This window comes from Dromiciops gliroides, chromosome 4 (genome assembly GCF_019393635.1).
Source record: "Dromiciops gliroides isolate mDroGli1 chromosome 4, mDroGli1.pri, whole genome shotgun sequence".
NCBI classification, from domain to species: domain Eukaryota; kingdom Metazoa; phylum Chordata; class Mammalia; order Microbiotheria; family Microbiotheriidae; genus Dromiciops; species Dromiciops gliroides.
This window is the reverse complement of record NC_057864.1, coordinates 91,739,727-91,811,815: the sequence shown is the minus strand read 5'-3', so window position 1 is coordinate 91,811,815 and position 72,089 is coordinate 91,739,727.

Genomic DNA, 72,089 nt, shown 5'->3' with positions numbered 1-72,089 from the left:
AATCTACTCAGTTTTACCAGTTTTAAAGCCTCAGACTGTCTATCAAAGGAGGTCACCCCCACCCACATAGTGGGGATAAAGAGACTTCCATGTTATGCAAATGGAACTTACTCTAAAAGCTCCTCATGGTGCCTCCATATTAAGAGAGTTGGGCATGCCCAGATCAGCTCAGGTTACATTTGTATCCCTATATTTTAGCATAATATCTGGTAAACAATAAGTGCTTGGTAAAGGCTAACCCTCAAGGCACAGAAAGAAACAAATATTCTAAAATGAATTGTGTGTAAATTATTGTTACTTGACTACACTTATGTGCATTTAAAAAGTTTCTTTTTATTCTTCATTCCATTGATTGTTATTTGCCTTAGGAAGGGTTAGTAATAGTGTCACCCAGCAAAAATTTGTTGTTAGACACATTTTTTTTAATAATTCATATAAAGGAATTTTATGTTTTTAATTACCTTGCATGGAATTGAAATTCATTGTTTTGTATAAATCTATAATCCACTTTTTATATCCTACAAAGTATGTAGAAATATATATTTTTACACTTAAAAATAAAAATTTAAATTTAAAAAAAACCTCAATCTATATCAACAGAATTATTATGATCTACCAGATTACAAACCCTATTTTAAAAGGATTACATATTAATCTGACATGAACTGTTCTTTTGGGGCCATCTTTGTAATCATTATCACTTCCTTTTCTAGATAGTCACTAATTGATGACCCAATCTAGAATGTTCCCAGGAATCAACCTCCCTGGTATAAGGTTTTCAGAAACTATATTCATCCAACTACAACAAAAAAACAAAAAAGATTTGCGTGGGGAAATGAAATGTGTCCTACTTCTTTCCTGTGGGACCTCTGCAGTTCCCTACAATCTGTCACTTGTCACTGAAAGGGTTGACATAATCATATCCACTATTTTATTCACTACCTAAGGATTTACATTAACCTGACCCAAGATGACTTAAATTTTGTCAGGGGAAGGTAGGTGTTCTCTTATTATTTTCCTACTTGCCTTGTGTATCAAGTCCCTGTTAGCCACTTTTGAAGACTGTACTATCACAGAGATTAGTTCTTTATATTCTTTGATCAATCACTTTCCCTCAATTATGCTTGTTAATTACAAAAAAAAAGCCTTAGTTTTTCTTGCTAGATTAGTTATATTCTTATTTTTATCTCTCATTACATTATTCTTATAATACTATCTGACATTAAAAAAAAAATTATCTTCTGGTTCCTGTCATAGCTTCCATTTTCTGGACCTATTGTTAAAATCTAAGTTGAAATTTAAGTTTTCTGTTTTTCCACATCTGTCTCTTTTAAACATTTCTTCTTTCCCTTCAGATTTTGTCCCTTTCATCTATTGAGAATTTAATTCTTGACCATTTCCCCATATTTGTGCTATGTTCTCTGCAACAGAATTTTAACCTCTGTCTCTAATACAGAGTAGAGTTTCTCAGTTGTCCCTCATTGTACCCCAAGTATCTCATGATTTCCAATTGAGTAATTACTTTGTTTTTATTTATAAGATGTCAAGCAAATATATTCTTACCATCTCTTTGTTAGATACACTTCATTCCTGGTAGAGTCTGTAATTTTTTTTTCTGCTTTATTCTATTCTAAATCATTAGTGAAAATTCAAATGCCATTCTTAACTACAATCTCAGCCAATTTTCTATTTCTCACTAAATATAGGTAGGTACGTATTCATGTATGCATGTGTGCATATACATGGGTGCATTAAGAAAAATAATGTCATACTATTACATTAATAACAAATTATTAATTTGTTCCACCTTTTTCTTTTGCTTCTATTAAGGCTCAACTCCTGAAAAGGTCAGTCAGTATCTAAACAGCATGGCTAAGTGATGAGATTACTCCTAGCCCCCCAGGCAATCAATGCTCCTTAACTAGACTGGGAAATTTAATTTCTGTTCAGAGTATAAACAGAATCTAGTCTGGGCAAGACTTTGCTTAAGGGAAGAATCCCCTGTCCTTGATCCCCTCCATTACAGTTTCAGGCAATCCAGTTTGTGAAGGAGTAAACTAGCTAGAAAGGTCCAGATGGAAATGTCTTCCTCTGACTAGATGCCTTCAGTCTGCTGAGTCTAATGACTACCTTAAAATTTCCTTCTGGATTTAAAATTCTATGTTTCACAGACAAATGGTAGCAGAGAGTACCAAAAAGAGTTTCTTAAAGATAGGCTTTAATTAATTTAAATTAACATAAAGATTATTTGTAATTTGCATGTTAATTCAAATGAAAACAGTGCATATAGTGTTACTAAATTTCCTCATAATGGTTTGTTGTCTTAGGTTAAGATTATTTTTATGGTTGATTACTTTAGCAAAATTTTCCCCCATTGATAGCAGAATCAATCAAATTATAGTGAATCCTAAACATAGGGAGTCTAAATTAATGAGATTTTAAACTATAGGCTTTTTTTCAATATTAATGTACATAATAAAATTCAGTTAAATAATTTAATGAGCATCTATTAAACAACAGCTCTGGGCAAGACATAATGTTAGACATTATGAATACAAAAATAAATGATTCTTCAAAGATCTTGAATTCTACTGCAAAAACATGTATTCTATATACTTTAGAGTTATTATGGCCTTTTTCAATCACATCATACAGATGCTTTATAAAAGTACCACAAGGGGGGCAGCTAGGTGGTATAGTGGATAAAACACCAGTCCTGGATTCAGGAAGACCTGAGTTCAAATCCAACCTCAGACACTTGACACTTACTAACTGTATGACCCTGGGCAAGTCACTTAACCTCCATTGCCCTGCAAAAAAACCCAAAAGTACCACAAAATAATGACTTAATGATATGACTACATGAGGCTGTTTGTATTTAGTATCAGAAGTGTAACAGATATGGGAATAGAGAAGAAATAGGGAACTACTTTTTAAAAGGAAAAGGCAAAAGAAAATTAAAAGAAAGTAAAAAGAATAATATAACAGGTGATAACTACAAATTTATTAAGAACTGACTGATTCCCCACCTACTCCCCCTTCCCAGACAAATGAATTGCCTGGGGTTAAGCAATCTTTGTCAATTCCAGACTACTGATCAATTTATGGACCTCCATAGTCCCCCAAGCAAACTATCCCTGGCAATGGTTCCACATCTTACTCCCTAGACTTTATGTTATTATGTAAAAGGATCTACCTACATTAAATAGTTTCTATTTAGAGTTAAGTAGCATCCATACTTAACTCAGGAGCTGTTCTAGGGTTTCTTTTGTTAAAGGTTCATTTACATTAAGTTCCCTTATGTTCTGTTACCCCATAAAAACCCTGTCTTCTGTTCCCATCTTTGGGTATTTCTCACTCCTTGCTTTGAGATACCATGAGCTATAGTGCCTCTGCCCTGATTGAAGACCTTATTTTTTCTACGTTGATTGTTTCCTTTATTTACAGGTTAACAAAGATCATAACCCTTCTTCTTCATGAACTGTCATATTTCATTGATTCATACAGAACCAGGACTGGAAGAGATCGTAGAGATCTCTAGCCTATTCTTCCCCCTACGTGTTATTTTAGACATAAGAAACCTGAGGCCCAAACTAATGATTAATTTAAGGTCTGAAATGCAAATGATGGCAAAGGCATTCTAAAATATTTCTCCAGAAAAGTAAATAAATAAAATGAAATACAATATCATATGAATGGAAGAAATGTTTTTCAACAGCAGAGTCATTGTGGGATCCCTAATGTCACTCCATTAGCTCAAACTTCTTATAGGGCTTAAGTCTTAACATTGCTACTTTATGGGTTGACTCACCTATTTCCCCATTCTTATAGCATTGCTCATTAATTTGCATCCATATAAGACAATGGGTGATCTGTATCTCTTATAGTAAAGCTGAATAATGTTGTAAATGATTGAGAGACATGGGAGACACTGGCAGAGGACAAACCAGCACCCCACCACAATAGTGTCTGCACTAGTGAAAACAATAACATGTGCTAGTCACAGATATACCAGTCTGGCAGACATAAAATCATTCAAAGAGATACTTGAAAAAGAAATCCCCCAATGCCATAAGGTTGAAATTCTTTAGAGTACAAAGCACAACTAACTATCCCACGTACAGAATCACATAGTTTCTGCCTTGCAAAAGGAGCTTTTCAGTCAAAAGTCAGACTGGGAATAGGGAGATCCAATCATATCACATTGGGTCTGCATACTGGTTGGAATTTTAGCTTAGAAATTTCCTTTGTTTTTATATCCAGTGAGAATTAATGATTATCAGATATATGTGTTTATTTCTTGCCTATCTGTGTTAACTGCTCCACAGCTCACTAAGGAAATCTTGAAGTGCTAAGATATACAACTAGGTAGAATAAAACAATTTTTGAAAAACAAAAAAATGAAAAAAAAAACCCACCACAACATTTGATTTCTTTTCTACTAACCAAAATAATCAGTTATGTACAATGAATCTCATTATAAGCTATTCAGACAAAGGAGAGTTTACTAGATTTCTGACATGTCCTTGTTTTGTTTGTTTTGCAAGCAGTAGTGTCTTATAATTCATAAATAGCCTAAGAGTTACTGCTTCACACTTTTTGATATTTGAAAGGCTCATTATTTAAGTAAATTATTTTTCATTGTTATAATTGCTTTCAAGTGCTTCATGAAGGATTACATTATGCATACATTTGTTTAGTCATTTTATTATCCATGTTCTCACCCCCAGTTCCTGAAGTTATTTTAAGAAAGGCCCATCTTTGTTTGTAAACTATCAATTATGGGGCAGAGATGTCTCTTCATTGCATCTTTTATTTGAAAACTAAATTTTGTAAAGGGGAACACATATTTGTCCAACCAACAAACGGTCCACTAGCATTAGAATGAAAAGGAAAAGGAGGCTCATGAAATATTAACATTGCCCAGTTCTAATATTCCTTTCATATTAATTGCATATGGCTTGGCTTAGATGTTTGCTAGGAACTGAAACAATTGTCCAAAGATGGAATAGCAATGATGAAAATCTTCATATGAATTTAAGGGAGAATATTTCCTAAATCCCTAATCCAAGAGCATATGTTCTTTGTTTCACCATGAAATTTGAACAAGAAATAAAAATCATATTAGTGGTCTAACAGGTTAAGTCAGATACAGAAAACAGATACACACTCATTATTCTCTTTCCTATTTAAGGAAAAAAAAAGTTCTGACATTCAAGTGACTACTTTTTATGATGCCAATGATGCATCAGTTTTGGAAAATAGTGTTGACAAAATTCAGTTAAATTCTTAGGAGGGAAAATTACACCTATTAAGATGAAAGCTACACATTTTGAGCCAAGCACAGAAGCACTTGTTCATTGCATTACATTCATTTTCTTTTTGGTTTTGACTCCTGAGAACCAAACTAACTAGAAGACTACAATTAAATATAATGTGACCCTCTTTTCAATGAAGTCATATCTGGGAAATGGATATCAAAATACAATTTGGAAGCTGACTGGCTTCATGCCAAGATACACTCTATTTGGTCTACCAGGTTTTATCACAATCTCATGTTCAGGGTTTACCTTTTGATAGAATTTTTGTTCTAATTTTCATATAGCAGACTACTGTAAGGCACCCTTGATTTCAGGTATATTTTAAGTATTTAATAAATATAAAATGATTACAATAAAACATTTATTTAGTACCTACTATGTACCAGGTGTTTTACAAAAATCATCTTGTTTGATCTTCACAACAACCCTGAGAGGTAGATACTCTTATTATTTCAATTTTACAAAAAAGGAAACTGAGGCAAACAGGTATTAAATGATTTGTCTAGGATCTATGGGGCTAGAAGGTATCTGAGGTTGGATTTGAACTTGGGTCTTCCTGATTCTGGGACCAACATTGAACTACATGTGTTGTTGCTTGTCCTTTGTTCTTGAAGAGGACCAAGACATTGGGGTGATGCCAGCACTTGTAGTGAATTGGATTTTAAGTGAGGGAAGTCTGTGCAAGGTCATATATATATATATATATATATATATATATATATATATATATATATATATATATATATATATATATACACATATCAGGACAACTGGAGATGGCTCTGGATGTGTTTTGTTGTTTTGTTTTTTGCTTTGTTTTGTTTTGTTTTTAAGACAATTGGGGTTAAGTGACTTGCCCAGAGTCACAAAGCTAGTAAGTATCTGAGGTGAGATTTTATCTCACCTCCTGACTCCAGGGCTACTGCTCTATGGACTTCCCCACCTAGCTGTCCTTACTGAACTACTTAGCTGCCACTAAATATAAATATTGGTTACAGCCTTAGTAGCTCCCTTAGTGTGGAAAAGCTGTTCTTGGGTTGAACAAAAAAGGGAATTTGGTGCTGAATCTTTGGTGTGGAAATCTCAAAAGTTTTATTTCCATAATAAAAAGCATAGTGAGACCTCATAACAATGCATTCTGGCCTTGGAGTCAGGAAGACTTATGCACAGACCTAATCTGTGACTGGAAAAATCATATTACTTTATTTTTAAATGCCTAAGGCAAATCTTGAAATAATCCAGGTTGCTGTAAAAAGCTGATCAGCTTTGGTTTAAGAACTTCCTTTCAAAGATCTTACACCAATTAAATCACTGGGTATGTGTGAGGGGCGGGGGTGATAAAGACATAAAGACCAGAAACTTTTATTAGTGTCTCTCTCTCCCTCCCTCCCTCCCTCTCTCTCTCTCTCTCTCTCTCACACACACACACACACACACACACACATGTATGTGCACACGCACACACACAAAATTTTCCCTTTAAGTCTATAAATTTTGTGACGGCAAAGATAATGTCTAATTCTTTTTAGTACCCCTTCCATTCCCATAGATCCCATAAAGTATCTTCCGTAATGTAGGTCCTTTAGAGCTGTATAGGGTGTTACAAAAGTCTTAGTGCAGGTTTAATCTTTAATAGTTTAAGACTTTTATATCTATAATAGCTGAATACTGCACTATGATATTTGGGAAATTCTGGATGTTAAATGAAGGAATGAATGACTAGAAAGCAGATTCTTTAAGGGACTGACAAGAGTATAGAATGTAGCCAAATCAATTTAACTCAGATTGTGAAACTTGGAGCTTGGTCTAATATAAAAACCATTAAGGAGGTAGGGTGGCCTCTTGGGATAAGAAATGGAAGATGAATTAGTCAATGTGGAAAACAACATGAGATTAGGCCTAAATCATCACACATTTCATTCATTTATCCAATGAACATTTTTCAAATCTATCTGTCATCTCTCTATCTATCTATAATTGTCTTAATTTTATAATATATTCCTTGTTACTTCTCTACCCAGAAAATTATCTTTTATAACAGAATCTTAAAGAAGATGGGGAGGGAGAAAGTTCAGTACAATTAAATGACACATCTAATCACTGATAGTATATGAATATTTCAAATGATTAGTCACTTTTGCAAAGAAAAGTTTTTCATGTCTGTTTTCAATTACTGAAGTGTTAGGAAAATTTATTTTCATTTTTCTCATATGAGACATATGACTTTTTATATTTCTTAGCAGCAAAACTCAAGAGAAATTGATCTTCAATAGATTTTAGTCTCCCTGTCAAGTTTCTCAAGCAACCATAAGGCTAATACTACATGGTCAGTTGGGGCCCTTTCATTATACTACTGAAAGAGTTTCCCATTTGCTCCTAAAATTACTGCAGCCATAGAGTATGACACTTTTATCTGGAGAGCCATTTACTTAAGGCTCCTTTTTGTAAATACATATACATGCATATGTGTTTTCATGTGTATATGTGTGCACATGTATGTGCATGCATGTTAGTATGATTGTGAACCTAAATGTATCACAAGTGCATATGCAAATAAGAACTATGTATACATATGTATTACATAATGTAATTATATGTATAAATAAGTATGCATATACTTAGGCACACTTCCATATCCAAAAGTCTTAAGTCTTATTGAAATTTTAAACTTATTAAAGCTTAAAAAGCACACTAAGACTTTTGGAATATCTGTGTGTGCTTGTACACAAGCATAGGAGTATGTGTGTGTTTACATTTCCCAATAATTATACCTAATAAATAAATTTGCTATAGGCCCAACCTTAGGGTGAAGAAGTCCTTCATTCAAGTCTTTTCTCTGATGCACATTGGTTGCATGACTGGGTAATTCAACTAATCTTGGTGTGGTTCAGGTCAATCCTAGTACCATCTAATTCAAGACATTTCCTGATCTATAGTGAGTTTTCTCTGTAGAAATTTCCTACAATGATGAAGTCACATATAAGACACCACCCCCCCCGCAAAAAAATGTAATGTGCTCCTTCCAGAAGCAATGCCTTCTTCCTCACTTAAATTACTTAAGGAAAGGGTACTTAAGGAAAATCTATGATTTTCATATTGTCTGATCCTTCTCTGTACCAAGATATATACACCCAAATATATAATACAGACATAGGTACATACATACATACAGGTAAGTCTGTGTTTAATGCATAGTGTACTACAAGTACACTGTTCTTGGTATGAAGCCCTAGATGTGATTTATAAACCGCCTCAAATATAACATTTTATTCCAATGCTTCCAAGATTTTGCCTAAGCTGTCCCCAATGTCTGAAATGCAGTGCTAATTCACTTCCACTTCTTTTGATGCCTTTAAAGCATAGTTAAGGTATTACATTCAACATGAGGGTTTCCCTGATCCCTCCAGCAGTTAGTGCTCTTTAGTTATAGAAAATTACTTTGCATATACTTTGCATTTAGTTATCTGTGTACATGTTATATTCTTTTAATAAGATATGAGGTCTTTGACTGCAAGAACTTCTTCATCTTGGTCTATGGATCCTTTTACAAAATAAATTCTTTTTTTCTTTAACATTTTCTATATGCATTTTTATTTGAATTGCTCTTAAATTAGTCTACAATGTCCCATCTATCCCCCAAAGTACTGGCACTAATCTCAACAAATGCCTGAGGAAACTATAAAAATTTTCATTCATATCTATGTTGGGAGAAAGGAAATAGATAAGCATTACTGTTCTCATAATTTAAATAAAAAGCAATACATATTGAGGCAGAATTTTTTTTTTTTGGTTGGGAAGGATTTCATAATTTACATATAAGCTATTCCCCAACATGTAATTCACCTCCATATAATTTATATATGTTATTCTCCAAGATTCATTCTCCCTGTTCTCCTATCTCCCCACTTTCTCTTCCTTGTTTATATTTATATAATTACCTCCTCTTTCATAGTAGGACATCCTTATAGAGGCAAGAAGATCCCTATAGCAATGCATTATATAATAGTTGGTAGGACTGGAGTTGCACTGTAAAACTCTGTGCATGTTTTACCTCCAGCAAATTTAGACTGTATTTTTTATTTACCATAACAGTTTTTAAATCTTAGTCAAACAGAAAAAAAAATCAAGGCAATGGCAATCTCATTTCTTTCTGGGACAATTATATCAAACTCTTTGACCAAAAACAGTCATAATTCATTTATGGTGGAGAGTGGAAGGTTCAGATTTGTCATACTACTACTTGGTGATTAATAAGTAGATCTCTAGGTCAGGATTTCTAAAAATTTTTTCCACAAGTTACCCCTTTTCACCCAAGAAATTTTTATGTGGATATATAGGTATATAAAATAAGTATACATAGCCTTTTCAGTAATGCTTTTGTTTCTATTGTGCTTCAGGCTAGGGCTATAATCTCCTACATCCTGACAGCAATACCTGGGCACATAGTGGTACAACCAAAGGGTATGGTATTAGTATGCAAATCCTTATGAATATCAGCTTCACTCATTGATTATTACCAAGATATTACAGAGTTTCATATCTCACAATGGTGGTTGAAGATAGTAAAGCAAGGTAATTATCTGACTGTGCCATAGTAACTTTAAACTCTTAAAATATAAAGGAGATGGCAATGCATGGGATTGAGGTTCTAGTGAATGTTGGGTGGGGGAGATCACAGCTAACAAAATAGACTCTTAAAAGTCATTTGGGGGACAGCTAGGTGGAGCAGTGGATAAAACACTGGCCCTGTATTCAGGAGGACCTGAGTTCAACTCTGACCTCAGACACTTGACACTTACTAGCTGTGTGACCCTGGGCAAGTCACTTAACCCTCATTGTCACTCAAAAAATGGGGTTTAAAAAAGTCATTTGGACTGAGCTGAATACAAGCTGTGTTACCATAGGATAGTTATTGACTCTAAGCTTCAGCTTTCAAACCTAAAATTGAGGCTAATACTACCTAAAATACCTATATCACAAAAGTTTTTATGATTATTTATTTTTTTGTTTTTGTTTTTGTGGGAATTGGGGTTAAGTGACTTGCCCAGGGTCACACAGTTAGTAAGTGTTAAGTGTCGGAGGTCGGATTTGAACTCAGATCCTCCTGACTCCCGGGCCAGTGTCCATCCACTGTGCCACCTAGCTGCCTCTATTTTATTTTTTTAATGGAGAAAATGGTTTGTTAATGAAAGGACACCAAGTATGATCATAACAATGTTCTATTTTAACCTCAAATTTTGATAACTGGGAAACAAAAAAATAACAATTTATAATCAATTCTCATGTAAAAATTTTTTGTCAATAAAAGATTTAATGTTTCTCAAATGATTTTAAAGTATCTCATTTTAGCATTATAGAATTTCAATATACATTTGTAGCCATATGTCTCTTCTGATTTGAAAGTCAGATGGAATGGATGGAAGAAAATGCTTTGGCATTTAGATGGTTATCTGCATATAAATTAATTTGTTAATTACACTTTCATGAGTTGAATATAAAGGAGTTTACACAGAACACTTAATATTAGGTTTAAAGAGGGAATGAATTGTAACTTATTTTGAGAATTTCATGAGTTGGTAATTGAGAAATGGTTATTGACATAGTATTGTGAACTATGAAAAAACCTTTTATTATGTTACTGCCAAATCTCATACATTCTAAGAAGTAAAGATTTTTAACCAACTGAAATTGTGTTGTTCAATATAATGGGTTAGCCAAATAAAGATAGATGGACGTGGAAGATCTGTAATAGCTTCCATTCAAAGTGCTGAATCAAGATTTCTCCTTTATAACCCCTTAAAGATTTCAGTACAAGTAAAATAATCTAAGATTAATCTCCACAGGATCATAGCTTTGCCTTGGCATGACTGAAGGAATTTAGTGATTTTGACTAAATGGCTAAACATCATATTCAAAGTCTAGAGGAAATAAAGATGAAAAAGTGAATAAGGGGCCTTATGGATTTTTTTCCATTGAAAATCATTAACAAACTTTCAGTTTCCATTCTGTTATATGTGAGGGGAGAAACCATGCATAGTATCCAAGAGTGTTGGAGTAAATGTTTAACAACTGACTCTAAAAAAAATGTGCCCTGGAAATACTTTTAAAAGATTCAATTATTTTATTAATTATTTTATTAATTTTTATTAACATTTCTCCATCATTTTCTTATGTATCAACAATCAATAAAATGCTGATTTACAGTTTTCTAATTTCCAAGGTTTAAATGCTCACACTGAAAATTTGAAAGGGAACTTAAGAGCTGGTACAAGCTGGCTCCAGTTCCCCTGTGATCACACAGATTTTTATCCTCAATACTGACTACTATAATGTCTTGAACATCATATGGTAGAAAGAGTTTTAAACTGGAGTCAGAACAGATTTCAGTTTGAATCACAGTTTTGGTATTTAATGGCTATGTATCCATTGGCTAGTCATTTAATTTCTCTGAGTATTCATTTTCACATCTGTAAAGTGCAATCAATATTTTTTTTTTGTACTAAACTCAGGGGTTGCTGTAAAAATCTAATGAGACTGAGCATAGAAAAGAACAACACTTGGCAACCTTTATAATGATACATAAACATTAGTTATTACTATCATATTATATTAAGCACTTCAAAATACATATTCAATGAATAATAATATGATAATAATAATAACACGTATTGGCTGAACAATTGTAATAGAATTTGGAGTCTTCTGGGTCATCATATGCTTTTTTTACCTAGTTGGTGGTATTTATTACAAGTATTAAATATTAAATAAGTATTTTTGACCATCTATAGTAGAATAATCTACATCAGTACTCTACAAACTCATCACTTCTTATGATTTTGTATATTTTGTCTGATCATGTTTTTCCTCATGTTCTCAGTAACAGTTGAACTAAAAGTAAAGATTTTGGTTTCATGTGGATGAAATTTTTTTTTAACTATAGAACTGTTTGCATGAAATTCACTACTTTTTATGAGTCTGTAAATTGTGTGAAGAACAATTTTTTTTACTTTGATTTTAGTAACACATTATAGTTTACTTTTGGTAGAGAGTGAATTCTGACACATGTTTGGAAAACTAAAGTCCACTATCACTAATATACTATACCTAAGTTCTAGATTTGTGACTTTTCCCTCAACTCCTCATCCATTTCTTCTTACAATCCAAGTAATCTGTAATCAGAAGAAAAAAACACTTTTGTGAGTCCCACCACTGACCATCACTCAAAAACTCTCTACTCTCCCACCTCCTATTACTAATTTTTCCTTATGAGCAAGTCTTCTTGATGTACAATGATATAAAATAATTTCATCCCATTTTCATGAAATAATTAAGCATTTATTCCCTTCTGTTGGGCATAGTAAACCCAATGTACATATTTTATAGTTTAGAGCCTATAAATTAGGTAAAGGTGATTAAGCAAGAGGTTCCTTAATAGATCTTAAAATAAAAAACATTTTAAAGTTCGTATGTTGTTACTGCTTTACTAGTTTGTTGTACAGTTTATTATTGTCTGTCTTAGTATGGTTTGGATTATATGCACCCTCAGATCCCTTTAAGCTCTAAAATTCTATGATTCCAAGAGCATATTTTGGCTATGGATCTATCACTCCAACACTTTCGATTATATTTTTCTTTTTTTTTTTATACGCTTACATTTGAGGGGGGATGGGATTAATCTTAATAGTATTTTATTTTCCAGTTACAAGTAAAGATAATTTTCAAAATTTATTTTTAGAACATTTTGAGTTGCAAATTTTTATCCCTACTTCCCTTCTCTCCCACCTCCCCAAAACAGCAACCAATCTGATGTAAGTTATATATGTACAATCATGTTAAACATATTTCCACATTAGTCATGTTGTAAAAGAAGAATTAAGAACAAAAGGAGTAATCCTCAAGAAAAAAGTAACAAAAAAACCAAAAAAGTGAAAATAGTATGCTTTGATCTGCATTCAAATTCCACAGTTCTTTTTCTGTATGTGTAGAGTATTTTTCCATAATTAGTCTTTTAGAATTGTCTTGTATCATTGTATTGCTAATGAGCTAAGTCTATCACAGCTGATCATTGCACAATGTTGCTATTACTGTGTACAATGTTCTCCTGGTTCTGCTCACTTTACTCAGCATCAGTTCATGTAAGTCTTTCCAGGTTTTTCTGAAATCTACCTGACCATCACTTCTTATAGCACAATAGTATCCCATTACATTTATATACCACAATTTGTTCAGCCATTCCCCAATTGATGGACATCCTTTCAATTTCCAATTCTTTGCCATCATAAAAGGAACTGAAATAAATATTTTTGTACATGCGGGTCCTTTTTCCTTTTTATAATCTCTTTGGGATACAGACCTAGTAGAGGTATTTCATGGTCAAAGGGTATGCAATATTATAGCCATTTAGGCATAGTTCCAAAGTGCTAGTTGGATTAATTCACAAGTCCACCAATGATGCATTAATGTTCCATTTCAATTACATTTTTATCTGTTCATAGAGTTTACTGCTGTGGAATTTACTTACAGTCATATCTCAGCACTTATCAGCTTTGAAACTCACCAAATAAGGTATTTGACACATTTTGATGAGAAAAAACAAATGTTTCAGCACTTGCTTGCTCTCATGGAACTTTTTTAAACCTATACAAGTCAAAGCATCACCCCAGATCCCTCTCTTCAGATAAAACAAAGACCCACAAATTAGTCTCACAGTAGCTCACATTCAGTGCACAATCCCACATATTTTGCTTTGTACTTTCTTGTGCTTTTGTTTCTGGTTATTATAGGTCATCACAAGTTCGAAGAAAGTTAGTAATCCCACTCAGCAGAAAATAAAATTAGTGAGAACCATGATAGCACAGGAAAAAAAAGAGATAATAGCTAAATAGGAGCATGGTGATAGCCCCCCAGTACAAAAGGCCTAAAACAATGATTTCTACAACAGTGAAAAATAAGGAAGCTATTAAAAAGGAGCCAGTGTTACTAGAGGTGTGAAGGCTGTGACTAAGCAAAGGTCACAGATATTGGCAAAAGTTGAGAAAATTATTGGATATATGAATTAATGAAAAACAGCAAATGATAATATTTCCAAGGAATATTTTGCAAGAAAGAAAAACAATTGCATTCCAGTCTGTTAAAAAGATAAGCCTAGAACAAGTGGTGAGAGCAGTGAAGTGTTTAAAGCCAGTCATGGATGGTTTGATAAATTTAAAAAGAGAACTGGCATTCGTAGTGTGGTGAGGCATGGAGAGCCAGCCAGTGCTAACAGAGAAGTTGCCTAAAACTTTGTTAGTGAGTTTAGGTACTATGTAGAGGCTTTTATTCCCCAACAAATCTTCAATTGTGATAAGACTTGTAAAGTGAAGTTACATCTTATTTTATCTAATTATTATTTTTATTTATGTTTGTCTAGTTTTAAGGTTTTGTATTAAAAAAGAAAACATTTCTTCTGGGATTGGAGAAATGTTCCTTTGATCAGAGTTCAGACCTCTGCAGGGAGCGTTCACGGAAAGTTCAAGAGAAAGAATTAGATGTTAGATTTTGAGGGTGAGTAGCATTTATGCTTGCCTCTAGCTTTTGATAAGGTTCAGTCATTGCAGTTGTCCATACCCCAAATTCCAGAAATATCTTTTGCATCCTGGGGTAAATTCAGCACTGACTCTCTGCTGATTTGCTCCAATCATAACAAAATCTACATATTAAATTAAATTAAAAATATAAAATAATGAAAATGGTTTCTTCAGCATGGTTATAAACATTCCTACAATTCCAAGGATCTTTCATGGTTTAGATTGTCTCACTGTTGGGGTACTTCATGCTGCCATCAATGACTGACTACATTCACATAAAATTACAGGATTTTAGAAGCATTGTCATTTAAAACAAAAATAAAACCCAGACAATCAAAACCACACAGTTTGACTCACTTAAGGCTAAGAAGGGCTTCTTTCTTTTTGTTAGATTTCCAATGAAGCAATTAAATGGTAGTGACAATTAATAATGCCATCCCATACCAGCAAGGGCTAAGCAATGCTAGTTTTTCTAAGTTTATCCTTTTCTAATGAGAGGAAAAATCTTTATCTCCAAAAATAAAATTCCTCAGGTCAATTTTGAAGGTAAACAGACTTCCTTTATGTCCCAACTAAAATCCCACCTTCTATAGGAAGCCTTTCCCAACCCTTCTTACTTCCAGTGCCTTCCCTCTGTTAATTATTTCTTCTTTATCCCGTACATAGTTCATTTGTTCATGTCTGTTTTCTTGTTCTCTCTCCCTTTATATTTTGAGCTCTTTTAGGTCAGGGATTGTCTTTTGTCTCTTTTTGTATCCCCTATACTTAACATAGTGCCTAACATATAGTAGGAAACTAATAAAAGCTTATTGACTGACTAAATTGACTTTTTTTTTCTCTTCAGGCAATGGGGGTTAAGTGACTTGCCCAGGGTCACACAGCTAGTAAGTGTCAAGTGTCTGAGGCCAGATTTGAACTCAGGTACTCCTGAATCCAGGGCCGGTGCTTTAACCCCTGCGCCATCTAGTTGCCCCCTAAATTGACTTCTAAAGAGAACCACTAATAGAACTTGGAGAATTCATATCATCAGGCTGGTGTGAGATTAAAATTGGATATTAGATCATAAATCTACCCTACTTAACCTTTCCCTTAATTTATCTCCCAGACTAGTAAATGGAAGAAGTTTCTGGTTTTCTAGATAGAGCCTTTATTGTATGGTAGTCACAAGGTGATGTTGATTAGAAGGATAGGAAAGTAGAAATACAATACAAATTGTCTTAAGTCTAGGCTTAGTCTATATTCTGTATAAAACTCACCAAAAGCGGAAGGCCACCTTTGAGGCGAGAGACCGAGTCAAGCACGTGCTGTTAACCGAGAGCCGGGCGGAGTCAAACTCCAGTCTGCATCTGTCTGTGCAGCACAGCCAGGAGACCAGCGGAGCAGGAAAAAAGGCCCCACTTCCATTCTCTCCTTGCCTTTTAAGCTCGCTCCCCAGAAGTCGAGTGCTCAGCAGGCAATCTGGCATGCATCGCAGGCAGACTGGTGTGCGTAGCTCATGCTGTTGGTCTCCTCCCCAAAAGGGTGGTCCTAAAAAAAAACTGGCGTCTCTCCATTATCTAATCGACTGTTAAAACTTTTTACCATACTGGTAAGCCCAATTTAGCTGGAGCAACTGAAACATAGTTAATTACTCATTTCCTTGAAAGGTATTGAAACCCTTCTTGAATCTTGGTTGAGCCAAGAGATTAAAGTACAAGTTTTTTAAGGATACAAGAGTATACTTACATTAATCTCTCCTTAATGAATAGACTAAAGTGATATAGCATTTCTAGAAGCTTTGCCAAAATACCACTAAAAACATACAGGATGATCTGGGCTCACCTCCCTTTGCATTGCCCATCCTTCAATTCAATGAGTTAATTTTGTTATCAACTATATTAATTATTGTGGTCTTGTCATAATTTAGGCCAGTGATCTAATGATTTAAGTTTAATATCAGAACAAAATGAGACACTTATAGGTCATTCAACAGTTGTCAGAATATACTTATTTAGCCATAGAAGGATTATTCAATAAGAACATGAATTGAGGGTGCAGTTAATTGATTTATCTGAATGAAATTCCCTTGCCCGAACTGCCCATTATGTTCTACCAAGGAAGTATTAGAGAGCTCTTGGGACTCCTTGTATACTCAGATTACCAGGAAGTGATGCCTGATCCTTTAATCTCTTGGCTCAACCAAGATTCAAGAAGGGTTTCAATACCTTTCAAGGAAATGAGTAAGGGATTAGGATATTGCTCATACCATAGTTCCCCAATAGGTAAATTTAAACAATGGGTGGGGAGGAAGATTAGCAATTAGTTAAAGTTTTACATAAGTGAAATAGAAAGTGGTATGTAAAATGTAATAACCTAGATGCAAATGAGATAAGTAATGAATATATAAACCAGATTAATTTGATGGATCTGCTTATTATCCAAAAGAATCTTATGAAAATTTGGATTAATGAAATCAAAATGCTCTCTAACTGAACCCAGACAATATAAAAGTGGATGTCAAACAAACACCAGGGTTATTTGGGGGGTTGCATCCCATTTGCCTCTCCAAATATCTGGGGGTTTATAGCTAGTAGATGTGTTCCTATCTACTGTGATTTCTTTCACCAAAATAATTGGTAGATTTTATGGCTCTCTAATGAACACTTTCATCTGCTGCAGCCATCCTTTCTTCCTCCCCAATACTTGGAAAAACATCTGGGTATTCTAATTTGTGACGATTCCTTTTGAACCATATTCCCTTGTCATATTGTTTGTTTTCAATTTTAAACCATCAAACTTCTTTGTACTTAATATACTCTTGTCTTATTGTTTGTCTTTAAGTTGAACTGTCAAACTGATTTGTATCCTGTTAATGAAACTGTGAACATCCTGTGCTAACAAGCCAGGAAACCAAAAGTTAATCAACCTGGATCTTATTGATTTACCAATAAAGATCTAAAACTGAGGATGAACAAAATCTGTAATAAGAGAGTGAAAAAGTTTACATACTAGCACTCACAAAGGAATTCTGAGCAATTTGTTGGAAGGAGTATCTGCATGTATATGCCTGCTTGCTAATGAGACAATAAACTGGTACTGTATTTTCCTAACTGTTTTTTGCTCTGGGCCATAAATTTCCCACTCTGTCTTTTGTAGGGACAGTTTTACATACATATATATATATATATAATATGTGTGTGTATGTATATATATATTTTTTTTTTCAACAAAAGTATCAGAGGTAATAGATTTTGTGTCTTTGGATGTCTTCAAGAAAAGGTCTTGTGACCCCTTGTCAGGTATATCATGCAGTAAATTCCAGTTCACATATGTATTGGACTAGGTCAATGTAGTTCTTTCCAACTCTGAAGTTCTGTGATTCTTTAAGTGATCAAATGACTACCTCAGGAAATTTAGTTTCTAGATAATTCTTGTCATGTTAGAAGATATATTACTATAGTACTACTATCCTCAATCACATATAAAATATTACTATGTGGATGAGGTTGAAAACCTCAACTGTTCAACCTCCCTTTGTCTCAACCCCCCCCACACCTACTAATTATGTCAATAATTAGTTTTGTATTTGGTTGTATAGGGAATAGAACTGCTTCTTTTCTTTTTCCACAAGGCTAGTTCGTTATTATAACCTAAGGAAGCCATCAAGAAAGCCTTGTGTACCAAAAGAGAAGCTCTTCCCTTAATTAATTTTCTAGATAGCATGGAAAAGTCAATTCCATTCTATGTACCTAAATTTCCTCATCCAGAAAATTAAACAATTAGCTCTTATGTTCTACAAAGACCTTTTTTTGATCTGTGAAATTCTATGATTCAATGAAAATGCCTAAACATCACTTCTTTAACACCCAGTATACCATGGGCAATTGGGTCATTGAATTATTGAGTTTTAAATTTTATAAAGGTAGAATTTGAAGGGACTGCTGAAATCACCCCTTTCTCTTTTTCTTGAATCTATTTTATACACAAAGAGAACCAGAAAAGAGAAATTGTTTACCCAAAGTCACATAGGTACTTAAAGGCAGAGATGGAGTGAGAAGACTGAGAAAGTTTTACTGTTAGTGCTATGCTTTTCCTTAGTACCATTAAATAGCTCTGCAGTTAATGATTAAGTATTCCATCCAAATCACTGGGATTTTAGCTATTTATTCTTCACTGACCAGAGACTATGTTCAACATGCAGTGGTAGTGTAAAAGACCGTAAAGCTAGTACTGTGGTCAGTTATTCAACTTGTCACATCCTAGCATTTCATACTCTGCATTTACTTTGTTTTCTTAACTTATAAACTAAATGGCTTCTCCTTTACTCTTGATATACTTCATTGTTCTGTTAAATCTGTCAGATTTTAGTCATATGTCATATGGTCATGTGCCAGTATTATTCAAGTTCCTGACATTGCCTCTTCTACAATTCTGGCCTCTTTACTTTAATTTTTAAGGTTTGTTTATTTGATTATTATTTGGCTTTAATCTTGTTTGTTTACTTGATATTCTGTACTGCTATCACAACCTCCCTTACAACTTTTTTTTTTTTTTTTTTTTTTTGCAGGGCAATGAGGATTAAGTGACTTGCCCAGGGTCACACAGCTAGTAAGTGTCAAGTGTCTGGGGCTGTATTTGAACTCAGGTCATCCTGAATCCAGGGCCAGTGCTTTATCCACTGAACCACCTAGCTGCCCATTCCCTTGAATCTTTTCAACCTAGAATGTTGAACCTACTACCGTTTTTTTTTCTAATTTTGTGTTTTACCTATGCCAAAAAACTTCAGGTTTCCTAAATTTTCATGACAGCCAGACATTCATCTTTCTTGGTAAGGTAATTTTTTTTCTGCCCGCAAATAGATCCTGGGGTATCTGGTCCAAATCCAATGAGATACTTACTTTGTTTTCTTAATACCACCTATGTTCGTTCACCTCTATGTATTCACTCAGGAGATTCCTTGTTCCTAGCAAGAATTTCTAAACATCTTAAATTTCTGATTTTCCATTGTGCTTTAAATCCATACAAAATTATATGTTATCTATGACATATTTCATGATTCCTTATTTCATAATAGAATTTTGCCTCAAATCTCACATTTTGTTGTATTATAGTAGAAATTATATTACATTTTTGATGGATGATCACTGATTTCAAATCTTGCCTCTAACCTTTATTAGCAAAGTGTCAATGGGAAAGTCATATAATCTCTCCTAGTCTAAGTTTCCTCATCTATATAATGGAGAAAATGCTTTACTTCACATAGTTGCTGTAAAGAACTAATGAAGTAATATTTATGAAGAGATTAGAAAACTTTCTGTTGTATGAATATCAGCTATTATTGTTGTTATTATTATCATCATCAAAGATCATATTGTCTAAAGGCAGATAACTATAATACACAGTATTATTTATGTTATCTTTTATAATGTTTTAGAAATAATAACTGAATTTCTGAAAATAAGAGAGGTTTAATGATTTGACCATGGTCACATATCTAGTATGTTTCTGCAAAGGAATTTAAACCCAGGTCTTATGGACTCTAAGTCCTACATTCTACTCACTATTTCATACTAATTCTCCATAAGAGTAGGAAGCATATTTTATATTCATGCTTTATATCTCCTTCAGTGCTTAGTATGGCCTTCTACATAGAGTAGGTGATTAATAAAAGTTCGCTGAATTGAATTGAGCCAAATATCATACCCTTCACACATCTACTTGAAACAAGTGTTTCTTCCCCTCATTCTGCCAATGATATCATCATTATTCTAGTCATTCAGGGTAGAAACCTTAGAGGCATCATTGACTCTTCCCTGTCCTTCATCCATCATAATTAATCAATAGCCAAGTTCTGTAACTTTTCCTTCCAAATGTCCCTCATTTTGTTATTTTTATTTTGCTGCCACACTCATTTAACATTGCTTATACATGAAGTGATTATGAATCACTTCCTGCTGCTTTAACCTGGGTATATAGCAGGTTGCCCAGATGCTTAATAATATGAAAACAACAGCATATTCACAGTCAGGAATTAGCACACAGGCAAGTTAGGGTTTTACACTTACACTGCATGATTTATTTTTAGATGAAATATTTTGGAATTACAAAAAAAAAAAAAAGATGGAACAACTATCACTGTCCCTAACTTTCCACCCTAAACTAAATGTTCGTATTACCTCATGTTTCTATTACTTTGACAACTTCTAGCTGACCTTCCTGATTCTGTGATTCTCCTCACTTCAGTAGATTTTGCATATTCTCAGTTGTATGTATATACTTTATATATTTATGCATGGATATGATGTTTTTTTTTTCTTTTTCTTGAAGACCATTTTAATCATCCAATGTCAGAAAACTTTTAAAATATTCAGTTTCCATTAAGAGCAAGTATTGGGGGCAGAGCCAAGATGGCAGAGCAAAGCCAGTAAGCTGCCTGAGCTCTCCCAAATGTCCCTTAAAAGCAACATTAAATCAAGCCTCTAAACAGATTCTGAAACTACAGAACCTACAAAAAAAAAAAAAGAGGATCACAATTTTCCAAATGGAAACAATTTAAAAGACTTCAGGAAAGGTCAGTCTCATTCGTGCAGGGGAGGAGCACAGCACACCTCAGCGCAGTGCAGAATGGAGGGGGTCTGGGCAAGTCAGCAGGAAGCAACTGAGGCCCCTTGATCCTGGCTTAGTGGGCTAGCAGCACAGCAGGCAAGTGGGGAGATCCACCAGCACCAGCTTGAGAGGGCAGGCTGTCAGCTAGGGGGCCACCCAAAGGACGGGTGAGACCAGGCCTGTCTATCCCCATGTGTGCGCCGGAAACAAGCCCAGATCAGTGAGAAATCCCCAAGCCATAGAGGCCTCAGAGCAGAAAGCCAGCAACACAGACCCTATCTCTCAGCACAAGAAGCTTGTAACAGTGACCCTGGTGCCTGAGGAGTGGACCTCAACCTTAAAAAATATATAATAATAATAATAATAACAAGCTTCCATATGAACAAGAAACAAAAAAGAGCTCTCACCAATGAGAGCTTCTGTATCAACAGGGAAGAGGCAAACACAAACTCAGATGAGGACAATACCCTCAAATTGCCTACATGTGAAGCCTCAAGAGGAAAGATGAATTGGTCTCAAGAACAAAAAGCCTTCTTGGAAGAGCTCAAAAAGGATTTAAAAAATCAATTGAGAGAAATAGAAGAAAAAATGAAAGCAATGTAAGAAAATTATGAAAAAAGAATTAGCAGCTTGGAAAAGGAAGCACAAATATTGACTGAAGAAAACAATTCCTTAAAAAATCCATATGGCCAAATGGAAAAGGAGGGGCATAATCTGACTAAAGAAAATAATGCCTTAGAAAGCGAATTGGACAGTTGGAAGCTAAGGACTCCATGAGACCCTAGGAATCATTAAAACATTATCAAAAGAATGAAAAAATGGAAGAAAATGTGAAATACCTCATTGGCAAGACAACTGACATGGAAAACAGATCCAGGAGAGACAATTTGAGAATCATTGGACTGCTTGAAAGCCATGATCAGAAAAAGACTCTAGATACCATATTCCAGGAAATTATTAAGGAGAACTGCCCTGATGTTATAGAATCAGAGGATAAAATCATAATTGAAAGAATCTACCAATCACTTCCTGAAACAGACCCCAAAAGGAAAACTCCAAGGAATATTGTAGCTAAATTCCAGAATTACCAGGTAAAAAAGAAAATATTCCAAGTAGCCAGAAAGAAGCAATTTAAATATCATGGAGCCACAGTCAGGATTGCTCAGGACCTGGCAGCTTCAACATTGAAGGATCACAGAGCATGAAATATGATATTTTGAAAGGCAAAGGAGCTTGGATTGCAGTCAAGAATCCATTACCCACCAAAACTTTCATTCTATTTCAGGGGAAAAGATAGATATTCAATAAAATATGGGACTTTCAAGGATTCCTGATGAAAAGACCAGAACTGAATAGAAAATTTGATCTTAACATATGGGACTCAAAGGAAGTTTTAAAAGATAAACAAGGGGAAAAAAAAACGTTATTCAATAAGGTTAAACTGTTTACATACTGTAACGATTGGAATGACACCACCTGTTGGAGACTTACTGTAGAAAAGCTCCGCCATGAAGTGAAGGTCTTTGAGGGCAAGACCAAAAGTCTTTTCTTTGGCGTCAGGAAGTGATGTCTGCTTGTGGGAAGAAGAAGGGAGGAGCCTGGTGCTCTGTCTCTCTCTCTTTCCTGAGGATGCTGGTGGAGAAGGGAGTGAGAAATGTGCTATCCCTTTAATAGATAGATGAATGTAGGCCTTTCTCTCTCTCTCTTTACCAAATTCTTATTCTCTTAATAAATGCTTAAAAGTCTAACTCTTGCTAAAGCTTATAATTTGTTGGTGACCACTCATTAGATATTTTACACAGTTTAGATAGAATTTTAGCCCTTAACAGATAGCGACCATGAAGGGATAGCTGAACATCACTCTTCTGATCTTCCGGTGGAGTAAGAAATTTCCCCTACCCTGTCCCTTTAAACTGCTAAGTACTGGCATACTGTCTGTTTTTTTCCTTTAAATTTTCAAATGGGTTTTTTCAACTCCCTAATTACCCTATTTTTGATTTTAGTCTCTTTAACCAGACAAATGGGAGATAAGATCATGGTAATGCTTTGTTTTTGTGGATTTTCTATTTTTATTTTTGTTGGAGGAGCCAGCAAGGTGCTCACACAAGGGAATATAAATATCCCTCCCCCCCCCCCCTTTCCCAGCCATGCTTTTTAAGAGAAACCTCACACTCCTGCATTTTTTTCAAATTCCAATGCTGAGAGATTCTCTAATTTTGCATGCCTGGAGGCAATGACCCAACCTCTAGAAGGAGTGGGGGGAGGAGAACCCAGGCCTGAGTTCAAAATCAAGTCTGATTCAAATTGCCCTGGTCCCTCCCCTCCTCTCCAGACCCCACTTTCTACTCCTCCCATGGCCAAGCCTATTGCTTCCCCTGCCTGGGAACTCCAGAGATCTAATGCCCATGCACAGCTTTCTCTACCTGCATTTGCAGCTTCAGGCTCAACCCTTCCCAAGCCTGGCTGTGCTTCTGACTCAACCTTAGAAAGCCCTTTAAATTCCAGATATGCTCGTTTTGTTCATAATTTTGCTAATCTGATTTGTCTTTAATTAGTAACCTTCTAAAGCATTTGTATTATGAAAGGACTGACAGACAATATAGAGGGGTTAAAGAAGAAAAACTTAAGCTGAATAGTTCAAGACTCTGCATCTTTTGCCATGGAAGGGTACGTATTTTACAGAAATGTAGAAGTAAGCAACAAGGTATTGATATGAGTATTGGGGATTTTAGATATCAGAATCAAAAGTGTTCTAACTTTACTCAGAGTATTAATGTCAGTTCAGAGGTTACATAGGATTTCTATGCTATTACATCTCCGTTTTTAAATTAATGGTATGGGTTTATTTTCATAAATATTTTCATGCTTTTGAGCTTGTGTTTTATACTTAGTTTTTAAAACAAGGAGAATATTTGTAAAAGCTTTTTATAGTCATCTGATCAAGTTTATATTTTATAATACTCTTATTAATGTTAAATTCATATTCATTTAGATTTCCCTAGTTTGAATTTCATTGTCTTTTATTGTTCCATATGTATTTTCTTCTATTCATTCATCTATCTAATTTTGAAACATTGCAAGATGGTTTTAATTTCATAATACAATGTTAATTCTAGGAGTATTATGCTCCCATATTCTGAGTTGTTTGTTTTTGTTATTTTTTCTCAACTGATTATTTGATCAAACTCTTTAAAGCATTTCCCTGGCAAATTGGTTGCCATGGCAAGTGTAAATTGATTCTAGAAGTATTATTTTTGATAAGCATATTCCAAATAAAAAAAGAGTTTTTTTTTTTTTTTAAAAGTGTTTTTGAGATTGTGTTGTGCTTTAACTTGTGTTTAAATATATTCTGATTTTTCACAAAAGTAATTGTATACTTAGTAAAAAAGAGGGGTATTATTTGAAATTGTTGCATAATTATATATTATATTCTGAGTCAAGATGTATTCACATTTTTGCAATCATCTATTATCCTCAATTTTTAAATCCATATGAGACTTGGATTATGGGAACTTATCATTTAAGACATTAATTGCCTTTATTCTGAGTTATCAGATGCCAGTTGGCCAAGATGCCATCCAGTCACAAGAGGAATACATGCAAGAGCAGACACTGAACTGTCACATGAGGGGAGACATGCATGAAGTCAAGGTATGGCCGAGGGAATGGCTTTTGACAAATGTTGAGGTTGGATTCTCTTGGTTTAATATTTTATTTTCTTTTTCCTCACAATACTGTACAGATGGCTGGAAGTTTTTGATACCACCCATCTCATTCTTCACCTGGCTTCTATGCCCCCTCCTATATGCCTGATGCCATGGACATCTCAATCCCATGCATCTGTTTAAGTCTGACTCAGTTTACTCCAATATGTTAGGTGGCATGGACATATATTCCATCCACTTATTTTAAGCCTGGAATACTGCATGGGCAGTATACATTGCTCAAGTGTGGGAATGCTCATATTCCATCATTTCTCAGTTATTTTATGGTAACCCCATAATTATCTCAGGTGTCATGATAAATACAGTGTTGGATTTGGCCTTCACATCTGTTACCAATTATATTAGATTTTTTAATTTCTCATAATGGCATGAGGATAATTAGGCAGATGATGCAAAAAGTGATGAAACAAAGATAAAAATTATTTTTTAAAAATTGATATTGCAGCAATTATCTTCTCAATTTACCCTCCATAAGGGGGAACTATAGTAATATTAATTTTAAAGAATGTTTCCATTTTTGTTTTATTATACTTTTCATGTGTAACAACTAAGATTTTGAATTCCCTTAGACATGTTTTTGAGAACTTTCATTGTTTGATTTGATTATTAACAAAGCTATTGTAAAGTTGTATTAAGCTCATTTTTGTAGGAAATGTTCCTGGCTGATTACCAGCATCCACATATCAACCCTTGAAAAGACTTCCATTCCATGACTACACCCAGAGGACATCTGAGAAAAGACTTTCAGAGACTTTAAATGAACAGTTTTGTTGTTGTTGTTGTTGTTTTCTCCTTTCTCTTTCTGTTATATATACACCATCTGTTACATGCACTGTCTGCAGAGGCCCTCCCTTTGCAAGACCAATGTCAAAGCGCCTGTTCATGAGGACAAAAAAATTGCCCCTCTAGAAAAAACTTTCCTCTCTCCCTTTTCTATATTGTTATTAACATATTGTTAGTTAGCATAGGTTATTATATTCTGTTATTTTTGACTGTTTCATCAAGGAAACACCCCGTTTCTTGAAGAAACAAAGTGGGGAACTGTAACGATTGGAATGACACCACCTGCTGGAGACTTACTGCAGAAAAGCTCTGCCATGAAGTGAAGGTCTTTGAGGGCAAGACCAGGAGTCTTTTCTTTGGCATCAGGAAGTGATGTCTGTTTGTGAGAGGAAGAAGGGAGGAGCCTGGAGCTCTGACTGGGGCTTTTTTCCTGTTGACGTTGGTGGAGAAGGGAACAAGAAATGTGCTCTCCTTTTTATAGATAGATGAATGTAGGCCTTTCTCTCTCTCTTTACCAAATTCTTATTCTCCTTAATAAATGCTTAAAATTCTAACTCTTGCTAAAGCTTATAATTTGTTGGTGTCCACTCATTAGATATTTTAGACAGTTTAGATAGAATTAGATAGAATTTAGCCCTTAACAATTCCTACACAAGAAAATAATACCTGTAACTCTTGAGAGCTGTTTATATATATATTTGGGCAGATAGGATTATACACAGAGGGAATAAATATAAACTGTCTTTGATGTGATGATATCAAGAAAACTAAGGGCTTAAAAAGGGAGTTTGTGGGGAGAAGAGGGAAGGGGAGGTGAAAGGGGGTGAATTACATCATATGAAGAGGTGCAAAAACCCTATTACAATAGAGGGAAATAATGGAGGGGGGAACATTGTTTCAACCTTACTCTCACTAGATTTGATTCAAAGTGGGAATAACATATACCTTCATTTACATAAAGAAAATCAGCATTTTCTTGAGGGAAGTAAAAGGGAAAAGGGAAAAAAAGGAAAGGTGAAAAGGGGGTCTAATAGAAGGCAGGGCAGAAGCAGGGGAAAAAAGTCTTAAGAAAAGGGAGGGGGGCTGATAAAAGGGAGGGCACTTTGGAGGAGGCAGCATAAGAAGCAAAAGGTTGGTGAGAAGGAATAGGGTGAAATAAGGGGGGGAAAGTACAAAGTAGTTAAATAGAATGGAGGGAAATAGACAGCTAGTAATAATAACTGTGAATGTGAATGGGATGAACTCTGCCATAAAACAGAATCCTACAATATGTTTACAAGAAACACATTTGAAGCACAGAGATAAAGAGTAAAGGTAAAAGATTGGAGCAGAATATATTATGCTTCAGCTAAAGTAAAAAAAGCAGGGGTAACAATCCTCATCTCAGAGAAAGCAAAGGCAAAAATAGATCTAATTAAAAGAGATAAGGAAGGAAACTACTTCTTGCTAAAAGGTACTATAGAAAATGAAGAAATATCAATACTAAGCATGTATGCATAGAATCCAAATACTTAGAGAAGTTAAATGCATTACAAGAGGAAATAGTGTGTAATTTATAATTCTAAATATGGGTTCTAATCTGTCTCCCCAGTTTTGGGGGGAAACTGACTAAAATCACTGATAAACAAGTTTAGTTTTTTGTTTTTTTTGTTTTGTTTTGTTTTGTTTTGTTTTTTTAAGTAAGGCAATTGGGATTAAGTGACTTGCCCAGGGTCACATAGCTAGTAACTGTTAAGTGTCTGAGGACGGATTTGAACTCAGGTACTCCTGACTCCAGGACTGGTGCTCTATCCACTGCACCATCGAGCTGCTCCTAAAATACATTATCCTTTTTTTGGGGGGGAGGGGTCATGGCAATGAGGGTTAAGTGACTTGCCCAGGGTCACACAGCTAGTAAGTGTCAAGTGTCTGAGGCTTGATTTGAACTCAGGTCCTCCTGAATCCAGGGTCAGTGCTTTAACCACTGTACCACCTAGCTGCCCCTAGTTTTTTTTTTTTTTTTTAAGGTTTATTGAAAGAAAGTAAAAGAAACAGAAAGATTGAGAACAGATTTCTTATAGCCTTGAAATCCTCACCTTCCTAAACCTCCCACTTCTGAAGTCCCCTGCCACCAAGCCAATGTCTCTCACCAAAAGAGGAAGAAACCTCTCCTCAGCGCCTGCTTCCCCTTTCCTGTTCCCCTCCCAGAAATGGGAGGTTCTTCAAGCTGATTGGCTAGTGTCATTCAAATTTATTGGTTCACTGGACCCAAAGGTGGTCTCAATGAAAAGTTCAAAGGTTTTAGCTTCTGAGAGCAATATCCTCTTAAGTACCAGCCAGATGTGCTTACAATCTAGTTAACTGGAAGTAAGTCAGTCGCCTTATCCAGTTTAAATCAATCTCCAGGTGGGCCCCTGAGTATCTGCTATATCTCCTCATCTAACACATTCCATTATCTTGACACAACAGCAAAACTTTACTAGTGGGAGATCTGAATCTTCCCCTCTCAGAATTAAATAAATCTAGCCACAAAATAAATAAGAAAGAAGTAAAAGAGGTGAATAGAGTGTTAGAAAAGTTAGATATGACATATGTCTGGAGAAAACTGAATGGAGATAGAAAGGAATATACCTATTTCTCAGCAGTACATGGAACATATTAAAAAATTAACCATCTATCAGGGCACCAAATCCTCATAGTTAAATGTAGAAAAGCAGAAATAGTAAATGCATCGTTCTCAGATCATGATGCAATAAAAATTACATGTAATAAAGAGCAATGGAAAGGTAGACTGAAACTTAATTGGAAACTAAATATTTTCATTCTAAAGAATGAGTGAGTCAAACAACAAATCATGGAAATAATTAATAATTTCATCCAAGAGAATGATGATAATGAGACAACATACCAAAATCTATGGGATGCAGCCAAAGCAGTGCTTAGGAGAAATGTTATATCTCTAACTGCTTACATCAGTAAAAAAGAGAAAGAGGAGATCAATGAATTGGGCATGCAACATAAAAGACTAGAAAAAGAACAAATTAAAAATCCCCAATTAAATGCTAAATTAGAATTTCTGAAAATTAAATGAGAAATTAATAAACTTGAAAGAAGGGAAATTATAGAATTAGTCAATAAAACAAAGAGCTGGTTTTATTTAAAAAAAGCAATAAAATAGATAAACCATTGGTTAATTTTATTAAAAAAATAAAGAAGAAAACCAAATTACTAGTATCAAAAATGAAAGGGGTGATTTCACCACCAATGAAGTGGAAATTAAAGCAATAATTAGGAAACATTTCCCCCAAGTGTATGCAAATAAATTTGACAATCTAAATGAAAAGGATAAATATTTACAAAAATACAAACTGACCAGGTTAACTAAAGAGGAAATAAAATCCTTAAATAAGCCCATATCCGAAAAAGAAATTGAACATGCCATTAATGAACTCCCTAAGAAAAAAATCTCCAGGACTAGATGGGTTTTCAAGTGAATTCTACCAAATATTTAAAGAACAATTAATTCTAATATTTAAATTATTTGGAAAAATAGATGAAGAAGGGATTGTACCAAACTTCTTTTATGACACAAATGTGGTGTTGATACGCAAACCAGGCAAAGCAAAAACAGAGAAAGAAAATTATAGACCAATTTCACTAATGAATATTCATGCAAAACATCTTAAATAAGATGTTAACAAGGAGATTACAGCAAGTGATCACCAGGATAATACACTATGACCAGGTGGGATTTATACCAGGAATGCAGGGTGGGTTCAACATTAGGAAAACTATTGACATAATCAACCACATCAATAAGAAAACTAACCAAAATCCTATGATTATCTCAAAGGATGCAGAGAAATCTTTTGACAAAATACAGCACCCATTCCTAATAAAAACACTAGAGGGGCAGCTAGGTGGCACAGTGGATACAGCACTGGCCCTGAAGTCAGGAGGACCTGAGTTCAAATCCAGCCTCAGACACTTAACAATTACTAGCTGTGTGACCCTAGGCAAGTCACTTAACCCCAATTGCCTCGCCAAAACAAAACAAAACAAAAAACAAAATCAAAAACCATAGATATAGGTGGTGCTTTGCTTAAAATAATAAGCAGTATCTACCTAAAACCAACAGCAAGCATTATATGTAATGGAGATAAGTTAGAGGCCTTCCCAAAAAGATCAGGGGTGAAACATGAATGTCCATTATCACCTCTATTATTTAATATTGTACTAGAAATATTAGCTCTAGCAATCAGAGAAGAAAAAGGAATTAAAGGGATTAGAACAGTCAAGGAGGAAACAAAACTATCACTCTTTATAGATGATATGATAGTATACTTAGAGAATCCTATAGAACCAACTAAAAAATTACTTGAAACAACAACTTTAGCAAAGTAGCAGGATATAAAATAAATCCACATAAATCATCAGCATTTCTATACGTGACCAACAAAGTCCAGCAACAAGAGATAGAAAGAGAAATTCCATTTAAAGCAATGGTAGACAATATAAAATACTGGGAGTCTACTTGCCAAGACAACACCAGGAACTCTATCAACACAATTATAAAACACTTTTCACACAAATCAAATCAGATCTAAATAATTGGAAAAATGTCAACTGCTCATGGATAGTCTGAGCTAATATAATCAAAATGACAATTCTAGCTAAATTAATTTCCTTATTCAGTTCCATAACAATCAGACTACCTAAAAAATTTTTTATAGAGCTAGAAAAATAATAACAAAATTCATCTGGAAAAACAAAAGGTCAAGAATATCAAGGGAAAAAAAATGTACAGGAAGGTGGGCTAGCTGTACCAAAACTTAAGCTTTACTATAAAGCGGCAGTCATCAAAACTATTTGGTACTGGCTAAGAAATAGTATGGAGGATCAGTGGAATAGTCTAGGCACAGGAGATACAGTAGTAAATTACTTTAGTATTGTATTGTTTCATAAACCCAAAGACTCCAGTTTCTGGGCTAGGACCTCATTATTTGACAAAACCTCCTGGGAAAACTGGAAGAGAGTATGGCAGAAATTAAGCATAGACCAACATCTTACACCTTATACTAAAATAAAATCAAAATAGGTACATGATTTAGACCTAAAAGGTGTTCCCATAGGTAAATTAGGAGAGTTACCTTTCAGATCTTTGGAAAGGAGAACAGTTTATGACCAAACAAGAGATAGATAATATTATGAAATGCAAAATGGATGATTTTCATTACATTAAATTAAAACATTTTTGTACAAACAGAAGCAATGCATCCAAAATTAGAAGGGATGCAGAAAGCTGGGAAACAATTTTTATGGCCAGTACTTCTGATAAAGGCCTCATTTCTAAAATATATAGGGAACTAAATCAAATTTATAAGAATCCAAGTCATTCCCCAATTGAGAAATGGTCAAAGGATATGAACAGGCAGTTTTCTGATGAAGAAATCAAAATTATCTATTGCCATGTGAAAATGTGCTCTAAATCACTATTGATTAAAGCAATGAAAATTAAAACAACTCTGAGGTACCACCTGATACCTATCAGATTGGCTAATATGACAAAATGGGAAAATAATAAATGGTGGAGAATCTGTGGAAAAATTGGAACACTTATGCATTGTTGGTGGAGCTGTGAACTGATCCAACCTTTCTGGAGAGCAATTTGGAAATATGCCCAAAGGGCAATAAAGGTATGCATACCCTTTGACCCAGCAATACCACTATTTTGTCTTTTTCCCAAAGAAATCATGAAAAAGGGAAAAGGACCCACATGTCCAAACACATTTCTAGCTGCTCTTTTTATCTTGGCAAGGAATTGGAAATTGAGGGACTGCCCATCAATTGTGGAATGGCTGAACAAGTTGTGTTATATGAATATAATATAATTCTATTGTGCTGTAAGATAAGATGAGTGGGAAGAGGTCAGAGAAACCTGGAAGGACTTGAATGAACTGATGATGAGTGAGATGAGCAGAACAAGGAGAACATTGTACACAGTGTCATCAATATTATGTGTTGTAAACTGTGATAGACTTGATTCTTCTCAGCAATACAACGGAATAGATAGTTGCAAAGGATTTAAGATGTAAAAGGCTCTCCAAATCCAGAAAAAACCAAAACCAAAACCAAAAAACTGTGGAATATGGATACAGACTGATCCATACTATTTATTTTGGTTTTGTTGCTGTTATTTTTCTTTTTTGAGGTTTTTCCTTTTTGCTCTGATTCTTCTCTTATAACATTACTAATGCAGGAATATGATTAATGTTATTGTACATATATAACCTATATCAGATTACTTGATGTCTTGGGGAAGGGGGAGAGGGAGGGCAAGGAGGGGAAAAATTTTGAAACTATAAATCTTATGAAAACAAATGTTGAAAACTATCTCTACATAAACTGGAAAATAATAAAATATTTTCATTAAAAAAGAGAAAGTATGAAATTCTATGCCCAACATTTGACATGCTTCATTTAAAAAGGACTTCTCCATTTTTTACCTGTCTTTTAAATTAAACTTATTTTTCATTATCTATAGTCTCTCTATTCAGATTTCCTCTCTGTCTTTGGAATAGTCTTCCCTCTCTGTTATTTTGTTCATGATATCAATTTTGCCTGGCATGCCCTCCTTTATATCAAAACCCAGGTCAATTTGAAAAATTTTCCCCCTCAAATTCTTCTCTGATTATTCCAAAACTCATCAAATATCCTTGTCTGAATTCTAGCAATACCTATTGTTTATATAGCACACAATTTAATATTAAATTTTGAAGCTACTAATATTATTTTCTGGTTGTTTTATATGTCCATCATCTCTCCCCAGTTATATTGTGCATTTCATGTCCAATAATTCTTGGCCATCTGCAAGAACATTTCTGCCCATAGTAGTCACTCCAAAATGCTTGATTGCACATTGTTGATCACAAGACTATGTGTGCGATGGTAAATTTCAGGTACTGGAGGTACAGTCTCAGACAAGTTCCTTGACATTTACAAGATGTGAATTTCTTTTTCTATTTAATTTCATTAGTGCTATTTATATATTAGCTGTACACCAGATGGAGGCTCAGCTAACAGTTTCATGGCTAATCATAAGGTTTACTTGTTTGTTTTATTCCAAAGTCTCCATTTTAATCACTATCATCTCTTTACAGATGAATCTGTATGATATTAGAACCTGAAAGCATATATCCCTAGGCCATATGGATGCTAAGTAGTTTCCCTCTATATTTAAGTATGAATTGTGCTGATTTTTATCCCAAAAGTGATTCAGTACATTTTGTCAGTAGAAATGTGCCTTCTATATAGAATCACACTTGCTAAATGAAATTTGATATGGGGAATTTTCTACATTAAAATGACACTGTTAATTTTTCAGTTCAGAGACAAAAGCATTATTGCAACAGACAGGCAGAGTTATGTGATATTAATGTCACCATATAACAAATATGATAAGAAACATCATAGGGTGGAAAAAATTATGTGAACATTCAGTATTAGCAATAAACTGCATGACCTTATTTGCATGCTGAGCATTTTTTTCCCTTCCTGTCCTCTTCCTTTCTCTCAGATATATGTAGGAATGACTATTTCCTTAGAAAATGTTCCCTTTTTTCCACTTAAGTTTTGGAGAAACAAATTAAAGAGAGCAGACTGGTTTATAAAGAAAATCTCAGCAGGCAGCCCCCTTGAAGAACCAAGCTGCATGTGGAGATAAACCTGAAGAATCAAGCATCCACCTAATTAAAGTATCTGTTGAGGAGATATAGAGCTGTTCTATGAACACACTTCCTTTAAAAGACTTGGTCCATTTTCCTACTTTCTGCAAAAGTCAGAGCAACTTCAGAAATTTAGCTTCTTTATAAAAATTCCCAAGGGGGAAAAATAAACAGGCAGTTATCTAAGGAATAATTCCACTGGAACACCTACATTTGATAGACAAGGTATTTCTTATGACACATGGGGTTTTATTATATGTAGACAGAAAAAAAGAGATGGTGTTGCTCACTAAATATTCTGTGATTTTCCTTTGTAGTAAAATCTTGACTTTCAAGGGATGGGAATATAAGAACATCATGAATTTAGATGGTGAAACTAATTCATCCTTTATCTAGTTCCTATAGCCATTGTTTGTTTTGGCATGCAATTGTTTAATATTTTATTTATTTCCATTTACATATAAAAACATTCATTTAGAAAAATTGAGTATCAAATTTTTTCCCTTCATCCATCCCTTCTTCCTCACTAAGAACACAAGCAATTTGATATATGTTCAGTTTAACCAATGCTTTAGGCATGCTTGAAAGAATAGCAAAGCTATCAACAAGTATAATCAAGTATCTGTTCTGTCAGTGGTATTGGGAAAGTCATTATCATAACCCAAAACCTTTGGTATTTTTTGCATTTGGATCCTCAGCAATTTGAAGCAAAGGCCAGCATAAAAGAAAATTACTTAAAAATATAGTCAATAAAAGGAAATGCATACATAGACACATGGGGAAATTCATTCATGAACACTACATCCCTATACCCAAACTGCTCTTCCAAAATTGTCTCATTTTAGCTTTTACTACTTTCTGCCCAAATGCCACTATATGATAGTCAGATGAAATGCCAGCTTATCCTAGGCTCTGCCTGGTTTTATATATTGTCTATAGTAAGATAGAGAGACAGAAAAGAAGAGATAAAGAGACACAGACAGAGACAGAGAGACAGAGAGACAGAGTACCTAATGTCCTCTTTATACCTATTGTCAACAGTTTTGTTTTCTATCTCATAACATCAATTTCATGGACTCCCCATTTATGGGAAGGATGTTGATATTAGAGACATTTTGAACACAGAAATAGTAAGGTCTAATGGATAACTTGCCCACAGACACACGTGTACTATAGAAATTCACAGGATCCCCCCTCAAAAAAAAATGAAACCTAATGAAATTAGTTGACTAATTATTCAAAATTTGGAAGTTAGTACTAATTGGTGCCAATCTCTCTCTCTCTCTCTCTCTCTCTCTCTCTCTCTCTCTCTCTCTCTCTCTCTCTCCCTCCCTCCCTCCCTCTCTCTCTCTCTTTTACTTTAAATCATCTTTTCCTCAATTTTTACATCTATATAAACCATAAAACAATCTCTACATAATAGGAATGTCGTATACTAGAAAACAAAACAAAGCAAAATACTCCTTGAATTTATTTGAAGTATTCTATATAAATTTAGGGGCAGCTAGGTGGCATAGTAGAGCTAACTGGGACTGGAGTCAGGGTGTCATCTTTCTGAATTCAAATACACTTTTACATAGTTACCATGAGTCGCTGGGAGGAGCAGCTTTGTGGTACACTGGATACAGCACTGTGCCACCTAGCTGTCTGTATCCTGTTGTGTATCTTGCTACTGGACCCAGTTGGCTCTGAAGGAGAGAGTGAGGCTGGTGACTTTGCACAACTCTCCCTCACTGCAAGTCATGACATTGCCTCCTCCCTGTTTAATAGTCCTCTTCAAGAATGAAAGACAAACAACATGTGACTCGTGGCAAGTTATTTAACAGAGCTTGCCTCAGTTTCTTCTTCTATAAAATGAACTAAAGACTTTGCCTAATAGCTTTGCTGTTGCAATAATCCCACATTAGAGATATTAGCTAGAAAGCTCTAGTTATCATGATATAAATACTTGTTTTTCTGCTATGTTTAGAAAGTACCAACTCACATTACTACTACTGTTGCTGCTGCTACTATTACTAATACTACTAACTATTGCTATTAATAAACCATTGATTTGATTCAAAAAGCAAAAATTTAAAGTAGCTAATTAGGAATAACTTTAGCTGAGGTCAGAGGTTTATGGGTATTTAGTCAGTGTACTGTAGATATTATATGATCTTTTTGTCATTTTTCAGGAGAGGTGATATCTGTCCCCTACTGTAAATAATCAAGTAGGCTGGCACCATGGGAAAATTACTGGTCTAATTTCAAGAGGTCATTCAACCTGCCAAGGACTAATTAAATCAGATATGTTTAAGTTATTAAAGTTATGGCCCAACAGTCTTTTTCCACTAAGTACTCTGCTGACTCCTTATTGCTCAGGGGGCCTTGGCATCTGCAATAGCACTTTCTTCTTCAATTAATACTGATGTAGCTTCAGTAGAGTGAAAACTAATGTCATTCTACCTTTGAAGTTTTGAAAGTTAATTCATTTCTAAACTTGTCACACACCCTGACCTAGACATGTCAAAAGTAAATGGTTTCTTAGAGAATCTAAGAAAGGATAAACTACTTAAGTGTTAATATGTATGTATGTATTCATGTATGTGTATATATATATATATATATATACATCATCAGATATATATACATATAAAAGTATATAGAGAGATTTTATATAGCTACAATGCAATTTATGGAAATGGTAAACATAGTTGTTTCAATGAAACGAAACATATCTTGAAGAAAATTGAATATTTCAATCAATTACCCAGAAATTTTCCAAAACTCAGATGTTTCACATCATAGGGGAAGGGATGTGTAGATGAGAGAATAACACTCAAGTGAAAACTAAATATTTAGCTTTTATTCAGAGATGTAGACACTTGAATGACTGCCCAATTATAGAAGCATCAAAGATATTCATAGAAATCACATTCCTTTTCAGAGTACAAAACACTTATAATAATAAAGCAACATTTTAAAGAATGTCCTCTTGTACTATCCTTGGCAAGGAAGCCAAGCAGGATTGCCTTCATAATAGAAAATTTTAAGTCATAACTGCAATATACAATTGAACACAATGCCATGTTATTTATTGTGAAATATTTATTTAGTTGGACTTTGTAAATAAAAAAGAGTGGATGATGGGTTGGGGAAGGGATGAAGGGATGGGATGGGATGCTTTTAGGAGGTGGTACTTGTACTCTGTGCCTTGAAGGGATATAGGGATTTTCAATAACAGTTGTCTGAAAGAAATTAAGTTTAATCATGTGGGTAATGGGCAGCATTTGGAAAGGCATGGAGATTCTATACATCAACAAGTGTAACAGTTTGACTAGAAAATAATATCCAAAAGGGGGATTAATATGGAAGCAGCTGGAAAGATTGGAGCTGTGAAAAGTATAAAATATCAGATAGATAACTGTATTTCATCCTAGAGACGACATGAAACAAATGAAATTTCTTGATCAAGAAAATCATACAATCATCCCCATGCTATATAAATTTGGCAGCTATGTGAATAATGGCAGAAGCAAGAGATTAGAAACAAGGAGAGTGATTCAGACGCCATTCCAATAATTCAGATAAGAGGTGATAAGAAGGTAAAAAATAGGGTGATATTGATGTGTGTTGCCATGTTGTTTTGTCCTTCATTTTCAAAAAGGATCATGACACTGGGGTGATGTTATGACTTAGACTGAATTGGATTTCAGTGAGGGAGGGCTGGTGTGAGTGTAGAGCAAGAGGAAGATAGGAGAGAGGTTTACAGAGGTAAAAGTTAAAATGCTTTGGAACTAAGTGGATATGAACTGTTAGGAAAGGGTGGAATGTTAGGGAAGACTGAAACTTCTAATCCATGTGACTAGAAAGAACCTGATGCCATTAACACAAATGAGGAAATATAGAAGAGGGAAGGGTTTGGAGAAAGAATCATAACTTTTATTTGGGTCTTGAATTTATGATGCCTATGGGACATTCAGAAGGAGATTTCTTAATAATATAGTCAAAAGAACAAGTGACCAATAATTATAAATTAAAGCATAGCAGTAATTGTTCAATTTAATCTAGTTTAAAAGGAAATTGATGAATTCAGGGCAAAATAAAAGACAGTCAATAATTTGTTCAGTATCACGTAGACATAATAGCCATGGAGATATAGATATAACATACTCTTATAATATGAACGCTATAGCTAAAGAAACAATGGGTAGGCAGTAGATATATAGAACATTAAATAGCACTATAATGAATGAAGTAGAATATGGTTTAACAAGAAAGGAAAATATAATTTAAGTGGTAATTATCCCCAAATCATCTATTTTTCACATACTATCAAATATTCAAAAACAATATATCAGAATTCCTAAACACAAATAAAATAGCAAGAGTAGACTAGCAGTAAAAAGAGAATAAACTAATTTAGCCTTAAATTACTTAGATATTATTATAAATCAGAACTGATAAAGAACAGAAATCACATCAGACTCAAATATAATAATTCCATCCAGCACTTTAAACAACATTAATTAATTGTCAGTGTGAGAAGAAAAAAGAGCCTAGAAAATTAAATAGTAAGGAAATATTAGCAGTATTTGACAAATGGGGAGAGATGGCCTCCAAAAACATCAACAAGTTAGAATGTAAATTTGTCTGGAAAATTCCATGAATGTCTAATTTTAAGCAATAGCATCTCATAAAATAAAGAGAAGAAGGAAAGAGTAAAACCAGAATAAAGAAAGCTTAGGAAAAAATCCCAACTAAAAAACATAATCTGAAGGGAATTTAATAATGAAAATCGAAGGATTATCAATGGAATAAAATTGTATATATTTGCAAAATAACAAAAATAAATTAACAAATTATTTTCTTGATAAAATATAGTAAAACCACCATGCCTGGAGCCTAATATCACAGTCAGCAATAAACTAATAGAGAGGAATTTTCTAGCATGACATAGTAACTTTTATTTTCTTATGCCTTGAGTATATACAATAAAGCAAAGAGCAAATTCTATTTTAAAGTGATATTCAGAGAATAAAGAGAGGAAACGAATCAGATTATATCAAATGCACATAGAGGATATCCACTATTAAGGCAATATAGTTGTATCTCAAGGGAAAGATACCAAAGTTATGGAGGGGAGGGGGAATTACACCTTAATAATGTTTTTAAAAACTTCAGTGAGAGATCATCATATATGTTACATGTATTTCTACTTTGTGTTCTAGGTAAAATCTTCATGAGAATAATCTATACCTTAAGTGAGGCCATCCTCAATAAGGGTATTGTTTTTGTTTGCTTTTTTTTGGTTTTGTTTTGTTTTGTCTTTGTTTGTTTGTTTGTTTGTTTTTGTGGGGCAATGAGGGTTAAGTGACTTGCTCAGGGTCACACAGCTAGTAAGGGTCAAGTGTCTGAGAATGGATTGGAATTCAGATCCTCCTGAATCCAGGGCCAGTGCTTTATCCACTGTGCCACCTAGCTGCCCCCCAATAAGGGTACTATTGCAGAACAGGCAGGGTTTAATAAACAATATTCAACAATGGACTATGTCATTACCATCTTACAAATAACTCAAAACAAAGAACAAACAAAACCCCATTGTACTTATTTTTTGTTGACTAATGTGATAGCAAAAATAATCCTACTTAGAGTCTATTTCATAGGACTGTCTATTCTACTTACATCAAGCACATTCAGGATTACTTAGAAAATTTAACAACGAAAATAACTTTGTTCAGTGACAATCTGATAATAAACATCAGGCACAGCATAAAGTGGAAATATTTATACTTAATAAGAGTATCTGCCATTATGATGGAGGATGCAAAGTATCTCATCCACCATAAAGGCAAGGAAAGAGTTCTAGTGGATGGTGATGTCTTCCAGTTGTTTCTATTTGTGGATATCATTGTGCTTACTGCAAACCTTCTGGAAGAGATTCCTATCTACTAAAAGGAGTTTGGACTGTACATCCACAAAGGAAATAATAAGTGGATTAGTTATATGTTTGTAAGCCCTACGGAAAATGTGTGTATAACTAGGAAACCCAGTTTTAATGTGCAGTGGCCAAATTTAATATGTAGAGAGTTAATTGGGTTGCTAACCATAATATTGGGGTTCAGAAAATAATGAGGGACCTCTAGGTCCAATACTTCCTCACCTCTGAACTGCCTTTTTAGATATTTCTCCCAGCCAATAAGAAAGGAGCTTAACAGCCTCTTTTCCACAAATGAATCAGGTTTTATTAATGGGTATAAAATACACAGCAAAGGTGAAATTAATAAAGTCAAAGACAAGGGAACAGGGAAAAAGAAAAATGGATAATCCCCCTAACTCTAACAAAGCATATACAATCCCCAAACTTGCTTCCAGCTCAACTAATTCAAAGAGCTGAGCTTGTTTATTAACTAACCACCTGGGGTCTGTAGCTTCAATAGGAAACAGCTATACAACCAGGGCCCACAGGACAAAACTGCCAGGAAAAACCTCTCTCTCATCTACTCACCAGCTCACCCGACCAGAAAGAGACTGAGACTGGAAAAAGACTGAGCTCCCCTCAGTGAGCATTTACTCTCTCTCCCCCAAATCAGGAGGTCCTTCAAACTGCCTGTGGAGAATGGTTTCTCCTGATGACATCAGCAGCATACATCACTCAGGGCAGGCCAGGTGTGGCCCATCCCAATCACTCTGCCAAATTCCATTATTTTACCACAAATGCAAAATGTGCTTTCCCATAGTTGAAAATTAAAAAGATTGAGAAAGTTAAGAAAACTCCAGGTTTCCTAAAAATCAAAGCTTCCTTTCAATATTATCATTTTAAACATGTCTTACTCTATGTCAGAGGAGAATTAAGCTCACTTCTTCCAAAGAACTAAAGAAGAAAAAATGAAAGCAATGGAGAGGCATCTACAAGATAACATCAAGTTTGAAACTCAAACATCCTGTTTTCTCTTGTGCTATGATCCCTCCCTCCCTCTAATTGGAGGAAGTGGAAAGGGGGAACTGGACAGCTCCTCCCAGATGCTCTATCTAAGGAGGGAGCCCAAGACAGACATCTTATAATTTATCACCCAAATGTACTTTTCTGGACTAGAACCTGTCCTCAAGCCAATGGTCCAGTTTCTCTTCCGTATCCATATCTGCCCCAAAACTTTTAAATTCTTTTTATGTGTTCTCTTCTGCCATTAGACTGTGAACTTCTTGAGAGCAAAGACTACCTTTTGCCTTTCTTTGTATCCCCAAAATCTAGCACAGTGCCTGGCACATAGTGGGCACTTAATAAATGTTTATTGACATTAACATGAAAGGCATGAACAGGCTGCCATACACAACACTGAAGAGCTTTGAAAAACAGTAGTAAATACATCATCAAAGAATTATACAAGAAGAAGAAAAGACTCATCATGTGGCAAGTGTGAGAATAGGCAATGAACAACTGGAATATCAGAAAAAATGACCCAAGGAATCCAGTGCATTATGTAGACCTTCAGAGGTAAACTTTTACAACATGGATAATAATCCCAAAAGAAAAGTAAATGTGGAGGCTTTGTATTCTTCTCCATTGTAGAGACTTCCTCAAATGTATGAGATACTAGATTCAGATGACTTTTTAGACAAAATAACTATTGGATGTTCTGCTGTCGTTGACACAGTCCATTTTCCATTGTTTTTATTGTTGTTGCCCAAAATATTCCACGCACTCCAATTGCTTAACAACAACAACAACAACAAAAAGTTTGATAAGAAATATACTCATTTGGAAAATATTTATTCCAGAGTTCATCTAATAAAGAGGATTTTAACTCTTATTTTTCTTTTGGTCCTTATATATTGCTTTCTAAAGACTAGCTTTTCACTTTGAAATGTAACTTATGTAACTTTACTCTTTTTAGTTGCAAACAGCTATTTTGGGGAGTGTGATTAAATTGAACAACAACAGCAAAATGCTTGTTTCTAGTGACAGACAAGTTAACTAATTTCTGGAATAGTCTAAATGTCACATTCATGAAGTAATGTGTTCTGATCTTATTGAGACTACAAATATCCAAATTATGCATGCAACCAAGAAAAAAATGCTGATTTTTAGAAATGATGGTAAAATGGCTACATTTTAGTATTCAGCTTGCATGGTCTTTAAAATTCCATTTTAAAAATAAAATTCTAATCTTGCTTCCACAATTCTTCATTTTTTTATATTCTTCTCCACAATACAATTTTACATATTCTCATAACTACAAGGTGAGATTCTATTTTTAAGCACTTGCAAGATTATGGGGAGCATATTGTGAAAAAAAGGAAGGTGAGAGGGAAGGAGGAAAGGAAAATTTTAAAATGAGAACAAAAGGGAGAGGGAGAGGGGGAGAGAGAGAGAGAGAGAGAGAGAGAGAGAGAGAGAGAGAGAGAGAGAGAGAGAGAGAATTCCCCAACACATTGAACGTATAGAAAACTCAATGTGTGATATTTAAATTGGGAACAGATGGTGCGTATATGTTAATAAGTTAAAATACCTACTACTGCCACAGAAGGCAGTGAACTAATTTCCCAATTTTACTCTCAGATACTATAGTTCAAGTAAGACAAAGATTTTTGTAAGTAACAATGCATAAATTACAAAAAAATATTATTTCTAGGAAGAATATTAGGAACTTCTGAGTTCAAAGAAAGTTGTACACATATGTTTATGCTTCAGTTTAAGTTTTGGCTTCATAATATCAACACAATCAGGCAGTTCATAAGAAGGGGAAGAGAGGGAGAGACATGCTAGTTGTTTGATCAGGAAGATAATATAAATAGATGAGTGACTAAGTTTTTATTTTTACTTCCTATTGTTTTTACTAGTATTCTGCAGATCACAGCTTAGTTTACAAAGAAGATTCTAAGATTTTGCATACTAAATAAGGTAAAATGATTAATTGAAACAATTATCTAAGTAATATAGACTGTAAGATTACTCACACTTAAATTAAGGTAATTTTGTGCTTGATTGAAATGACTGATATAGTCAGGAGCATGTGAAAGTTGGGCTGAATAAAAAGAAAATGAAAGCTTACTACTCTTAAGAGGCTCTCATTCTTCCATGTGGGCATCTCCTGTCCTTTGAGTGATCCACTTTTATCTCCCCCTGCATGTGACTTACTGTAGGCACCACTTTGGCTCCAGTTCTCAGAGGAAGACATTTGTAAGCATGCATTGGAAGAAATAATGCCCAAAGACAAATATGATAGCAATTGTATCAGCTTTGTATAAGAAGAACAAGAAAACTGATTTACTTTTTATCCTGTTTTAGGTAACAATAACCATTATTAAAGATTATTATAAATAAATTTCTCTCTCATTTAGCTCAGGAACCCCCAGTCAACATAGAATCCTGATGAATTAAACAGAAAATCAAATTCTCAACTCTCTATTTCTCTCTTATACACACATTTTTCTCTCTGTATCATATACATTAATATGTATGCATACAAATAGTATGTATATATATATATATAAATGTATACACACATATATTTGCCAATCATTGTATCACTACTTCTTCCTCTTGTTATTATAACTCTCCATTCCAAATAATGAAGCACAGAGAAGTATCTATTATTGACAATCCATATAGTTAGTTGTGATTTATATTAATTTTAAAAATATATAACTAAATTTAAATAATAGGAAAACTTTTGATTTAATATTTTCCATGTTGGTCAACAAGAAAGCTAGGTTGAAAAAAACACTTTTTGATGTTGTTATTCAGTCATGTCCAACTCTCTTGACCCCATTTTGGGGGTTTTCTTGGGAAACATACTGGAGTAGTTTGTTGTTACCTACTCCAGTTCATTTTATAGACAAAGAACAAGGTTAAATGACTTACCCAGGGTCACACAGCTAGTAGGTGTCTGAGATCAGATTTTAATTCATAAAGATGAGTCTTTTGATTTCAAGCTCCTGAAGGAAACACAGTACTTTGTCAAATTTCCTGGAGGAAAAAAAAAACAACAACACTGTAAGCAGTAATTTACTGCAAACACATCTCTCTTTAATTTCATGACAAAGGGAGGAGACAGGAGCACTGGTAGCAAAATAAGTAGCTATTCAAAATATTTTCCATTTCTTCTCTCTTCCTCTACTTGTATAAAATATCTCTGTAAGCATTCTTCTTTTAAACCATTTACTAGAATTTTCATCTCACCTATTGGACAGAACTTATCTCTTGCTATAGCCTATCCATCCCTTAAAGATAGGGAAATGCTTCTGTCCATTTTAGACAAAATTTCTCTTCAATGCATGCATCTTGATATGACAAATAATTCATTTCTACTCACTTTGTAATTCTCTGTGTCAGAATGGTACCCAGGATTATATTCACTACTTTAGTTAATCACAAAATTACAGAATTTAAAATGTAAATGGAACTCAGATCTCATCTTGTTTGTGTGTATGTGTGTGTATATGTATATATGTGTGTGTGTGTGTGTATGTGTGTGCACGTGCATGCATGCATAATTGTCTTGGATCTTTGTCTTAATGAGAATAGTTAAGCCTTTCACATTTGATGTTTTGTTTTAGCTGTTTTGACTTCATTGTCTTTTTTTTATTTTAGGTCTTGATCTTTCCTATCATAATAACAGCTTTTTTTTTTGATGGGGGTTCTTTGTTGTTGTTGTTATTTGTTCATTTTTAAAATTGGCCTCTGTTCCTACCATGGAGGTGTGAAGAGCTCTTTCCTATTATTCAGCTATTTTAGTACTGATGTTTTCAGTGCTACTTCTAAGGGGGTGGAAGTTTTCAGTTCTTGAAAATATAGTGATCTGGGGAGATGTGTTGCCATTGCTCTCCTGGTCTGCACTCTGGTCCTTACCCAAAAAAGTCCGCAGATCCCTTGGGATTGAAATCAATACTACTCCTCAGAGCCCCTGTTTACTTTGGCCTGAAAGTGATACTGCTTCTCAGGGTCCCTGCTTTCTTGGGACCAAAAGCAACACTGTTATACCTCAGGGCCCTTACTACCACTTGACTGAAAGTGTTCCTTTCTGACCTTTAACCATAACCCAGAAGTGAGTATAGACAATTGAGTTGCCCAATATCATCACATCCTGCATCTAAAACTTGTATAGGGAGCCCCTGAAATCTCTTTCTGAACCACTTGCCAAATCCCCTTACTATCTCTGTTTTGAGAATTGAAGCTGCTATGGCTTCAATTTCACGTCCAAGTCCCACCACTGGATTTGTATCCACATGGGCTCCAGGCCAGCTTCCAAATATTTTTCATTTATAACTCATAAGTTCTCTTATGCTGGAAAAAATACATATATAACCCTTACCTTTTTTTTTTTTGGCTCTGACTCTCCAGAATTCTATTTTAGGCATTATTTTCAAGTTTAAGTTTAGAGGGCTATTTTGGGAGAAATCAGGTGAGTGCTCCTTCTATTCTACCATCTTGTTTCTTCCCCCATAAGAATCTCTCATTTCATTTCAAAAATCATTTTAAATTATTTTAACTCTTTTTTAAAATCTCTTTTACAAATTCTATTTGAATTTGTGTACAAGCTGTGTTTTTATTTAAGACTGCTTATGGCTGTTTTGGAGTCTTATGTGTTTGTTTCATTAGTGTTCTGTCAATTTAATAAGTTATGTTAGGATTCCTTTTGTGTTTGTTTATTATTCAAGCCTATTTCCTGAACCTCAGACTTCATAGCAGATTCTAAGTCTCATGAACTTCTAGAGGAGAGGTCCTGCTGCTGTTTTCTCAAGGGAAATATGTAATGTTACTCCAGGCTCTCAAGGATGGTTCAGGTTGGTGACCTGCAAACTTTCAATACTCTCAAAATATTATAATAAATTGAAAGTTTGAATGTTAACCCCTTGTCTGAGCTCTTCAAGTTTCTTCTGATCTGTGTTTCGGTCTGAGCACCAACTGACTTCTGCTTGACTCTTTCAGCCACTATCAGCCAAATAAGAAATTCTGCTGATTCTGAAGCAAAGAACTACAGGGTGACCTTTGACCTGTGATTTCTGCCCTGCTTATTGCTCTACAGGTTTCACATTGGGCTAGAAAGCAGAACTGACAATTTGCTATGATCATGGTCATAGAGTTGCTTTACTGCTATTTGCTTCTGAACTCTCTCCTCTGAGCCTAGGTCCTATGGCTAATCTTTAACCCAGAATACCACTCTTGGTCACAGATCCCCTTTTGAAAAATATATCCTGGATCTATAACCAGGAAATGAATATTTATAAAACTGTTAGTTGGCACATGTTCCCATATCTTGTGGTGGCCTGATAATGAGTCTTAACCAGCTGAATAGCTTCTCCCTGAGACAGAATGATCCACAGAGAGGCACAACTTACCATACCCTATTTTTAGTGTCTTTAGACCTTTCTCTCTCCCAAGATTTACCTGCAAAAATGACTCACTGAGTATTTCTATCATTTCACCATCGTAATTTTGTTCTGGCTTATTTTCTACATCTGCTTGTTGGATTTGGGCAGGAGTCTTCCCTATATTGTTTCCTTCTACTATGTCATTTTAGCTCTGCCTTCTTCCCTAATGATATACTTAATTTAAATTTTGAGGGAAATGTATGTCCTCCTTAACAGCATACAATGCGTTATAGAATAAAAATCTTCTCTATAAATTCATTTAAAAATTAATTTAGTGAATTGCATTATGTTGTACACTGAGTAAAATATAGCCTTGTTAAGTAATTTCTTTTCAATGACAATTGAATGACCCAAAATATATATTTAAGCAAGTAGATTTTATAACATATTTTTGTTGTATTACAACAGACCTGAGTTTCAAATAAACCACAATGTATATTCTGTCAGCATAGTTAAGTAAAACTATTTAATAGATTGATTATTATTAATGTTACATGTACATTTCTATTTATTTTAGTTTTAGTTTAGAGAAGTTTAAAGAAAGAAAAAAATCTATTTTAGAATTTAATCACTTAAAATACATAAATTTAATGCTAACAATTTCTTTCATCTTTACCTGAATTTTGTTGCCTTTTAGTGTTTCTTTTATTTGCATTCTTGTAATTACGTACAATATTCTTTGATTCTAATTTCATCACTCTAAATCACTTTACATCATCTCCCCAATATTTCTGTCACTTCTTTATATTTGTAATCTCTTATAACAATATTCTGGTATATTGATGTACTATATTTATTTAGCAGTTCTGTAATTTGGACACTTACATATTGTATCCATTCCACTTTCTAAACAATTTTATTATCCTCTTATATTTTATGTGAATTGAGTCTATCCACATAGAGTTGTGATTATTTGCTATGTATTTTCCTCCATCCCACTGTGATGTATAAGTTTTTATCTCTTTGCTTTTCTTCCTCTCTTTAAAATAAAGATCATGTGAAATAAATTGTATACTCAGTCCCAGTGTTTTATGCCTGATTGAACCATTGTGTAAACTTGTTATATTTTTGTGGATCCTAGATAAAAGTATTGTGCTGTATCCCCCTTGTACCTCCCATACCTATTAGTTGAGTCATTTTTATTCATTCATTACACCTCAATTTCCATAAAAATAAGTTCACTTCTCCTCCCTCCCTCCTCTGAGCTTTTTTCTACTTTACTGGTTTCTGATCATCTTTCATGAAAGTAACCTACAATTTTCCCAGAATCTCTCTCTACATCTTTTAATTTCTCTCCATCTTGTGTGTTTATCATGAGTTTTAATCTGGCCTCAGACACTTACTAGCTGTGTGACCCTGGGCAAGTCACTTCACCCAGTTTGCCTCACTTTCTTATCTGTGAAATGAGCTGGAGGAGGAAAACCCTAAATAGGGTCATGAAGAGTCATATATAATTAAAATGACTCAACAACAAAGGACAATTAAAGGATTGGAACAAGGATAACAAAGGTTCTATTTGGCTTTTATAATTTGGATTCCAAATCTAATTTGATACTTGCAATAACTCTATGAAGTAGTCAGCACTGGGATTGTTATTTTGTTATTACTATGTGTGTGTGTGTGTGTGTGTGTGTGTGTGTGTGTGTGTGTGTGTGTGTGTGTGTGAATTCAGGAAGACATGAATTCAAATACAACCTCAGATAATAACTAACCATATGAAACTGGGTATGTCCCTCACTTTCCTCATCTGTAAATTGGAGATAATAAAAGTACCTATTTCCCAGGGGTATTGTGAGAATCAAATGAGATTGTAATTGTGAAGAACATGGAATAGTCCTTGGCACATAATAAGGGCTATATGAATGTTAGCTATAATTATCAAGTTGTTTATGATCATTTTGAGGGATTTAGTTATTTGTAGTAGAAAATTATTCTTTTATTTTCCTAGAAATTAACCCCTTCTTTTATCTCATAGTATTTATCAATTGTATGTATTTCTCTGTTTTAGTTGCTGTTTTATACTATTATCTCATTTCTTTAGCCTCACAATTTTTATACAAGATTTTCCTTGTATTTCCTTTTACTTTTTCTTATTGTTTTTGATTATCTGGAATATTCTTTACTATTCTGAGGTGGTGAAACCTAGATTTCAAAATGTTGCTAGAAGTATCTTAAAACTAGTATTTACTTAGGCTTATCACACAGACTGAAATAATGTATTGAGCACATGATTTTCCAGGTATAAAGAAAATCTTTCTCAGATACTTTTTAAATTTTTATCTTCTATAAGAATACTCAAAATTCAGATGACAATTGTTTCAGTAACAGAAACCTAACCACTGAAAACTGAGGGATCTTACCAGTACATGATACTAAATTCAGTTTATTATTCTGTAGAACCTAGAACAAAGAGATAATTATATCCTTCTCTGTCTTCTGAAAATGCTCAAACATTTCCAATAGAAATGGTCATTGGACCAAAGTTTAAAACCAGTCTTTTGAAAATTCAGAAAGTGACGGCCCGCTCAAAATTTTCATGAGTTTATAATTGTGATTCTAATTAATCTAATTTTAAGATTTATAAAACATTAGTTTTCTTTGCAAAAAGACCTAATGGCAGTCATGAATGTGTTTAGCTGGGAGAAAAAAAAAAGCAACAAATTTTAATTAATGCCATATATGCTATTCTCACAGAAGTAAATTCTGTTTCTTTTATGGATGTTTTCTATTAAATTAATCAATTAATCATTAAATTCATCAATGCTAAGAAGAAACATTTGCACATTTTGGATTGCCACAGTTCCATATGTAGTTCATGTTTTTCCTGCCATAGCCATGTTTTAGCCTCAGCCAACATATGTAGAAAATTATATCTGCAATTAAGGAAATTTGAGAAGGAAATGGTAAACCACTAAAGCATCCTTGTGGAGAAAACACCAAATGGAGTCATAAAAAGTTGGAAATGACAACAACAACAACAGCAAAAACCAAGGAAGTGAATTTTGCTAGATGATTGGTCATTCATCAACATAGTATTACAACCAGATTCCTGTTGCATCTACTACTCATTATTCTTTACTGATACTGACTCCTACTCATTGTATCACTATAGAATTTATATTATATGATGAACTGTTGTATAACATGTTTATAAAAGTGCCATGAAGATTAACTCTTTAAATGTTAGTTGTTGTAGTTAGTTTTTTTTTTTTTTTTGGCAGGGCAATGAGGGTTAAGTGACTTGCCCAGGGTCACACAGGTAGTAAGTGTCAAATGTCTGAGGCTGGCTTTGAACTCAGATCTTCCTGAATTCAGGGCCGGTGCTTTACCCACTGTGCCACCTAGCTGTCCCCTTATCCTTTGTTCTTAAAGAGGACCATGACATTGGAGTGATATCATGACTTGCAGTGAATTGGATTTAAGTGAGGGAGGGCTTTAAATATTAGAATAAGTAGAGGAAAAATACAAAATATAGATTTGGATCCTTTGAATCTGAATGTGATTTGACTATGCTATGTAAATTAAAAGAAAAAAAAACTTTTTTCTATCAATGAGAACAAAGATATACTGAATTAAAAGAGTATACAGTTTCACATTCTATGTTCCTATTGTATATCTCTTCTCTGCTCAATAAAAAAGGTAAAGTAGCACTTAAAAAAAAAAAACAAAGTGAGAAACAAGCTTCAAAATATTTCAGTCCTCTCTTTTCTCTCATCAAAAACAAACAAAAATAAAGTGTAGCACCCATAAAAATGTCAAGCCAATAGCTGAGTTCTTCTCTTCTAATAACATAATAGCATTTGGCCTCAATAGCCAAGACTGAACTATAAAGAGTTTATCATTTAGGGTTCATCATTCTTTCTATGTATTGTTTTCAAAACTACAGAAAACTGTACTTGTACAATATTAAAAACAATTTGGATTCTGATTCAAAGACTTAGATATTTGCAGATCCTAAAGCAGTAAAGGAGAACATGATTCAGAATTGATGTAGGGGAGAATTTCGTGAGTAAGAATAGGGTCCTACACTTGATTTGAGACACCAGTACATATTCCTTCTATTATTAGCTATTTTCCAGGAGACACTTGGAATTCTTATGTCTTGCATGGAAGAAAATAAGGACTCTACCTTTATCTATTTTTTTTTCTGCTGCTTTTTCAGAGTTTGACATTACTGCCTGTACATAAAGAAAAATGCCTGTAGATAAAGTAGGCATTTCTAAAATATTCATTAGGGGGAGGAAGTGTCTGGGATAGTATCTCCACATAGAAGATATGGAAGAAATTAGGTAGCTGCATCTGGGAAAATTATGATAATATGTGAAGTATATGCTTGGAATTTTATCACTAGTTCCATTTGGCCTACAAAATTTTTGACTGGAGCCTTTTTCTTTTCTTTTTAATAGCTACAGATCCAGGATATCTTTGAAAAGCACCTGAGTTAGCTCTGACCAGGATTTTGTTGTATTTGTATCTAGGGAAGGAGGGTTAAATGATTTCTTTTCTTACAGCTTCCCATGACAGAAAAAAAAATGATATAAGAGAGAGAGGTATGGGGCCTCCCCAGTTGAAGCTATATGGTCCCCAAGAAACAGGCCTGAGTCTTTGGCCTTTGTGTTTTCTTTTTTTTCTCTTTATCAAGGTATAGAGAGGGAAGTTTTTGATCTTGCTCATTTCAAAGGTTGTAAAGAGTTCGCTATAGGAATTTTAGGGTCCAGTGACATTCATTCCCCTGTATTTAGATTTTCTTTAAATATAATTTGCCTCCAAGACCAACTATAGGCACACACACACACACACACACATTTGGGGTCCCTGAAGCCAATAACAGATTAACAATTCTTTCTGGCATACAGCCCACTGTCTTTCTTCTTACCAGGACTGCTACAAGGTGTTTTTCTTAGAGTAGACAAAGTTGTCTATAAGACTCTTCTATAATAGTCTTCCCATAGCTACTTTTACACATCTCTGAATAAAATTTCTGAGAGATTAGCTCTGAATTACTTGGCTAGGTTACCTATTTTACCTTGACAGTAAAAAGCAGTAAAACAAATCATATTGACCTAACAAGTAAATAGCAGCTAGGGAGAAAGATCGATTAGTGGATCTTAAGACAACAAGGAACTTTGCAGAAGCTAAAGATCAAGGCACAATAGTAAAAAAAAAAAAAAAAGCTAGGCATATAGTAAGAAGACAGGGAATATAGAGATTAAGTATCTGCATTGTGAGATTTAAAATTGGATATTAGATCATAAATCTCCCCTACTTAACCTTTCCCTTAATTTATCTCCCAAACTAGTAAATGGAAGCAGGTTTTGGTTTTCTAGATAGACCTTTTTATTTATAGTTATGATAGTCACAAGGTGATGTTGGTTAGAAGGATAGGAAAGTAGAAACACAATACAAATCGTCTTAAGTCTAAGCTTAGTCTATATTCCTTATAACAACTCACCAAACCGACAAGGCCACCAACCGACAAGGCCACCAACCGACAAGGCCACCTTTGGAGAGAGAGAGTCCGTGCCGCGCCGTCAGGAGTCCCGCCAAGCAGGCAAAAAAGGCCTCTCTCCTTTTCTCCACCCCGGAAGTCAAAAAAAACCCGGCAGGCAGTCTGACATGCGCAGCAGGCGCACTGTACCTGGCAGGCAGTCTGACATGCGCAGCAGGCGGACTGTACCCGGCAGGCAGTCTGACATGCGCAGCAGGCGGACTGTTCATCTCCTCCCCAAAAGGGTGGTCCTTGAAAAACTGGCGTCTTTCAGTTATCCTAACCGACTGTTAAAAACTTTCATATTTTACCACATTTCCCCCCTTTGCTTCCTCAAGAAACGGAATGTTTCCTTGATGGAACAGTAAAAAGAATATAATAACTTTTGCTGACTAATAATATGCGAACAACAATACAGAAAAGGAAGAGAGGAAAGTTTTGTCCAGAGGGGCGATTTTTTTTTTTCCTCATGAACCGACGCTTTGACATTAGTCTTGCAAAGGGAGAGCCTCTGCAGAGAGTACATGTTACAGATAGTATATAACAGAAAGGAGATAGTAAAAGCTAATAAAGCAAAACAGTTCATATAAAGTCTCTGAGTTCTCTTGTCTTCTTGAAGTGGTAAGATGTCATCAGGAGGAAACTGGATTCTGGTCTGGAAAACTGGATTCTGGACTCTGGTCTGGAAAGCTGGATTATCTTCTTTAACTGTTTGAATTGCTGTATTTTTAAAACCTTAGCATAGCATTGTCAATGATCAAATTAATAAATTCCATTACATTCCCTCCTTTATATGGTTAGACTTGTAATAGAGGGTTGAGGTAGTTATGCAATGTGTAACACTTTTTACCACCATGTGTCTGGATCAAAGCCAAATTTAGTATGTGTTCATGACACCTGAAAATGTTATGGAAAGGTTATCATACCATATCTCATGGTTCTGAGACAGCCAGTGATTGTGCTAGGCCACAGGTGAATTCAACTGAGTGAGATAAAAAGATAAATAAGTTCAGTTAAATTAGGTTAAATTAGGAGGGAGAGAGGATGAATACTGGACTGTGCCTAGTAATTGTGCTCTACATAGTCACCATCATAAGCAAACCATGGACTTACGTATACCTGTCTCTCCTTTTGTTGCACATATATTCTCTCCAGGGCCTGCGTCAGAGTTCACAGCAAGTTAGTCTCTGAAATGATAAGTTTCCATATTTCTGAAATCTCATTAATTTCACCAAAGACAATATGATGGTAAAAATGTGTGCTATGCTGCATAACTGAGAATATATTAGTGATATATACAATAATTCCAAACCATACCCAGAGTATAATGACATATAAATAATAAACGAATGTAAATAGCTGATTATATTAGACATTGTTACATAATCTTCTTTTAGCAAGTAGACCACATCATCTTATACATGAATTCTCTGGTATAACAGTAGCAGATACTTAAAGTGGTGATTAATTCATCAAAAAGAAATAAGACTTCAATTAGCAAGATTCAATATTCAATGTTTTCAGTGAGGTATCAAGCAATTTCTGGTACTTTTTAGTTAAACAGAACAACATACAAGAGAAAGGAGAAAAATAAATAAATAAAACAAAACTCATTAGAACTCATGGTTCTCTCAAAAAGAAAGAGTAAATAAAAAAAAAGAAGAATTCTGGTAGCTTCTGAGGCCCGATAGCCTCACCCACAGCATATACTTAAAATGTCTTTGAATAATCACTTAGTTTACAAAATTTAGTTTTAAAGAAAAGCAAAAGAAACAAAAGTAAAAAAAAAACCAAAGCAAAACCAAAAATAAAAAATAAAAAGCAAAAGATTCGCTAAGCACCCTTTTGTGCTCTTAAAGAACTTAAAGGTGCAGTCAATTCCAGGTCTTTTCAGTGCCTTTCAAAAGTCAAAACAAAAACAAAAAAACCCAAAAATTAATAAAAAAAAAAAATAGTTGAGGTAGGCCAGAAAACTAGGCCATGTACTTCAGTGCTTTTGCCTGTAGAAGGAAATGCTTGTTAAATTATAAGGTATTTAAGCTGCTAGAGTTTGGGGTATGCCACATTGTTTTAACTGGTTCCCCAATTCTCTGCATGCCAAAGTGGCAGGGGTTTCTGAATTGTCATTGATCTTTCTAATGCTGTCATAATGTTCTTTATGGTAGAAAATGTGGAGTTCTGTAGCATCAGTTTTGTCTGTGCCACTGATTTTCAATAAAGGCTGATTTAATTGATGAACCACAACATTCAGCTGATGCTGCTTAGCAAATGCTACAATTGTATCATTTCCTCCCCACTTTCCAAATTTCTTTAATTCATCAACATATTCTTCAAAAGGGGAGTCATTTACTATAAAAGACTCAAACTCTTGTCTATGGTTAATCATATAAGAAGCAGCTTCTTGTCTGTGTCTGAGATGATTTCTACAGTGACCTTCTAGCTGGTCTGCTAAAGCCCTAAAAAGGCAATTTCCGTCTCCTGATACTTTACGAAGACTGAGTCCCAAAGCATTTAACTGATCAGTGGGATTCTTAAATGGGAACTTCCTGTTTCCTCTGAACTTTCTTTGCTCTTTAACAGTTGCTATCGTTAGGGTTTTTACCTCTTTAGCGTCTACCTCAGGTCTATCTGAAATCTCTTCACCTATGAATGGTGCAGGCTTTATATGAGAGCAATGAATCCATGAGTCTTTTTCACCAATTTTAATGGCGGTAGGAGTTGTCAATAATACCTGAAAAGGTCCTTCCCAGGCAGGTTGAGTTCCACTGGTTCTCTGAAAATTCTTTACATATATTTTATCTCCTGGGTTGAAGTTATGCAATGAAAAGTCTAATGGTCCTGCCTGGACCACAGCTCCTGCCTCATGGAGTTCACGTAGCCTGGTCTGTAATTCCTGTATATAGGAAGCAACAGAAGTATCACCTCCCACCAGTGATGTATAAACTGGGGAAAAAGTTTTAGCTTGGATAGGAGGGTGACCAAAAAGCATTTCATAAGGAGATATATGAAGTTCTCCTCTTGGTCTACTTCGTAGATAGAATAATGCCAATGGTAGAACATCAGGCCATTTCAAATGGGTTTCAGTACATAATTTGCCAATCATACTCTTAAGCTCTTTATTCATACGTTCGACTTGGCCTGAACTTTGTGGATGGTAGGGCGTGTGGAATTTTGGAGTCACTCCCAAGAAAGAGTAGATTTGGGATAAAATCGAATCAGTGAAATGTGTGCCTTTGTCAGAATCGATGCGGGCTGGTGGGCCAAAACGAGGTACTATCTCTTTAAGAAGAATTTTGGCAACAAAGGCAGCTGTGGCTCGGGGGCTGGGAAAGGCCTCCACCCACCGAGTGAGCTGATCAACTATAACAAGGCAAAATTTATAATGTCCTGCTTTTGGCATAGTAATATAATCAATTTGTAAGTGCTCAAAAGGTGTATATGCTAGAGGACGCCCTCCATAAGCTTTGGCCTTAAAAGCATACTGATTATAAGACTGACATGTGGAGCAGCCCGAGCAGATTCGAGATGCTGTATTAGTCACACCTGGTGCTATCCAGGTTCTCTTAATAGAGTCTACAATGCCTTGTGTACCAAAATGGCCTTTTCTGTGAACAGAGAGGCATACCTGGTGGTAGAATTTCCGGGGAAGAAATGGCTTACCTTCCGGAGACACCCAGATGCCATTGATCTGTTTCGCCTTAAATTTCTTTTTCCACTTTTCTACTTCAGAATCGTCATAGGTTAGGTTGGAAGGAATATCCTCAGAAGGTGAAAGGTTAAATACATGTTCAGGAGCTTCTAATGCAGCAAGCTTGGCTGCAGAATCGGCTCGTGCATTTCCCTTTGAAACAGGGTCACTATTCCCTGTGTGGGCAGGGCAATGTACAACGGCTAGGGAAGAAGGCAGTTTTAGGGCATCTAAGAGGTCCTTGATAAGGTCCCCATTGGCAATAGCCTTGCCCGAGGATGTTAGAAAGCCTCGTTGACGCCAAATCATACCAATAAAGTGGCATATGCCAAAGCCATATTTCGAGTCAGTAAAAATGGTGGCACTCTTATCTTTAGCTATATTACAGGCCTGTGTAAGAGCCACAAGTTCAGCAGCCTGTGCACTAAAATGGGAAGGCAGAGAAGCTGCCCAGAGGGTGTCATAATCAGAAACTACAGCAGCTCCAGTAAAACGGGTTCCCTCTCTCATAAATGAGGAACCATCTGTATAGAGGACAAGATCAGGATTTTCTAAAGGTGTATCAAAAAGATCATCACGGGGTTTTTCAGCCATATCAACTAAAGAAGCACAGTCATGCAACGGTTCCCCGAGAATGGTAAATTAGGGAGTAGTGTTGCTGGATTAAGAACTGTGCAGCGTTTTAAAGTGATATTCTCATTACCTAACAGGGTTATTTCATACTTAGCCAGCCTTTGATCTGAAAAGGCTTGTGTCCTGTGACGTAGTAAGAGAGCCTCCACTTCGTGAGGGCATTGCACAGTTAGAGGGTTACCTAGGACCAAATCAGAGGCTTTTTCTACCAAAAGCGCTGTGGCCGCCACTGCTCTAAGGCAAGGTGGCACTCCAGCCGCTACAGGGTCCAGCTGAATTGAATAGTAGGCTATAGGACGCTGGTTAGGCCCCAGTGACTGAGTCAGGACTCCAGAAGCCACCCCCCTTTGTTCATGCACAAAGAGAGTGAAAGGCTTACTATAATCTGGCAGTCCTAGGGCAGGTGCTGATAACAAGGCCCGTTTTAATTCTTTTATGGCTGAGAGATGCTGGGGATCCAACTGTAAAATGTCTGGAACAGAACTTTTTGTAAGAGCTATGAGGGGTTTAGTAATTTCACCAAAAGAGGGTATCCATTGTCTACAGTACCCAGCTGCTCCCAGAATGGCTCTCAACTGCCTCTTAGTAGTGGGGGCAGAGAGTTGTTGAATGGCCTGGACTCGCTTAGAAGAGACAGAGCGAGTTCCAGCAGCCAAAATAAATCCTAAATATTCTACCTGGGGCAAACACCATTGTACCTTTGTCTTAGAAACCTTGTGTCCTCTCTTGTGCAGCTCCAGCAGTAAGTGACGGCTATCTTCCTGACAAATTTCAGCATTAGGAGAGGCCAAAAGTAAGTCATCAACATATTGTACTAGTGTGGAGGCTTTAAAGGTAATAGAGGCCAGATCCTGCTGTAAAATTTGGGAAAATAATGTGGGACTGTCTACAAATCCCTGTGGGAGTCTAGTCCAGGTCCACTGTCTATTTTTCCAGGTAAAAGCAAATAAATATTGGAAGTCCTCATGTACTGGTATGGAGAAAAAGGCAGAGCAAAGGTCTACCACTGTGAAACATGTAGATTCATAGGGAATTGAGGAAATTATCATAGCCGGATTTGCGACTATAGAATGTCTAGGAATAACATAATTATTAATCGCTCTAAGATCTTGCACAAAGCGATAAACAGGTTTACCATCTGGCCCAGGCTTGGGTTTTTTAACTGGCAAAATGGGAGTATTGCATGGAGAGTGATGACATGGAATAATAATACCCTGGTTTTTCAAAGCCTCAATTATAGGGGTGATCCCTTCTATTGCTTCCCTAGACAATGGATACTGTGGAATGGAGGGGGGTGGTCCCCCCTTAACTTTAAAGGTAACAGGCATGGCAGACTTAAGGAGCCCCACCTCATTAGGGGATGAGGCCCATAAAGACTCAGGAATGTCAGAGGGGATTTTGGATACCTCCCCTGCTGTTCCTTGAGCTTCTGTAAGTAAAATTGGTAATAAATGAACAGTATCCTCTGGCAATTGTAAGGAGACAGCCCCATCTGGAGCACAAGATATGGTTGCTCTAAGCTTGCAAAGGAGATCACGACCTAATAAATTTACAGGGGCATCAGGCATGAGTAAAAATGAATGTTCTACTGTTAAGGGCCCCATAGATACCATGCGAGGATTCAATTTTGCCACTCTCTGGCTCTTTCCTGAGACTCCCACTACATTCAAATATCCTACAGGTCTACACCCAGCATCTGGTTTGCTTACTAATACTGATTTAGAGGCTCCTGTGTCTAGCAGACAATCATAATAAGTCTCCCCCACTTTTAAGGTGACATGTGGTTCATTACTCTGGGGAGGTGAATGGACTGGCACAAGTGCATTCAAAAAATCCGGATCTGGGAATATATGGCTTTCATTATCTATGTTCCATTCCTCCCCAAGACACCATCATTCCTGTGTCCTCTTCTGAGGGGGGTCTTGGTTACCATTATTCTGGTACTGCCTTTCTGTATTCCTCCAAAAAGATCTATTTCTATTTTGATTTCGCCTGTAATTAGAATTAGAATTTCTTCTCCAAGTCCTACATTCTCTCAATTCATGCCCCTCCTTACGACAGTAACAACACACCTTAGTGTCCTTGCTCCGGTATCCACATGGCTGACTAGTAATCGCTGGTGCCAGAATGCTCTGTTTAGGGTGATCTGGATCTTCCTCACGTGAGTCAAAGACATAATTTGCAAGTTCCTTAATTCTATCTACTGAGAGATTTCTCCAGTCTGGACATTGTTTCAGAAAGTATCTGCGTATTTCTGGCAGTGAATTATAAACAAATGTGTTGAGAATGATACAGGAATCTCTTAAATCTACTGGATCCAATCTGGTGTACTGTCTAGCGGCCTCACAAAGTCTATCATAAAATCTGTTTGGTCTTTCATTAGCCTCCTGAGGTAGGCTTAAAAATTTCTGCCAGTTTTCTGGTTTTCTAGAGCAAGATTCCATTCCCTTCAGAAGTGTTTCTCTAGCATCTTTTAATCTTTGGAAATCCCTATCATCATTATAATTCCACTCTGGATCCTTTAGAGGCCATTCCACATCGGCCTTACCTTTCGCAACAAGGGCATTTCCTGCTGAGATAACATCTGTAATCTCAGTTGGGGACAGTAAAGTTTCCAAAAGGCAAGTAACATCAGCCCAACTGGGTTGATATGCATTAAATATAGTCCTTAACTGTGAAATTACAGTGTTAGGATTTTTCTCAAAACTAGGGATGATTGATTTCCATGCGCTCAAGTCACTTGGTCTAAAGGGGCTATATTTTCTGACTTGAATTGGCACTCCCTTCTTACTATGTTCTATAGCTTCCTGCAGAGGGAGTAGTTTCTGCTGATCTGATTCTGAACTTGGATCATCTCTAGTAGAAACAGCCATTTTGAGGTCTCTCTCCATATGTGAGAATTTCATTTCGAGGTCTCTCTCCATATGTGAGAATTTCCCCCATATCATAACAATGATAATAACAAAAACAATGATAATAACAAAAACAAAAAAAAACCAAAAAAAAATAAAATCCTTAGTCGTATGAACTATGGATGTGGTATTAAAAGGTATTTCAATTGCAGGCATAAAATTTCTACTTATATTAAACGTATTTTCCCAAAGATTCTCACGTATACTATTATACAAAAAACTTTTTGCTGCCTGAATGAGGAAAAAACCAATAATGTTATGAAGGACCATTGAGTAAACTATTCCTCTAAGTCGGGATGTTATGCTGTCCCAATACATTCCGATGAGAAAAATCAAAGGGATAGTAGAATATTCGAGCATCTTGCCCTTTAAACTGGGCTGGCTTTTCTGTTTAAAGCAAGACTCTTAGAGGCTTAAAGTCTTTAAGGGAGATTAGACAAAGGGAAAGTCCGTGGGGGGGGGGGGGGGTAATTTGGAAAATCCACCGAATTGGCCGGCTTATGGCCAAACTAGGGAGGGTGGGAGGGTCCTTAAGGTCCCTTCGGGGTCGCCAAAACTGTGAGATTTAAAATTGGATATTAGATCATAAATCTCCCCTACTTAACCTTTCCCTTAATTTATCTCCCAAACTAGTAAATGGAAGCAGGTTTTGGTTTTCTAGATAGACCTTTTTATTTATAGTTATGATAGTCACAAGGTGATGTTGGTTAGAAGGATAGGAAAGTAGAAACACAATACAAATCGTCTTAAGTCTAAGCTTAGTCTATATTCCTTATAACAACTCACCAAACCGACAAGGCCACCAACCGACAAGGCCACCAACCGACAAGGCCACCTTTGGAGAGAGAGAGTCCGTGCCGCGCCGTCAGGAGTCCCGCCAAGCAGGCAAAAAAGGCCTCTCTCCTTTTCTCCACCCCGGAAGTCAAAAAAAACCCGGCAGGCAGTCTGACATGCGCAGCAGGCGCACTGTACCTGGCAGGCAGTCTGACATGCGCAGCAGGCGGACTGTACCCGGCAGGCAGTCTGACATGCGCAGCAGGCGGACTGTTCATCTCCTCCCCAAAAGGGTGGTCCTTGAAAAACTGGCGTCTTTCAGTTATCCTAACCGACTGTTAAAAACTTTCATATTTTACCACAGCATCAACTACAAAAAGTCTCACTTATGGCTTTTTAATAGTGTATTGTAAAATGGGCCTAGACAACTATTTTAATTCCTTTGAATTAGATATTACTGGTATCATTGGGTTATTAAATATTCAAAAGAAACATAGTTAAAATACATTTCATTTCTTTTCTTTTAGGCTGTGATATATAAAGCCATGCTAAAGTCTCATGCATGGGGAATAAGATTTAAAGCTATTATTTGGAATAAATTCATTGAAAAACTTTCAAAGTGTTAAGGGCTAAAATTCTAGCTAGTCTGTCTAAAATATCTAATGAGTGGTCGCCAATAAATTATAAGCTTTAGCAAGAGTTAGACTTTTAAGCATTTATTAAGGAAAAGAAGAATTTGGTAAAGAGAGAGAGAAAGGCCTAGATTCCTATCTATTAAAGGGAGAGCACATTTCTAGCTCCGCTCTCCACCAGAGTCCAGAGGAAAGAGCGCGAGAGCGAGCGCCAGTCTCTTCCTTCCTCCTCCCACTAGCTCGCGTCACTTCCTGACTCCTGGTCTTGCCCTCAAAGACCTTCCCTTCATGGGCAGAACTCTTCTACAGTAAGTATCCAGCAGGTGGCGTTATTCCAATCGTTACAAAAGGTAAAGAATAACTTCACCTTTGCTTCTTGTCCCACAGCAATCATCTCTAATGGCTGTCTATGATGATGATATTCACTATTATTTATTCAGAACAAGTTGACCCATCTTTTATTCACACAATGCTCTTAAGCCCTTTTTTTGTTTTGTTTTAAATGATAACATTTGCATGCCAGAACACTGTCATTTTTTAATGCCTCAGTGAATTCAAGCACAGAGGATTTTCTCAAGTGCATACATATAGTGAACTGCAAGTTTATGAATTATCTTAAAGTTCTTACCCAGGACACACATATTTCTTCTCACATAGCTTTCCTTAGTACATAGGAAGAATATAGTTGTTTATTTTAATAATTCACTTAGTATGCTCACCAATACATAATGAAATCAAAAGGTAACCATATCAGTGTCTGTATGTCTTCCCTTGTAATCCAGCATAGTTTGGGTAACATTGGCCTAGTAACCTGAGTTGCAAAGACATTTTAAAACCAATGACTAGGAATAATATTTAAAGAGCGTGAGTGACATTTCAAGGTCAGGTGTGATAATGACATGTTTTATTTGAGGGGGAAAAATCCCCAACAACAAACCTAAGAACCAAATCATTTAAAAGTTTGTGGGAATTGATTATCCCAACCCCTTGGCCCGAGAATCATGATGAATAAAAATGAAAATTCTTGAGAACCTTACCAAATTATGCTGTTGCTGGTGATGATGAAGATGATGGTAATGATGCTTTTGAGTGTCTTGAGGATATCCTACATCAAGTTTATTAACTAAAGCAATATATTTATTTTTTGGTACTTTTTCTAATACCAGGAAAGAAATGTATGGTTGGCAAATCAAAGCACAAAGAAGCTTCCCAAATAAGAACAAGCATGGAATTTTTATTCACATTTAGAATTTTATTTGATATTAATAGTTGGGAAATTTTTTGTTAAGGATCATGCTTTAAATATACTTTGGGGATTCTTTCATTACAATTCTCAATAATTCTCAATAATAACTTTGAGTTCCTCATAGTCACATGCAAATATGTCATCTCTCATCACAATATCAACACAGACAATGCCAAACATTAATATTAATGAGTCCATGATCGCTGTTTCCATTTCCAAGTAACTAAATGAGTATCTGATCCCACTATGTTTCTCAATGGATAATTTATAGCCTTATAACACCCAATGTGCTGGTTATGCAGTTCATCTATTTTTAAAGTTTGATTTAATGCATATAATTTTTATCCTACCTAAAACCTTCTAATAAACAACACTTTTGATAGATTACATTATTATATCAACTTGAGCCTTATTTTAAAATCATAGCAATAACAAAATTAAATGATTTTTTCATAAATATTGATTTTGTAGTGATACTACAGTGCCTTAATAACAATGAATCCAAGTCTTTTTAGCCCCTATAATTTTTGTCGATGATCTCCCATAAAATCTCCCTTAAGAGTCTACTCCATTCACTGCACCCCCCTAAGTTGTTTTATTTTTAATATTTTGTGGAAACAAGTGCAACATATAGACTTGTTTTATATGACAATTCTATTTCTTTCATGATCAGGGAAGCCCTGCATAATTGAATCATACAATTATTGGGTCAGATGATTGAGTAAGAAAAGATTAAAAGAGTGGCCACTATTTAGGGATGTCAAGCACAGCTATGCTGATCAGACTCATCCCAGGCTGTGACTGCAGGGAAAAGGAGGTAGCATGTACCTAGTAAGCACAGTAGTGAGGGGTAGGGACCCTTCTGGCTGTGAGCACTTGCAGAAGAACGGAGTCCCTAATTTCAGTTCCAGGGCAGGGAGGGCAGCTGTAGTTTGCAGCCATTGGAGAGACCACAGGGAGCAAAATCATTTGCAGAAGAGTGTGGCTGGGTGCCTAGTTTTGCCTTAAAACTAAAGGCCCAAGGTTGGGCCCTGGGTGACAAAACTCAGAAAGTAACTGCTGATAACAAAATAAAAAAAAAATAAAGATGAGTAAGTAAGGATGAAAGAACCCAACCATAGGTAGTTATTATGGGGATAGAAAAGATCTGGGTTCATATTCAGAGGAAGATAATGGAGCTTTAAAAAGCTACTCCTTTTTCAATGATAAATGCCAAATGGCCCTAAGCACAAAAATAATACTTGGAAAAATTTTAAAAGGACTTTAAAAATTAAATAAGAGAGATCAAAAAAGTTAGAAAAAAATAAGAGTAGTCCAATAAAATTAAAAGTTACTATGTCAAAGGGCCATAGGTATTGCAATACTATATTCCATAGAGCAAAAGAGCTTGATTTATAACCAAGGGTAAGTTACCCAGCAAAGTTACGTATAATCCTGAATGCAGAAAAAAAGGACATTTAATGAATTGAAAAACTTTCAGATTTTCATGAGAAAAGACCCAGAATTTACAGGAAAATTCGGCATATAACCTCCATGAGAAATATAAGGTAAATATTAAAGACCAATTATAAGGAACACAATAAGGTCAAAGTGTTTACTTCTTATTTGTGAAAATATTAGCAGTATTCATGACTGTCATTATTATTTGGGTAGTTTAAAGGAAGGGCTTGGGCTGAGCTAAGTATGATGGGATGATTCTTTTAAAAAGATAAAACTCTATAGGGAGAGATAAAAATGATTCATTATGTCATATCATTATATCATACAAATCTTGAAAATTATATATAGTTTTTTATCTACCTGTCTCCTTTAAAAACAATAAACAGATCAGACAAATTAATTGTATAATATCCCCTACAAAAATTAATAATAATAAACAGACATGTCTCCCACAGAATCAAACCAGATCAGAGAACATAATGTCTCCTATAGGATAAACCAGATCAGACACAGACAGAAAAATAAACATAATACTAATTTATTTTGTTCCAGGAAGAAGAATAACATGATCATGCTGGAGACCCTTCCAAAGGAGGGATGAAAGAAAGAAGAAATGTATTTTTCCTCTTTTTTTAGCAAAAAAAAAGTATATTTAATTGAACCTGAAGAATGTTCCATACATTGTTCTATTTTTCAGTCTTGTTCTTAGCTATCTTCGGGATTAAAATAAAAATTAATACATGTAAAAAAGATCATGCTTCTTTATTACAAATCAATTGATGACCCATTTGTAATGTCTGCTTAAGATCCATATAGTGAAGGATTAATTCAGTGATCCTTATAATTTTTTTTGACCCTCATAATTTTGTCTCTGCTCTTTCCCTCTCTTATTTGATATGTCTTTTTAATCAGGAGAAGAAAAGTGAAATGGGCAAAGATGAAAAGCGAACAAGTTCACTTCAGTGGGGAGGTGTCCTAGAGGTTACTGGGATAGAAAAATATAGTTGTGAGATCTTCAGACTTCGTGGGACAGTTAAAACATTTAAGAATGTGATGGGGATTAAGAAAAGAGAGTACTAAGCTTGGAGTCAGTAAGCCTATGCCAGTTGATTTCCTGAGAACATAAATTTTTTAAAAAGTAGATTTTTATTGATATTTTCTTTTTATCCTGTCTCCTGTATAAAAACTGGACCACACCAATAAAGTTTGTGATAATCTTAGTGGCAAGAAAAACCCAGAGTGTAGTGATTGGCAACCACAAGATTGACAATTTGACTCTAGTTTGTCACAGATAAGCAGTAGCAGCAGCAGCAGCAGCAGCAAGAGCAACAACCACATTACTGTCAGGATTATCATCTTCATCATAATTTCTGATTGAATAAATGTGTCTAAGGCAAAGATTCTTGATATTTTTTATGTCACAAATCCCTTTGGAAGTCTCGTGAAGCCTATGAACCCTTTATTATAATAATTATTTTAAATGCATAAAATAAAATATCCAAAATTACAAAGGAAACCAATTATATTGAAACAGTTATCTATATATTTGTTTGTGTATATGTATGTGTGTATCACAGAACCCCAAGTTGAAAATCCTTTGTCTGGGACTTTGGTATCTAAGAATTATATTTATCGTCAAAAATTATTTATACATAATTATTATATTTGATAAATATAATTGAATACACATCATTTTTTAAACTTTGGTTTAACCCTTTCTGATACAGGGATTTGAAGATCAATTTCTAAGGGTTTTTTTTTTTCATGTTTGCCATAGTAGAAAAAATCCTTCAAAAAATTATAGTTCCAAATGGAAGAAGAGCATCATTGGCTAGACTTAGTAAGTCATAGCACTATTTTTAATCCTAACTATCAATTATGCAAAGGGTTGTCTTTTGTTGTTGAATTTTCCTAGTAAATTTCCATCTTACCTGATGTCAATTTTTCTTGCAAACTAATATGAAGTTGTTACCTTTTTATATTTTAAGAAATGGGTTCATAACACACAGAAACATTTAAATAAACTGGAAAAGATAATTTCCAAAATTTTTGTGTGAATATATATGATATATATTTTTTACTATACCTTCTTTATTTTTTTTTTTACTATGCCTACTTTACTTTACCCAGAGAGGAAATGGTAAGTACCTAGAAGGAGAGTTTGGTTAACAGCACACAATATTGTAGAAAGATCAAGAAGGGGGAAAAAAGGTTAATAAAAAAAGACATAAGAATTGGCAAATTAAGTGATCTTCACTAATAATTGAAGAGAACAGCTGCAGTTGAATGAGGAATCAAGGAAAACAAAGAGGTTGAGAAACTGAGAGAATAGAATAGTAGTGCTGAAAGTGGAAATAAGAACTTTTAGGAAAAGGGTGATTATGGGAAAAATAATGTAATGAGAAATACAATGTAAATTGCAACCCATCCATACCTGCTCATCTTCCTTTACTTAGTCCTTCCTACTTGAAAAATTAAAAATTAAAAAAAAGAGGGTTTGGGTGGGTATTATTCACCAATCACTGTTCCAATGCAGAAAACCTGGGTGCTGAAGAGTGCTTGTGTCTGGAGTTTGGGGATTCTTGGAAGATAGTGGAGTACACAATTTTGCCTACTTAGTTGTTTTGTATTTACCTAAGTGGCAATGAGTTTACAACTGTCTTGAGGGAACAAGACCTAACAGAGCAGTCCAACAGTGGAGGAATATTAAGCTTTAATTAGTGAAGGGTAATTTCTCTCTGCCTCTGATAACATGGACTTGTCTGCCAGTTAGATGAGAAAGTTAAAGGCTTTTCAAGAGATCTAAATGTTGCCCGAGCTCATTACCAAAGTGGAGAAAGCATTGCACTTTGAAATAAGAAAATTGTCAGTATCAATGTAAAAGTTGAAATATATCATTCCACTTCAAATATTGAATTTTAAGATTCCAGAGCTAAGTCCTTGAGATTTTCTGGAGTCAATTTTCTGTAGAGGTTTTCTGATGGTAAATTAATTTATCATGAATGTTTATGAAGCTCTGAAAGAAAGTGTGGCAGAGAAGAGGTATTAGATTGACTACAAAACTGAAGGTCTAAAGAGCTGTTTTGGTGACTTCATTGGTTTATGCCTGTGAAGCCTGGATAGTTTACGAAAAGCATGCCAGGAAACTGAATCACTTCCATTTGAATTGTGTTAGGAAGATTCTGAAATTACCTGGCAGGATAAGGTAGCAGACACTGTGGTCCTTTCTTGAACTAAACTGCGAAGCATTCAACTCTACACAAGAAAGCACAACTCTGATGGGCTGGCCACATTGTTTGTATGCCAAACATATGCTTGCCTAAAAGACCAATTTATGGAAAACTCACACAAGGCAAGCATCCACATGGTAAGCAGAAAAAGCTATACAAGGACACTCTCAAGATCTCTCTTAAGAACTTTGAAATTGATTTCATGACATGGGAGATACTGGCACAGGACCACCTAGCATGACATGCCCTCATAAGAGAAGGTGTTGTATTTCATGAACAAAACAAAATTGAAATAGCTCAAAGGAAATGCAAGATGTGCAAATTTAGAGAGTCCACACCAAATGCTCACATGGATTATTTGTGCTTGATTTGTGGGAGAGCATTCTGATCTCATATTGGTCAGATCTGCAATAGTCAGACACACTATAACTTGACTGACATAGTGATGTCATTTTGATCCTCTTCGAAAACAAAGGGCAACAATCTGACGCAAGAGGTTTTCTAGGGATTCCTGTATCAGCCCTGGATTCAGTCAGCTAGCTGTTTGTGGCTTCTGTCTTCTGTGGAATTCACAGGAAGACCTGTATCAATCTCAGATCCATCCTCTCTGGTTATGACCTCTGCTTTTTCCTTGAGACTTCACAGACAGACTCATATTACCTCAAATCAGGTTTCTAGCATCTGGCATCTCTCTTTGCCCTAAGACTGCTAGTGATCCTCAGGCCAGCTTGGATAAGACTCACATTGAATTGCCAGCCCCAGCCTTTTGTCCGGCCTTTTTGTCTCAGTTCTATTTTCCCACCTCTTGCATGTTGTGAGTCAGGGCTTCCGGGTCATACAGGATGCAACATTACCACTTTTCACAAGATTGGACATCAAGTTGATCCTTGAACAGTCTACCTTCAGTGGATTTCCCTACAACCACTGCTAATCTGCCAGTACTTATTCCACAACAGTTAGCAAGTTCCTCTTCCTTTACACTCATCCCATCCTAGTGATTGTGAATCCCTGGATGTCATAGTATAAACCTCATTCTTCTGAAAATCCAGGGTCCTTCCCTTCACTCCCATTCTCCTCAATCTTATTTCCCAAATGTCCCAATCCAGATATACCTGCGATTTTCACTGTTTTTTTCTCACAGTGTTCCAAACTTGCTTTCATCTTAAGTCTTTTCCTTTCCCAATCCCTCCATCTTCTGGGTCTCACCAACCCTTGGCTCCCTCTTAATGAGACAACTGCTCTGACCACACTTTGCACTACTAGTCTCATTTTTGCTCATGATTTCCCTCTCTCTCCCCAGGTGTTGGGGGAGATTTGAAAAACTAGTACCAATTGCCACTTCCAAACTTTATTTCTCCAACCAAACTCAATGACCATTTCTCCTGTGAGGTTCACTTGAAATATATTTATCATCCAATTAAGATGCTAGTAGTTATTATATACTGACCCTCAGAGCATTCTTCTTCCTAAAAAGTTTAGTACCTGGCTCATTGTCTTTATCTCCAGCTCAGCTCTTCTCATACTAGTGAACTTCAACACTTATAATGATACTACCTCAAATACCCCAACTTGGAAGTTTCTCAATTTCTTCATTTCCCATGAACACTTCTATTGTACATTGGCTACATAAAGAGTTAGTAATACCCTTCTTATTGCCATCATATGAATCTCTTCTACTTCCATATTCATGTATTCTGATTTTTATTTATTTGATCATAATGTTTTATTGTTCTATATTTTCCTCTGACTTATTACCCCAACCCTGCTTTTCACCCTCACAATGATGGGCAACAGTCCTCCTCCCTTTATTTCTTTATTCAGTCATTCCACCTGCATAAGATACATTCTCCTCCCTTTTCTAAACCAACTATTGGGGTAAGCAATTCAAATCTAAACTATTCTATTACAATCACTTCCCTTAATCGCAGTATCCTTTCAGTGATCATGTCTTGTTAAACCCAAATCACAAATTACTCCAACCATTTACTGTCTTTGCCCCTATTGCAGAAGAATGTCATAAAACTACTGGTTTTACTGCAAATTTATATTAAATTATCTTGCTATAAGTAAATCATAATGAATTCACTACTTTACACTACACTACACCACACCTAATACCACTCCTAGTAAATTCACTCATCAAAGCCAGTATACCAAACTTTCATCCCACTTCATGCTTCCTATGGCACCCTCTTTCCCAATTTACCCAGATGAGGACCTTACCTCATGTTTCACCAAAAATATTGAAGACATTCACTGGAAGCTCCCAATTTTCTTTATCCCATATTACTCAAATTTCATCTACCATTATCTTCTCCTTCATTTCTGTCTCATAAGAAGATGTGATTTTCTTTCTTTCTTTCTTTCCTTCTTTCTTTCTTTCTTTCTTTCTTTCTTTCTTTCTTTCTTTCTTTCTTTCTTTCTTTCTTTCTTTCTTTCTTTCTTTCTTTCTTTCTTTCTTTCTTTCTTCTTGCCAAAGCAAACACCTTTACATGCATGCTTGATTTCATTTGGTATTGGCTTTTCTAGCAGATGGGCTTCTCTCATCACCAGTCCCTCATTTATCTTTAATCTTTTCCTTTCTACTTGCTGCTTCCCTGCTATCCACAAATATGTCCTTGTCTTTTCCATCATTATGAAGCCCTCATTGGTCCAACTATTTCTACTATTCCTCTTATTCATCTTCTCATTTTCATAGTTAAACATCTTGAAAAGGCCATCAATAATTGGTGATGCCACTTCTTTTCTTGTCACTCTTTTAAAACCACTGTGGACCATTAAAATCAAATTGATCTCTCTAAAGTGACCAATTATTTCTCTATTGCCAAATCTAATGGCTTTTTCTCAATTCTTATGTGTCTTGCTCTCTCTAAAAAACTTTTATACCGTTGGTCTCTTTTTTCTGGGTACTCTCTCCTCTCAAGATTTTTAAGACACTTCTTTCTTCTGGTTCTCCTAATTAACAAAAAACTCCTTCAGGTCTCTTTCTCTCAATCTTCTAGGTCACCGTCATTATCTATAGGTGCCCTCCTAGACTGCATCCTTGTTCTTTTGTCATTCTTCACTGTTTTACCTGGTGGTTTCATTAGTTCCCATGATTTTAAATATCATGTCTATGCAGATGATTCCCAGATTTATATATGCCGCATCTGACTGAACTTAAGCCTCAAATTTGTCATTGATCGGTCTTTTTTTTTTTTTTTTTTTTTTTTTTTTTTTTTTTTTTAGTGAGGCAATTGGGGTTAAGTGACTTGCCCAGGGTCACACAGCTAATAAGCCTTAAGTGTCTGAGGCTGGATTTGAACTCGGGTACTCCTGAATCCAGGGCCGGTGCTTTATCCACTGCGCCACCTAGCCACCCCAGTTCAATCATTTTTTAGTAATGTCCAACTCTTTCTGACCTCATTTGGGGTTTCCTTGGCAATTATACTGGAATGGTTTGTCATTTGCTTTTCTAGCTCATTTTATAGATGAGGAATCAAGTCAAGCAGGGTTAAGTGACTTGTTCATGGTCACACAGCTAGTAAGTATCTTAACCTAGATTATAACACAGGAAGATGAGACCTTAGTCTAGGCCCAGCACTCTGTTCACTGCAACACCTAGCTTCCCATAAGCCTCACATTTTAAATGTCTTTTGGGCAATTTGAATTGGATATTCTGTAGCTATGTAAATTTAGCATGTCTAAAAAAGGAATTCATTATTTCCAATCCTCCTTCCTCCATTTGTGCTCCACAATACTTTGTTTTTACAACATTCCAATTACTGTTGAGGGAACTGCTTGGCCTGGAGTCTGAAAAACTTGAGTCCAAATCTAGACAGAAATAAACTAGCTTTGTGATCTTGGGCAAGTCACTTAAACTCAATTGTAGGTTTCCTCAATTGTAAATAACATTTAGCCTCCAGGGTTTTTGTAAGGATCAAATAAGACAATATTCATAAAACACAGCACATTCCATGACATTGCAGACACTAAATTTTTGTTTTCTTCCTTCTACCATCCTCCCAGTAATTTGAGCTCACCATATATGTGTTATCTTTGACTTCTTTCTCTCTTTCATATACCCATAATCTCTTGCCAAGTCTTGTTGTTTATACCTTTGCTCATACAGCCACCTAACTGGTGCAGTTAGTTATGACCTCAAACGTAGAGAGAATATGATAGAAACAGTATGTAGTTTAGTTTCTGTGTCTCAAGTTTCTATCAACTGGAGACCATCCTCTTCTTCCAATTACATAATGAAGTGATCTTTCTTTATTTTTTCCCAAATTACATGTAAAAACAATTTTAATATTCATTTTAAAAGCCTTGATTTCCAAATCCTCTCCCCTTTTCCCTTCCCACATTGAGGAGGCAAGCAATTCAATATAAGATATACATGTGTAGTCATGAGAAACATATGTAAGAGAAAACAAAAACAAAAACTCAAGAAAAATAAAGTGGAAAAAAAAACCCACAACTATGCTTTAATATGTATTCAGACACCATCAGTTCTTTCTCTGGGGATGCATAGGATTTTTCATCATAAGTCCTTCAGAGTTGTCTTGGATCATTATATTGCTGAGAATAGCTGTCATTCACAACTGATCATATTACAATATTGTTGTTACTGTGTACACAGGACTTTTCATTTTATATCAGCTCATGTCTTTCCAGGCTTTTCTGAGAGAATACTGCTTATAATTTCTTATAGCACAACAATATTCCAACATAATCACAAAGCACAATTTCTTCAGCCACCATCCCCTCCCCGCAAATAATGGGCATACCCTCAATTTTCAATTCTTTGCCACCAGAAAAGAGTTGCTATAAATATTTTTGTACATATAGGTCCTTTTTCTTTTTAAAAAAATCTATTTTTGGATAAAGACCCAGTAGGGGTATTACTAGGTCAAAGGTCATGCATGGTTTTATAGCCCTTTGTGCATAATTGCAAATTGCTCTAAATAATGATTGAATCACTTCACAGTTCAGTAGTGCATTAAAGTCTCATTTTTTACCAAATCCTCTCCAACATTTGTCAGTTTCTTTTTCTATCCTATTACCCAATCTAATAGGTATGAGATAGTACTTCAGAATTTTTAAATTTGCATTTCTCCAATTAATACTAATTTAGAGTATTTTATATGACTATAGATAGCTTTGATTACTTCAACTGAAAACTTCATATCTTTTAATTACCAGTTGGGGAATAATTTATTTGTTTTAATTTGATTCAGTTCTTTAAGTATATATATATATATATGTTTGAGATATGAGGACTTTATCAGAGAAACTTGCTTCAACATATTTTTATTCATGAAAAAAATTGCTAAATGTATTTCCCTCTATCCTGTTCCTGCCCTGCTTTATTCCATTCTTTTTCTTTCTTTTCATCCTTTCCCATTTCAAAAGGTTTTTGCTTCTTGTTACCTCCTCCCCCAATCCTCCTTCTATTACCCCATATCCTTCTCTTATCCCCCTCCCCACCTACTTTCCTGCAGTGTAAGATAGATTTATATACCCAACTGAATGTGTATATTATTCCCTCTCTGAGCCAATTCTGATAAGAGTAAGGTTCATTCTCTCCCTTCTTCCCACCTCTCCTATCTTCCTCATTTACTATAAAAAGTTTTTCTCTCCCTTTTCATTTCTACTAATGCATTCCTCATTCTCACCCCTTAATTTTATATTTTTTATATATCATTTCTACATATTTAATTCACATCTGTCCCCTCTGTCTATATATACTGCTTCTAAGTGCCCTGATAATGATAAAGTACTTAGGAGTTATAAGTTTCTTCTTCCCATGCAGGAATGTAAATAGTTCAACCTTGTTAAGGCCCTTATTATTTTCCTTTCCTGATTACCTTTTTATGCTTCTCTTGAATCTTGTATTTAATTTTCTATTCAGTTCTGGTGTTTTCATGAAGAAGCTTGAAACTCTATTTCATTATTTTTTCTCCAGAAGGATTATACTCAATTTTGCTGTGTGAGTGATTCTTTTTTTTGTGAGAAATTATTATTTGT